General features: G+C 34.5%; 1 protein-coding gene across 1 annotated transcript; it reads right to left on the minus strand.

Moving 5' to 3' along the window:
• Positions 1-15,237: 15,237 nt before the first annotated feature.
• Positions 15,238-43,710, minus strand: LOC145674606 (uncharacterized). The gene is made up of 6 exons (XM_081744824.1): positions 43,677-43,710; positions 38,427-38,653; positions 36,850-37,027; positions 35,538-35,634; positions 16,168-16,239; positions 15,238-15,295 (listed from the first exon to the last, which is right to left on the minus strand). Exons 2-6 carry the CDS (start codon positions 38,643-38,645, stop codon positions 15,238-15,240), a joined length of 624 nt encoding a protein of 207 aa, XP_081600950.1. The 5' UTR covers positions 38,646-38,653; positions 43,677-43,710.
• Between the last annotated feature and the right edge of the window lie 28,379 nt (positions 43,711-72,089).

Here is a 72,089-nt window from a genome sequence, read left to right on the forward strand (position 1 = left end):
GCAACAAACTTTCATATTGCATAATTTATTTTAGTAGGTTTGTTAACCGTTTGTTTTGTAACGACTGTGTTTTCCTACTGACTATCCTAAGAATTATGCAATAATATGCAGAACGCTCGGTTCTAAAACTAACGTTTATACTACCTAAAAATATTTATCGATCTTCTTTTCTTAGCAATAATGCATCTTTTTTTTTTAGCGTATGTAAACTCACATTTGTTTCTTGGATCCGGACTAATACCAATATTCTTAGCATTTTTAAAATTATATTAGCATATTTTTTGTTATTGGTATTGCTAATTTATTTTGTTTTCCTGGTGTAGATTTCGTATTTGCGTTTCGATTTAAACTTTTTCTCATATTAGTTTTAATTCTAGTTTCTTTATGCTTATTAATTCGTACTAAGTATATTAACTACCAATTTTAGAAGTTTTGTTTTGAGTTTTATGTACAACATCTGCAGTTCTAGTATATAGAGCATATATAGGACAGATCGTTATCATTATTGAGACTTGAAACTCTTAAACAAGTGGCAGAACATACAGAATTTTGGTACTATGCATACAACGCCAGGAGGGCATTTACATAATTCATTACATCATCCCGTTAATATTGTACGGGAATATGCATATCTATAGTTTCTTAATCGTACTTTTTAGACGACTGCATATTATATATATCCTGTTAAAATCGTTTTCGTAATATGAAATATCCAAAACTTATTTATAAGAGGGTAGAAAGTATACTTTCTTTTGAACATGGTACATTTCGTCCTGATATATGTATCACAGATGGTACTCAGTGGAAGTAAAATTTATAAGATTTTGTTTTGTTAATTTGATACCTCATAACGTTATGGATATATAAAGATACAGTTGTAATTGAGTTGAACAGTGCTCAAAATTATACATTTCGAAGTACTTAGTATAATTCCAAGTATTATTATATTCTATACAAGATAAGAATAGAAGCAATTGCCATAATAAGTTATTATATTTACTCCATTTTTAATACTATGGTAAACTTTGACAACTTGTTTCATATTTTAATAACAGCAACAGACCTCCAGTAAACGGTATTATGATCACTTTTTTTCTTTTAAGAGCCTTCAACATAACTCAATTTACATATTTACAGACTTTAAGATAAAGTTATTTGAAAAAAATCTAATTTCTACTATGTTTCTGTTATTTCAAACTATGTCAAATAATAGCCAAAGGTTTCATTAACAAGTAGATTAGATATACATACCTCCCTTTGTCTCACTCGCATTATTGCCGATGTACATGCCTCTAAGTTTTGGATCTTTTCTTCAATACTTCTGATTATGGAGCAAGTTTGTAAGTTTGTAATTTACAGCTAGTACGGAACTGGAAGTTTTGCTTAACATGTGATTAGACATACGTAATAACTGTCGCATGTAATGTAACATTATAATGAGTCACCAACATTCTGAACCTTAAACGGTCAATGCTATATTATCTATAGCAGAAGTGAACGAAGTTTAGAAGAATTTTTGTGTATTATAGTGAACGTTAGCAATGTATATCGCCATAAATCATCTCGCTTCTTATGTATATACAAGATAGACCACTTGAAATTACCTACTTGAAACTTTTAAACTATATAACTGAAAGGTTAAAATTAGTAGCAAGGAAGCAATATGAGGTGTCATTTTGACCCTCATAAGAAAAATGACGGATTTTCTGGTAAACGTCACTTTTTCCATTTCCTATGACTCATTGTTGTTTTCTCGACACGACGAAACACGCACCTATTATCGTGATTATAGCGAGAAGAAAGGAAAACGTCATGCGACCTTCTTTGATGACTCGTACCGCCAGCAATTTCCGAAGCAGTCTTTGTGCAGCTTTCGACACGTGTGCATCTTTAATACATACGAAGCAGAAAGGATTGAGTGTAGAGACGCCTTACCCTCTTTTAACAGTTAGATTTATGTGACAGTAGTGACGACAGCAGCGGTAAAGACTTTCGTGTTTCTGATGTGAATTTGCAGAATGTCATCCTCTGAAAGTAGTGACAGTGATAGAAAATATGGCAGTGCGACTTCGTTTGTTATGCGCACACAAGGACTTTTAAGCAAACAAGGTCGTTGGCAAGGACAAGGTAACAGTGCTCATTCTTAGTCTACAGGTAGCAGTGACAAGAAATACTGACCATCTAGCGGTAGTGTGTGGACGCCGATAAATCTAAGCAGCACCGCTTCCACTACAGATCACACGCCATCTTGCAATATTGTGACAATTGCAAGTGGACCAACACACTTCACTCGTAGTAACATTAGATGAAATCCTGCTTCAGCATGGCATTTGATTTTGAATACATAAATAGTGAAAAATGTTCAAACATATACTGTTGCCGAAGCACGGCATAATTTTGGAAATTACAGCAACTGGAAAATAACGCTAGAAGAACTCAATGTATTTTTCGCCCTGCTGTATGCCAGTGGTACACTAGGTCATTCAAAACTTTGTGCAGATGATTCATGGAACAACACTTGGGAACCACGCTTGTTGAAAGAAACAATATCACGCAATCATTTCCGTGAAATTATGCGGCTTCTCAGATTTCATCCGTGAAGTAGGAGAGCTGAGTACGTGGCAGCTAATGAATTCTGTCTCGCGTCTGAGACTTGGAACAAACTCATGGAAAATTGTTGTTTGTGTTACAATCCTGAACCAGAGATAACCGTCGTTGAGCAGTTGTTGTCATGCAAATCAAGGTGAAAATTTATCCAATACATGGCAATTAAGCCGGACAAGTTTGGCATGAAATTCTGTTTAGCAACTGATGCAGAACCGAAATATGTGTTAAGTGGCTATCCCTATTTGGGCCAAGTTGAAGACATAAATTATGTACAACTTGGGGAGAGTGTGAATGCAGCAATATCTAAATTCCGAACACAACGTCCCTACTGATAAGTTTTTTACTTCTGCTAAACTTGCAGGTGAACTTTCTACGAAGAAAACCACAATTGTTAGAACGATGCATTTGAACAAGGGAGAATTAGCTCCTATTGCACATGACACTTCAACACCAAGATAATCGACTCTTGCACTGAGAAATAGAGACAAATCACTAACAGTATATAGGTGCAAGAGCAAAAGGAATGTGGTGATTCTTAGCACTATGCATACTAATGTATCAACAGACGACAGCCCAAAGAAGAAAACGAACACTGTAACTACAATGGCACACAATGTGGGGCAGATATAGTGAACCAGATGCTGAGGAAATACGTTATAAGATGTGGAACTCGCAGGTGACCTGTTCAGATATTTTTACAACGTCCTTGACATTGTCACACTAAATGCTTGGATACTTTTCAATGAATCATCGGGCTCCAGAATTACACGCCGATAATTTATTCTTCCGCTGGTGGAAGATCTACGTGCTGATGCTTTGCGCACGAAATGCCCTTCGGTTGTTCCAATGCTAACCACAAAACGGAAAAAGTGTGTATCTCAACTATGCAAGAGACAGAATAAGACTTCTGCTCGCTGTGAGGGATGCTAGAAACCAATTTGTGGAAAATGCGTTGATGTGAATCTTAAGCGTGCATAATGTTCAACTTGTGCTGATGTCTACAGAACTTTATAACATGTTGTGTGTTCATTATTAGTTTATATTCGTGTGTATTTACTCATTTTGTAACATCTTGAGTTATAATTTGTAATGTGTTGAGTCATATAGCATTCTTTTTTATTGTACTTCTTTTTCTATTTTCTTTTTGCTTTGCTTTCCTTCTTATGCAAAAGGAGATTGTGAAGCAAATAAAATATTATGTATTGTCATTTCTACACCATTTATAAATAAAGAAAATCTATAATTTGCGCTTAATAAAGTGTGGATTTATTATGAGGCTCAAATTGACCCCAGTGGCGGTTTTAGGTAAATACAAAAAATACAAAATCCGGCTGTTCTAATATTAAAAAAAAATGACTGTTGCCAACACTGCTAATTTCCCGTTATTACAGAGAATACCACACCTACCTCTCTTGATATTTCACTGTTGCTAAATTTCTTACTTTTTGTGGATTAGTTCAGAAGTTACAATGACGGACTACAGTAGTAGTCTACGACACACACACACACACACACACACACATATATATATATATATATATATATATATATATATATATATATAAGGTCCGTCGACCTTACTGTTCCTTCCCTCTTTTAAGGTCGCGTCATAACTACCCCTCTTTGAAAACCGAAGATGTAGTAAAATCGTGACGTCACCGCAGGAGCAGAAACAACTTTCGCTCAAGGTCCTTCTCATTCACCAATGCTTGTTAGTTTGATTTTTGCATTAAAGCGAATGATTCTTGTTTTCTTGTATTGAGAAAAAATAATTACTGTAGTGTTCGTGTTAGCTTATAAGCATGTCGAATTGTACGATAAGTACTTGTTACAATCATAGGGTTCCGAAGTTATTTATCAGGTATTTCCCTCGGATCCTCTGTGAAAAGTTTGGCAAGAGAAATGTTGTCGGAAAGACACCTACGCCAGCTTCTATTCCGATCATTTTCATTCCCGAAGCCTATAAACGTGATTTAAAACGTGAGTTTCTAAATATTCCACTCAAGAATAGGTTTAAACCGATGTTGTGCCTTCACTGAACTTATCAGTGTCATACGGAAAAGTGTTCCTGTAAATAATGAAAGAAATAAGTGTACGAAAGCTAGGTGTTTAGAGTAAAAACGAATCAGGCTTTTGGGTACAGTCAGATGAAATAACTATTATGACTGGAACAAAAAATAACTCTTTATGTACCGTTTGTTCTGTGGAGAGTGAGGGGCATGAACTAAAGGAATAGCTTTACTTTTTGCGTGAAGAGAACGAGAAACTAAAATTAAATCTTTAAGTTTTACGTCCCATGGTTATACTGGCTGGTCTAAAGGATACGATGATGATGAGAAATGAATGAAATAGTGGAATAAATAAAGTGGGAGGAAACAGGAGAACCCCGAGAAAACCCACGCACACAGTGTTTGTACACCATAAAGTTCACTTGGCGCGCAAAGATCGAACCAAGGACGCATGCACCAGAGGTGAACGCTCTACCATTGAGCTACCGCGGAACAACGAAAAACTAAACTCTGTCAGTATGTACAAATCCAAAATAATAGTGTATATTTACAAACGAAGTTAAAAGAATTGGAAAGCAAATATAATAAAGAATTAATTTCAAAGACCGGTTCTAAAATATAATATTGTGATCGTTTCAATAGAGTAGTTAATAACCAGTGGTGGATATATTACGAAAAAGTTTTATACAGGGCCAAGTAAATATACTAATAATGGCAAGAAAAAACTAAGATGGACTGATTAAGATATTATCCGGGCAACAACATACGCGCCACACTGATAAATTATACAATCATCTTTGGTTACATGTTCTAATCCGCGTACCCAATGTGTCAACACTTCGACATTGCATGCAAAAATAACAATTTTATCGTGGTATTCTTACACCAGTTTTGAAAATTTTGACGGAGCAAGGCCGCTGCTTAAAGAGTGTGAAGAAATTTTCAGTGCTTATATTTGATGAAATGAATGTTAATAGGCGCGTGTCCTATGACAAACAGGTTTACTTAGTTTTCGAATGACACAGAAATGTCCAGGTAGCAATGATTCGAGGCTTGATAGATGTGTGGAAAAAGTCAATGTATGAAGATTCCGATAAGACTATGAGTAAAAAAATAACTTTCGATCGAAAGTTGAAGTCTTAGGATTAAACATAGTTGCAAGTAGTAATGGCATAACCTGAGGACACTTATTGGCCCCTGGGTCCCTGCCTCAGGACCCATGGTCACTGGCCGGGGTCAATGACCTAGGGGTACTTAAGACCACCCCCTCTAAATTTTGGCAGGGGCACCATGGTCCACACCCTAAATTTTGGCTGGGGTACATAGGTCAACCCCCCTTAAATTTTGGAAATTGCCAAATCTAAAAATTTGGTATGGTAGCCTAGAACCATAGTATGTATCTCTATCAGTATTGGGGGTTTATGTCGTTCCCTTTTATGGGTAAAAAATTGCCAAAATTGAAATTTCGAGGTTTTTGACCTAATATATCCCCTTTGATGAGGTGTTACTATCCTATATGGTTATATGGGAGTTTACAGGGGTCTATTAGCTTTCATAACATATGGGTATATTAATGCACCCCTTGAAAAATTTGGGAGGGGTACCTTGGCCTACCACCTAAATTTCGGAAATTGACCAATTTTAAATTGAGTATTATAGTACAGGACCCTAACATGTATTATGATAAATTTGGGTGGTCCACCTCGTTTCCTTCTAGGGGTACACAATTGCCAAAATATAAACGTAAGCAATACGTTGTACCACGTGTTTGGTCTTTTGGCCCAATTTATCCTCTTGGATGAGGTTCTATTACCGTATATGGTTATATGGTCATGTATATAGGTTTATTTCCTATCATAAGACATGGTACATTGATGCACCCTTTAAAATTTGGGAGGGGTATCTTGGCTCATCCACTCAGTTTTAGAAATTGTTTAATATAAGCATTTGGTATCTTCGTACAGGTCTTCAATATGTACCACTATAAATTTGGATGGTCCACATCGTTCCCTTTCATGGGTAAAGAACTACCAAAATCAAATTTCGGAGGTTATTGACCCTTTGATAAGTATTTAGCACGTTATATGGTTTATTACCTTTATATGTTTATGTTCCCTTTTAAATTTGGGAATTATCAGATAACATAATTCGGTAAACGTTTTCTAGGACCCATTGTAGATGTTGGTGTTCCTCTTATGGCCAAACACTCAAAATTTAAAGGTTATTGACCGGCTTTATTATTGAATAACTAGAGGATTTATTACTTTTTTTCATAACACACAGGTGTATTTGTGTACCAATCTTAAATTTTGGGATGGGGGGCGCGGTGGCTCAGTGGTAGAGCGTTCACCTCTGGTGCTTGGGGTCCCGGGTTCGATCCCAGCTCCCGCCAAGTGAACTTTGTGGTGGACAAACACCGTACTCGTGGGTTTTCTCGGGCTTCTCCCGTTTCCTCCCACTTTTTTCATTCCACCATTTCACTCATCTCTCATTATCACCGTCTCCTTTAGCCTAACCGGCATAACCGTGGGACGTAAAACTTAAAGATTTCATTTCATTTTTTAAATTTTGGGAGGGTACATTTCTTATTGTCATAGCAATAATTGGTAATTGTTCTTAAAATTGGATAGTATCTCATTCATTGGGTAAATCATTGTCAAATATGAGTATGATCACGTGATCAGTTATTGACCTATGATGGATTAGGAGTCCAGGACATTGGTACATTGAAACTTTGTAGGATAATTTGAGAATTGTCAAATGAAATTGCTTCATTGGTTTTGATTATTCCAGCCTATGGACCAAATATAAACGTAAGCAATACGATGTTCCACGTGATTGACCTTGATGAGGTAGTGTACAGAGATTCATTTCCTTTGTTGTGGTACTTCTTAAGTTTGAGTACACACTTAAACAGTTGGTTCTACTCAGGTAAACAAATGACGGACATTATTAACGTTATTGAAAATATAATGATATGATTAATTCTAAGACTTAGGTATATCGAGAGAAGTATTCTTTAAATTTGAGAATTGTGATAAACAGAACTTTAACATAAGGCGCGAAATTTGAAACAATACTTTGAACTTTAGTCACAGCTCATAGTCTAATAAGATCATTTGTGATGATTGATCTGATCTTGAGCTTTAGAAATCTGATAGCTAACCTTATTGAATCTTATGACTCATAGTCTTAAGAGAATACATGCTACAACACTGGCAAAGTTAGTGTTGATGCAATTTGATTGGTTCATTACTATCTTTCGTGCAATCTGATTGACTGATCACTATTTTTCGTGTAACCACATTGGTTGATGAGTTTCAAATCTTTGATGCATTCAGTTTTGTTTTTAACATTTAAAAAGTTTTTGAAACTTTTGTTTGGAAATTTTTTTGTTTGAAACTTTGGTTTCAATTTTTTCGTTTGAAATTTTTGTTTGAATATTTTGTTTGAAAATTTTTTGTTAGAAACTTTTTTGTTTGTAAGTTTTTTGTTTGAATTTTTTTTTCGTTTGAAATATTTAGTTTAAAAAATTTGTTTCGAAAGTTTTATTTGAATTTTTTGTTTCATAATTTTTTGTTTGAAACTTTGGTTTGAAATTTTTTGTTTGAAATTTTTAGTTTGAAAAAAATTGTTTCGAAAGTTTTGTTTAAAAAAATGTTTCAAATTTTTTTGAAGATTTTTTGTTTGAAATTATTTGTTTTGAAATTTTTGTTTCAAAATTTTGAATTTTTTTCGTTTGAAATTTTTGTTTCAAAATTTTTTGTTTCAAAGTTTTGTTTTAAAATTTTGTTCGAAATTTTTTCGTTTGAAATTTTGTGTTTTAAAGTTTTGGTTTCAAAATTTTGGTTTGATATTTTTTTTAAGTTTGTGCACTCATTAGTTAAGAACCGGAACTGTTTAGAACAAAAACCTCTGGCATCATTGTTTATCATGGTGCAATAGTACACGTTAGAACATGGGGTTGTACTTGAAATGAAAAAAAAAACAATTCATTGAAATGGATCATTTTATTATACTCCACATACATCCATACCAGATATAGGATCTGGATATTGTCGATACAATGTATTTTGAACTTCTTGCACTAGTTTGTCTTTAGCATATAGTCTTTTAGCATATAGTCTTTTAAGGTATACTGCAATATCAATAGGTGGAAACTCAATGTCCATTAATCACATATAAACTGTTTATTAACACAGGTATGCACCCACGAACGATGTTGACAACCATCACAACATCTAGATACATGTTGTACAATATGCATGACACATTTTTCAAAATAGTACTTTTTCAGGAATATACTTGTTTTGTTGCACACTTCCACTGCATGTTTTACACACTGGAATACGTTGATGAATTTGTTCCATTCCGTTTGCGTAAGATACACCATGTTGCAAGGGACATGAAATGTACTCTTTTTACGTAACAGCACCATATTCTCTTTAAGGACTGTACGTAGCACCACTTCATGATTTGAGCCTAATGATTTGACTATGGTCACATTTAGCTCATCATGAAAATAATCATTCATTTGGTCGATTCGTGAACATAATATTTGCCATTCTTCAAAGTTCAGTTGTACACCAAATTGTTCTGCTTTGCCCAATCGAATCACAGATTCAAATGTTCTAGCACCGATACCAATCATTACATGTTTTGTTTGAAATATATTTATTGGATAATAGCTTGCGAAAAGGAATTCTTTATCGTTAGAAGTACACATTTTTCTTTCTGAAACGCACTTGCTCAAATGATTTTATGGGCTGACAGTGTATTTGCTGATTTCATAAAGTTATTGCTGGCGTCATTGGAAAGGAATGTGCTGACATTTGAATTCATTATTTCATCATAGTTGCTGACGTCATGCTGACCATTCAAATTCATACAGCTGTGTCTGTCGTCAAAAGAATGAGCTGACGTTAGAATTCATGATTTCATCACAATTGCTGAGGAAACCGGCTGTGTACTAAATTCAAATTGATGACTTCGACCCAAGAATCCTTTGTAACATAAAGATACAGATCCAGTATTTAAGAAACGCAGCCGTTCTTCTTGTTTTGATGCTTCCATGGGTAAATATCTTGATAGTAAAATTATATTCTTATCATTTTCAAGCTTCACTACAATTCTTAATCCAAACTTTGTAGGGATATTTTGGCTAGCTAAGAGTCTATAAGGTACATTCTGTTGTGAAACATTAATCTTGGTAAATGATTTCATCACACCACGTGTGTTTAGAAACTGCAGACAAGTAGCCATGATGATGTTATCATGAATACTAACTCGAACGATACTTATATATGATGCAAAACTGATGACGTTGCATTATCATGTTCTCACGAGTACTATTGCACCATGATAAACAATGTTGCCAGAGGTTTTAGCTCTAAACAGTTCCGGTTCTTTACTAATGAGTGCACAAACTTCTAAAAATGTCAAACCAAACTTTGAAACAAAAATTTCAAACAAAAAATTTTCAAACAAATAATTTAAAACAAAAATTTCAAAAAATTTCGAAACAAAATTTTCAAACTAAAAATTTCAAACGAAAAAATTCAAACAAAAGTTCCAAACAAAAAATTTTGAAACAAAAATTTCAAACAAAAATTTTCAAACTAAAAATATCAAATAAAAAATATCAAACCAAAGTTTCAAACAAAAAATTTTCAAACAAAAGTTTTGAAACAAATATTTCAAATAAAACTTTCGAAACAAAAATTTTCAAACTAAAAATATCAAACGAAAAAATGTCAAACCGAAGTTTTAAACAAAAATTTCAAATACTTTTTAAATGTTAAACAAAACAAAACTGAATGCAGCAAAGATTTGAAAATCACATACCAATCAGATTGCGCGAAAGATAGTGATCAGCCAATCAGATTGCACGAAAGATAGTGATAAACCAATCAAATTGCATCAACAATAACTTTCCCAGTGTCAGATTACATCACCTTTTGACTAAATTTCAGTGTTGTAGCATATATTCCCTTAAGACTATGAGTCATAAGATTCAATAAGGTTAGCTATCAGATTTCTAAAGCTCAAATAAATCACCACAAATGATCTTAGACTATGAGCTGTGACTAAAGTTCAAAGTATTGTTTCAAATTTCGCGCCTTATGTTAAAGTTCTGTTTATCACAAATCCCAAATTTAAAGAATACTTCTCTCGATATACCTAAGTCTTAGAATTAATCATATCATTATATGTTCAATAACGTTAATAATGTCCGTCATTTGTTTACCTGAGTAGAACCAACTGTTTAAGTGTGTACTCAAACTTAAGAAGTACCACAACAAAGGAAATGAATCTCTGTACACTACCTCATCAAGGTCAATCACGTGGAACATCGTGTTGCTTACGTTTATATTTGGTCCATAGGCTGGAATAATAAAACCAATGACGCAATTTCATTTGACAATTCTCAAATTATCCTACAAAGTTTCAATGTACCAATGTCCTGGACTCCTAATCCATCATAGGTCAATAACTGATCACGTGATCATACTCATATTTGACAATGATTTACCCAATGAATGAGATACTATCCAATTTTAAGAACAATTACCAATTATTGATATGACAATAAGAAATGTACCCCTCCCAAAATTTAAGATTGGTACACAAATACACCTGTGTGTTATGAAAAAAGTAATAAATCCTGTAGTTATTCAATAATAAAGCCGGTCAATAACCTTTAAATTTTGAGTGTTTGGCCATAAGATGATCACCAACATCTACAATGGGTCCTAGAAAACGTTTACCGAATTATGTTATCTGATAATTCCCAAATTTAAAAGGGAACATACACATATAAAGGTAATAAACCATATAACGTGCTAAATACTTATCAAAGGGTCAATAACCTCCGAAATTTGATTTTGGTAGTTCTTTACCCATGAAAGGGAACGATGTGGACCATCCAAATTTATAGTGGTACATATTGAAGACCTGTACGAAGATACCAAATGCTTATATTAAACAATTTCTAAAACTGAGTGGATGAACCAAGATACCCCTCCCAAATTTTAAAGGGTGCATCAATGTACCATGTCTTATGATAGGAAATAAACCTATATACATGACCATATAACCATATACGGTAATAATACCACATCAAACGGGATAAATTGGGCCAAAAACCAAACACGTGCTACAACATATTGATTATGTTTATATTTTGGCAATTTTTACCCATGAAAGGGAACAAGGTGGACCACCCAAATTTATCATGATACATATTGAGGTCATGTACTATGATAGCAATTGCTTAAATTGGAAAATTTCCAAAATTTAAGGGATTGGCCTCCCAAAAATTTAAAGGGGTGCATCAATGTACCTAAGTCTTATGATAGGAAATGGACCAGCATACATGACCATATAACCATATAAGGTAATATGACCTCATCCAAGGGAATAAATTAGGTCAAAAACGAAACACGTGGATGTACTAAAATTTGGCAATTTCGTACCCATGAAAGGGAACAAGATGAACCACCCAAATTAATATTAATACATGTTAGGGTTCAGTACTATAATACCAAATATATAAAATGAGCAATTTCTAAAATTTAAGAGGTGGGGCAAGGTACCCCTCTAAAATTTTTAAAGGTTACACCGATATACTTATATCTTATGAAAGGAAATATACCACTATACATAACCATATAACCATATAAGGTAATAGGACCTCATCCAAGGGGATAACTTAGGTCGAAACCAAACACGTGGTACAACGTATTGCTTACGTTTATATTTTTTGGCAATTTTGTACCCCTAAAAGAGAATGAGGTGGACCACCCAAATTTATCATAATACATATTATGGTCCAGTACTATAATACCAAACGTTGAAATTGGGCAATTTTCAAAATTTAAGGGGTGGGCCAAGATACACCTCCCAAATTTTAAAGGTGTGCACCAATATACCTATGTCTTATGAAAGGAAATAAACCCCTATACATAATCATATAACCATATAAGGTAATAGGTCCTCATCCAAGTGGATAACTTAGGTCGAAACCAAACATGTGGTACAACGTATTGCTTACGTTGATACTTTGGCAATTGTGTACCCCTAGAAGGGAACGAGGTGGATTACCCAAATTTATCATAATATATGTTATGGTCCTGTACTATAACACCCAATGTTTAAATTGGTCAATTTCCGAAATTTAGGTGGTGGGCCAAGGAACCCCTCTCAAATTTTTCAAGGGGTGCATCAATATACCCTTATGTTATGAAAGCTAATGGACCCCTGTAAACGCCCATATAACCATATAGGGTAGTAACACCTCATCAAAGGGGATATATTAGGTGAAAAACCTCGAAATTTCAATTTTTTCAATTTTTTACCCATGAAAGGGAACGACATAGACCCCCAATACTGATAGAGGTACATACTATCCCAGATAGCAGAAACAGCTTGCCACAATCATGATATAAGCTTGTCGTGACAAGGATATAAGCTTGTCCCAAGCTTGTTACGACAAGTCTGTAAGCGTATATCAAGGCTGATTCAAGCGACGAAGTTGACAGGCGACAAGCATATTGTAGGCTTATACTGTAAGATTGTTTCAAGCTTGTCAGCTCAAGCTTATTGCAAACTTGTTACATAAAGCATGCTACAGGCTTGTTACCTCAAGTTTATTTCAAACTTTGTACGTAATGCTTGCTCCAGGCTTGTTACCTCAAGTCTATTTCAAACTTGGTACATAATGCTTGCTACAGGCTTGTTACCTCAAGTTTATTTCAAACTTGGTACATAATGCTTGCTACAGGCTTGTCACCTCAAGCTAATTTCAAGCTGTCCACTTCAAGTTTAGCACATGCTTAATATGTCTCGTTTATTGCAAGCTTCTCAGTAAAGCTTGATACAAATTTATTTCTGCACGTGAGAAAATGATTCATCTGCTTGGCGACATGTATAATGTTTGATGTGAAGGTTAGTACAGTGAAACCTCTTCTAACGGACACCTCTATAAAGCGGACACCTCTCATAACGGACATATTTTGTAATCCCCAAACACTGTAATAGGAAAAACCATGTTGACAAACCTCTCTAAAGCGGACACTCTCTAGTACGGACACGGACAGTCTTTTCTGTCTCTTATAGGTATTATTTACCTCTATATTACGGACACTTTCTCTAGAAACAAGTTGAAAAATACAGAAAAAATACATTTTCAGAAATGCATACATATATCACCAAGGAAACATTGTAATAACATTTTCCCTTGTCAACTGGCTGTTCAGAAACTCAGATGAAGCGTCTTTGTTTAACAACACCTTCATATCCTTTGCTTGCATTCCACTCCCACCAAACCTGTTTTAGAATCAAGTGATTGACAGTTGCCTGCCATTTGGGATGACCCGTCATTTTACTGTTTTGCTGGAATCAAGCAGAAGACATGTTTGGTAACTTTTGTTCACGTATTCGCATATTGTCTTAGTGCCTCTATTTGTAGACGGAAGCAATAAGGTGTAAGTTGTTGTGAGCTTTCGAAATGCCACGAGAAGCGCTAATGTTAAAATCGAATTGATTGAATTTTCGAAGAATACTGAGGTGTGCGAAGGATAGCTGAAAATTTTTGTATCGGTAAAACTCAAGCACCTGAGATCATTTAAAACCTAGACAAGTTAATAAAGTTGTGGTGTGAAAATGACAATGAAAATTGTGTCTCATTGCTTTGAACAAAGTTGGTGTGCAAGTGAATGTTTTTATAGAGTGCGGAATGAAAAAAAAATCCTGTGTTAGAGTCGATGCTAAAAGCTAAGAATTTAGAGGTAGCAACAGAAATGAATGTTTCAGATTTCAAGGTCTCGAACGAGTGGCTAGAGAAGTTTCGGATTAGACAAAATTTCTTTCAAAGCGATTTGTGGAGAATCCGCAGATATCGACATGCCCACAGTCATAGAACGGTTTGATAAATTACCTTCAATAGTTTGTAATTACATATCACCTTATTTACTAATTTACGTAAGAAAATATCGAAACCTCTCTAAGACGAACACCTCTCTATAGCGGACAATTTTAGATTCCCCACGGCTGTCCGCTTTAGAGAGGTTTCACTGTATAATGTTCAATGTGTAAGTTACATAAATGATGGTGTGTATTCTTTTGCCATCTGAAGTGTTTAGATATTGCCATCACTTTATTGGCATTATTTTAAATATATATAGGGGAAACCATACCATACTTACTATTAATAGTAAACACAGTAGTAAGCTATGGTTTCTGCAACATTTTTAAAAGAATGCCAATAAAGTGGTGGCAATATCCAAACACCCTCAGATGGCAAAAGAACACACACCATCATTTATGTAACTTACACACTGAACATTATACTAACCTTCACATCAAACATTATACATGACGCCAACCAGATGAATCATTTTCTCACGTGCAGAAACAAATCTGTATCAAGGTTGACACTACTGGGCCTCACATCAAACCTTATACAAAATGAAATCAACCTCATATAGACAATAATCCTGCAAAAATAAACGTAAAAGTGACGACGAAAGAACTGTTAAACCTACATAAGCAATGTTCTGAAAAAGAATAGTTGTGTTCGGTCAAAATGAAAGCAAAATAATGTATACTTTCACAATCTGTATTACGCTTCTTTCCTTCGTCCATTATGCGTCTTTGCAGCACGAGGTTCAGGTTTATTTCTGTTGAGTAACATTATTGAAATATCATGTTAAATTATAAATCCATGTCTCACACAACATTGGTGTTGAATATATACCCCATACTCCAGTCTATTGAGATTAGTATCTTATCTCAACATAGAAAGCAACACTTTTCCTGAGTTCCTTGGTGAATATACTATGCGACCAGGCAGATCAGCATCCAATTAGTTTACCATTAACCACAGTTTGATGTTGAAGCTGAGCGTCCCGTTTCAGCACGAAGTTTTACATGAGACACTGACCTGTAGAATCCGAACAGTAATGCGTTCAGTGTTTGTAAGATCTTCCACTGGGAATCGACCACGACCCTAGGCGCACCAAAGACGTACACCACTAGACAAACGTCAAGGGCTAAGCAAACTTTTAAATTATCAGATTTCAGGAAAGAAAGAAATATAAATTAAATCCTAGAACCACTGCTACACAGGGTGCGAAATACTGAGGATGGCCATTCCCATACTTCAAAATTTTGGAAGAAAATTCATCCTCAATAATTTACTGGAGAGATAAGGTGACATCGACACTGTCAGAAGTATACAAACTATTTACAGTAAATCTGTGCAGTTAGTGGATAAGCATTATCCCTAACCTTACATATATCAATAATTTTGGATGTTCAATATATGAAATCTTCATTTCAAAACTTTCCAGTGCATTTTTTTTTACTTATTTATTTACTCCTATCTCTCCCTGATCATAACTGTTATGATTTCGCATCCTGCTGCTACATAATTGAAATAAATTATCTATACATTCTACGCAATAACTGATATAAGGTTCCATGAAAACAATCAGCTTGTATTACAATGTTATTTATTGAACTTATTTACATATTTTGTATTATTTCTAACTTATTTCCTTCATTGGGTTCCTCAACTTCAACGGTGTGACCTTCCACTACAGGTTTTGAATTTCTTCGTTCTCTGCAAAATAACGATCATAAATACGTACTGAAAAACATGTAATCGATTGCACAGTTAAAAGAAAACATTCATATTGTTTACCTTATAAATACGCTCTCATTAAAATACATTATTATTCTTTGAAGTAAGTGCCACACAAGGCAACAGAGTCTGGCACTCGTTTCTCAGATCTGGTGATCCATGGCTTGGAAGCACTCCAAATATGATCTCTATAGCATTACGGTAGAATTTTTTATAGTGAATTAATATTCCCTAATCGAGCTCACCTATTCAGATGTTAGATTTGTAGTGTGACACTTCTTTTCAAAGTGTCTTGACTATGTCAAATACAATATAATTCATCTTCCCATACTGAAAATTAATAAAGTAATTTTAAACACTACTATACACAAACATTACCCAAACACTCTTTCGGTTTAGCGGCATCCCTTATTTTCTACATTTTACGTTTTACAGCCTTATTTAATTAAATTTTGACGATCACTCATAAGAAACACTTGAAAGGAAAGAATCGCGATTGTTACAATTACAACATACTCTCCCACAGTCGGATATTAAGTCGTCTCGGGATCGCACGAATCTGTCTGGGTCATACAGGGTCAGGGATCTGACTACTTCGGGATCACGAGTCACGAAGTATGTTACTTGTTTCATCACTGGTACCACTGCATGGTATTTATTCACTTTACCTATTTCAATGTTCTAGTGCCAGTAAATTTTCAGTAAAGTTTTTTTTTAATTTCCTAGCTGAAAATGTGCATTGTTCTGTGAGAGCATCAATTGAGATAAATCCAGAAAATGTCATATTGACTCACTCGGTACTGTTGTATAAGCACGGCGTTACGAAAAACAAACGAAGTAATCACTGATATAAGAAATCACTGAGAGATGGAAGAACAAATATTTACTTATTTCTGTAATTTTCTCTCCATGCCTTGTATGAAATGCAATCTGATCTCACGATTCACAGGAAAGATAGGTCATAAGTGTGTGAACCTATATACCTTGTATTCTTCACGGAGCAACATAAATGGCAGATGACCTACAAGGCGTTATCCTGCGTCACGTACAACAGAACGTATGGGAAAGTGTAGTTCGCAATTCACAGGAAAAGTGTAGAATTTACTAAAGTAGGCACCGTGTACACAGACAACTTCGTACCATTTTGCAACGAGTTTGGAACATACCTTAGAGGTTCAATGAAATATTTCTCTTTAAAAATAAAAAAATAAAAAAAGTTACTGGTGACTAACACGTAAAGAGGTGTTAAACAACAATTCACTGGAATTATTTGTGACAGTAAAACAAACGGATTTTAATCCTGAGCCTTACAGCGGAGGAATACATCTTTGCAACGTTTCATTCTTTCAAAACACAAGAATCACTGATAGGAAGACATGCATATTGCCTTCATCATACATATCAAATGAAGGAGGGATGACTCATTACCGTAAATGTAACACTAAGTTTATTTGACCCATATTCATGGAACGTCGTGTCGGAGTCATTAGCGTCGTTTCACAATTCATTATAGAGAAGTAATAAATACTCCTGCGACCTATCGACCTAGTTCTTTATATCCCATCTTTGAAAGCAGAAACATTTCTCAGTGTACATGGCACAAGGCAGGAAAATCACTTCATTTACTTCAATCCAGTCAAATTCTGAATGCATTTTAAGACCTATGTCTCCCTATTTATTTTCCTGTTAATTTGTTGTTGAGTGTTTACGCATACGCATACTTTGGCGTGCTCCATCCTATTGAAATCTTTTTGTCTTTGTGGGAAAAAAACTACTCTTACTTTTTTAATTTTTTTATTACTGCCACCGCTGAATGAAGTCTTTATCTTGTGGATAAAACATTAACCTTTATTTCTTGTTCAATTTTAGTGTTGATTACTTCTTTTTCACACTGAATGAAGTCTTATCTTCCGGGAAACTCGGGAATGTCTTTGTAAGAGAGAAATGTACATTTACTATTATTTTGTCGTTTAAGAAAATTTTCTAACTGCTGAAGTCTTTATCTTCTAGGAAAAAAAATCTGTTTCTTGATTAGTTTTAATGTTATTTTACTTCTTTTCTATCTCCTGAATGAAACCGTATCTTCTGAGAAGGAAAAAAAAAACTACAATACCATCTGTATCTTAATTAATTATAGTACTTTATTGCTTGTTTCTATACTAAACGAAATAATCTTATCGTCTGGAAGATACTGCAATTGCATATTTCTCTATTACAATGGCATTGCAGAATTTTCCAGAATGTAAGATGGTTTCATTTAGTATAGAAAAGAAGTAATTAACTCTAATCAATCAAGAAAGACGGTGGTATTGTAGTTTTTCTCTCATGAGATGAGTTCGTTCAGTAGATAGAAAAGATGTAAAATAACACTAAAATTAGTCAAGAAAAAAATAGGTTAGTTGCTTTCTGTTTTTCATGCAGCAGGTAGGAAAGGTTTTTAGAAGGCACATATAACAGTAAGTGCCTATCTCTCTATTACTCTGACATCGCAGTTTTCAAAAAATGAAATTTCCTGCAGTATAGAAAACAAGTAATCAACACCAAAATTAATCAAGGAATAAAAGTTATTCTTTAAAAAAAATCATTCAGCAGATAGGAGTAATCAAAAAATAAAATTAACAGAGGTACTTTCTTCCAGAAGACAAGAAAATAAAAATGTAAACAGTAATGAATCTCGATTTTAGTTAAAATTTCCATCCTCCGAGGAAAGTAACAGGCAAGTTGCTAAATTATAAAGGATAATAAAATAATAAATACATACAAGGTAAACATTTCATCTCATTTCACTGTGTACTAATACATGACTGCGTTGAAAGAAAACATAAACAAAACGAAGAAAATAAGCGCTAATGTAGAGGAGAGGAGGAGTCGCTACAATTAATTCTCTTTGAACGAGGGCGATTACTAAACATCACCTACTAATTGAAATCCAGATTATTCTCCAATAAAGTAAATTCCAATAAACTTTCTTGTTATTGTTCGTCCCTCAATGCATACTCATCTCATTGTTAATTATATCATATCGAACTCCCGAAGAAAACTCATCGAAACAACTTATTGACCGTGCCAATAGCGACTACTCTGTCATGACTCCGTTTTCTTTCATTCAGAAATAGAAAAGAAAGAGAAGAAAGTAGAAGGGTAAAAGAAGGAGGTAGAAAAAGAAGAAAGAAAAGAAATAGGGTATTTTAATAAGAAACAGATTACTGGATAATTCCAGAAATATAGTAAGAAGTCGAGAAAGTCCTTGAAAGATGAATCATTCTAAATGTTATTAACGACTAATCAATTTTGGAATGCTTCGGAATAGACACATGTTCCCTCATACCACCCAGACCTAGCTCCAGGAACCGCGATCGTGGGGTTGCCCAGACCTAGACCTGGAAATGAGAAAAGTGAAATCATTCTTTGTACTGTTATTCTAACCGGTGATTGATAACCATCCAGCATCTGAACTTTGTTCTCTAGGATCGACCACTCTTATGAATTAGCCAAGAAAGAAAAAAAATCAAACTTATAAACTCAATATAAATTTATGTATCGTATCAATAAATGTTTCAACTTCCTGGAAGAAAGATGTCGTATTTAGGCTCATCCTGCTATTTTTGTTTCACTCCTAGAGCCGATTTAAACCATTAGTAGCGGTCCTTCATGACCTAGGTTATTTACCTTAACACATATATTAAAACATGACACATATATTACATATGTTAATATGACAAATGATATCACTAAAATTACTTAAATTAAATCTATCATGCATTCACACGCTCACTCACTCAGGACAGTGTATATATGTTTAAAGGAAAATCAACTAGCTACAAGGGTACAAATAGTTTATTACATTCATAGTGAAAAGAAAAGACAAAACAAATAATTATGAAGAAAATATTAAAAGCACAAGTTCTTGGTTATATATTAATAGAGTACATGGTGTTATATTTTAGTAAATTTTTATATATTCAATCATATTAACATATGGAAAGAAAAAGAAAAAAATAATTAGATGTATCATATCTTAGGCATGCTAAAGCAAAATTATGATTTCCGACATACGCAAAGAAGACACTTATTTCACTTTTAAAAAAAATTGGACAAAGAGGAAAGAAAAGAGAAAAAACTTTTAGATGTATCAGAACTTATATGAGTCTCTACCTCACATTGAGAAATAAAATATTAATAATTCTGAGCGTTCAAATTACCAATCACGCACTACTCGCAGTGTCCAAAACATTTCGCTCCATTTAACTTAGTTTGTGTTTATATATATATATATATATATATATATATATAACTATTGGTTTACAAAAACCATTCATCGACTATATTTAGTTTGTAACTCATAGCAGTTTATATCTGCACTCGCACACTGCGATGTTTATACCCATCTAGGGATTTCGAAAAGATCACTTTCGCCAGAGGATGTTTCTCCTCTTAGACAGTTCATTCACAAATTTATTAATTGGATAATTTCAAGTTATTTGTTCAACACTGGGACACGTCATGAGACCTTTCCTTAGGATCACTTTTGTATATATGTATACATGTTTCGGATTTGAAACGATCTTCCACAGGTGTACGGAGTGTGATGGTTTAAATTGAGGATAGAAAAAAAAAAACTGGTCAAGTCACAGGATACATATGCAGGTGAGATGGATTCAAGGTGCACTTTCCACAATGGTTTTAGGTTGGTTTTTCAGGGATAATATTCGTTATGATGTGGGTTACGTTTAGACCTGCCGTTACTTTTTAATACATGCCATTACATAATTACAGAGGTTATCATTTACATCGAATCAGAAGAAAAGGAAAATTACCTGAGTGCACGGCGGTATTCTTGACAAAATCTACATTCTTATATTTGTCGGAAAACTTACTGGTAAACTATAGCAACCAATACACGTTTGGGGGGGGGACAGACACGAGCGCTCTTACATATATTCATATAATACATTTAATATCATACTTTTACTTTAAAATCATATTCACATACTAAATACATATACATTTCGACGTATTCATTTCTCTCTATATATATATCTTTATAATAAATGCGCACACATTTAAATTAATCACAACAACAATAATTTTTGAAAAGGTTGCAAGTACAAGAAAACAAATGACTTCCGACATTACATATGAAAAAGAAAATTGATTTTTTACCTGATACCGCGCGTCTATAAATTTTAACTTTTATATAATCAATTCGTGCTTAAATAATAAAAAAAAAACTTTGTGAGGCAGGCACGTAACACAGAGCATTCCTAAAGATATAACTAGATAACCTAAAATTCAATTTCTGGGCCCAGACCAACTACAAGGTAAACGAAAACCAAAACAGAAAGGAAAGTGACCAACGGATTAAAAAAACTTAAAGGGACGACGGTGAAAGAACGTAATTGAAGTGTCGTCAAATACGAAGTCTTTGTTCATTTCGGCGATAGGTCAAAATGTGATGGAGGACCCAATCATTATCTACTCTATTCACGAATTGTGTATTTCAACAACTCAGCCGGTAATTTCAGATCAGAGTTGTACGTTAAATAAATCGTAAGCGACAAGTTCAAAATCGGGGGGGGGAGGTTGAAAAATTAAAAAAAATCTCGAAGTAAGAAGGAAGAAAGAGACAAGAGAGAGAAAGCGGCGCCAACGGAAGGAGAAAGATTAAAGTACTACTCACTACACAGAAGAGTGATCGAATTTAAATATATAACAACTCATGGCCAAAAATATTCACATATGCCGAAAGAGGGTGGTTTACTTAGATACGTAAACTACGAGGGAGTCCCTGCTGCCAAGGATGCAAGTTCTGTGTCCATCAGATCCCAATCCCACAAGAATTTGCTTGTAAGATTGAAATCCGATCCCCGTATCCGGCCCAGACCAGCAGGATAAAAGGGAGAGGGGGAAGGAACCAGGTAACTGCGTCCCCAATTTTGAAATCTCTAAGAAAGAAAAAAAAAACATTCGACCCCTCAGAAGAACTAAGAAAGTTCAAGGACAGTAATGAAACTAGAGTAATAGCTAAGATATCCCTAATTAGTGATTTGCCAAAATAAAAAAAATTAAATAAACTGAATTTTGGATCGGTGATTTCTATTGCCAAACTTCACCGATAGCTCCCCTTCGCAGAATGCGCTAAATTCTGAGGCATCGATTAATTTCCATCACTATCTAGTTTGGAAACTAAGAAAAGAAAACGAAAGTACTCAAGGGGGGAGAGGTCGATGCCCGGGTACGGTATAATAAATTTCAATAATTAATTGTTTTGATTCTGTAACCCTGTCAGAGCTGTCGCCTCCATGAACATTGTAAGCTAGCCCGAGTAGGTGACGTGAAAAAAAACTCTCACGGAGCAGGATATTCTATTTTAAAACCGACCAGAAAATATAATTCACTACAGCCCCGTTCTATAGCTACTATTGTCTTTTCATAATTTATTATTCAATATGTCTAGTCAGCGATTATATGATGCTACCTATTCTATCAGATGGTATTACTATGGTTGATTATTATTATAACACATTAAACTACAAAGCATTACCATAGTCCGACTATATATCGCCCTCCTGTCCGCGTGATATTATGGTGCAGGGGTCAGAACCCGAGATGTTTGTAGCTACACGTATCTATTCAATATCTATATATATCCACACGTGGCGAAGTATTCACTGGGCTACTATATATTTAACTATATGGGTGTCCTATCTTCTATATTCATATACTTTATATTCATATTCGTATTAATATTCATACAATATTCATATAATCATCTTTTTCATTTACTACGTCGCTATATTTTACAAACACCCTGTCTCCTCTATCTATGCCCAGCCTATATACACATTTCATCATAACACTTTAAAATCTATAGTCACTACAAACAATTCCCATTCCGATCACCGCACGACAACCTCACTCGAACTCAAGACTCTTTCACCACACACACAATACTATGTAATACCTGGTAGCTTTATTAAGAACGAAAAAAATCCTACGTATGTTCACTGAAAATAGAATTATCTGCGATAATATTTAATGTTTATGAAATTCTGCAGCAACAATGAAATTATTCTGCAGCCACAAAAAAAATGAACATTTAATATAATTTCAAAGCGAAGAACTAGCATCATATCGCCCGACTTCTGTTAAAAAATTACGTATTGTTTATTTACTTAAATATTTCAATTTCTAGACTAAGCAGAATGTTGAAATTTTCAGGATATATTAACTTTGGGTCCTTTAACCTAACTGTACATCTATATGGGCTGTGAATTATACCTTCTAGGTTTTATTTCGAAAAGAAAGGTCAATTTCATGGAAACTAAATCACTAAGAACATCGACATGAGAATGACGGTTAGTACTGACTTTCGACACTAGAGGCTAGCGACGATATGTTCAACCCTTGAACAACTGAATGTGACCTTGTACACGGAATTATTGTACTATATTACGTTCACTTTTAAATATTGTGTATGAGTTCACTTAATGACGGAATAATAAAGAAATTATCGCATAGCGAATACTACACTGTCCATATTTAATTATTTCACACACTCTTTCATCACTTAACTACCACAATTACTACTACTAGAAAATGTTTACTACATTACAAATATACACATACATGCCACATCCATACTACACACTACATTAATACATGTTATACTAATAAATATGCACAGAAAACATTCAGATTTTACCATTTTAAATCGGCTCGAAAGGAAAGGGAAAGAAAGGAACAGGGCCAACTGGCCCTTGTATTTACTAAATCACATTCCTAACTCAACCTGTTTAATCAATGCCCCGAGGGGACATATCAAAGTGTTGACTAACAATAGGACCCCTGCCCTGAAGGGGCAGGAACCCGGAACAAACTACATGTTCAACTCATCCCGCTGGAAGCCGTACTCCCAATTTGGGAGTCAGGTAGGAGCCCTTACTGTAAATTTACACGTGCATTATTCTACCTATCTTAACTACAACAAAATTAAATACCGCCATATATGTTAAAAAAAAGAATCACTCGCTACCTACATAAACAAATCTATATATGGACAGGTCTTATAACCCTCAATTAGCAGGAAAATTGGAAGGTGAAAATATTAGGGGAAACACTGATCTTCAGAACCGGTTTTAGGAAAGAAAAACGGAAATCACACTACTTCTGAATCCTGTCCATAGCGATCGGAAGATGAAATCATGGCGTCACTATATTGCACTTACTATTTCAGCTTTTTAGTCCAGTTTTTTACTATGGAATTTAATAGTTTCTGGCTCCTTGAGACCTCCAGCTATTTTACACGTTAATAAAATCCCAAATGTTACCTTTATTTGCAGCTTTTCTAGCTCATTTTCGACTTTCTGAGCTAGAAGATCCGAATCCGGCGTCTTCAGTGAAATTCTTGCAGGGAATGGGAATAATTGCGCCCTAATATCATAGCGTGGGTTTATCCTCCAATCAAAACAAAGCATTTTGGCGGTGGGGCTTTGAAACGAATAAAATTTGGTAAAATCTGGATTAAACTAGATTTTAGAAGGACCTAGGTATCTAAAAGAGAGGTGAAGGGTGGTCCTGAAAATTCTGTCGAATTTTAGATTGGTTATTTAATCTGAAAGTTCCGTCCAATAGTGGACCTATGTTTTCAGATAGCACTGACACCGTAATAATTGTAATAATCCATTTACGCATCCATATACAAGACTTATAACTAATTAAAAATATAAATAAAGGTATTGACTCCCAAAACTATAATTCCTAATAAATTTTTTACAGTTTTCCATGTTAATTTGAAATAGAATAACAAACAATATTACGAATTCTATGAACAGCCAGAATTTTTTTTGTTAAACGTCAAGTACAGTCGGTGCAAAAATTTCGGGCACCCTCCTATTAAAAACATAATCTCATTAGACTGTAATGGCATATTACAGTTCCCCGGCGTCGTTAAAAAAAAATTGTTTGAGTAACAAAATTTTGTTGAATAGAATTAACATGTATTAATACTAATAAACTAACTACTCACTCATACACTCATACACTCAAATGAGACAGTGTAACATTCACTTTGGGTATTGAGATAGAAGTTCCCGTTTTTTGTCCTCGGTACAGTTAAAAAGCTTAAGATTCTGGAAATTGTGAGTTCCGATACTTTCACCTTTTAGATTGTGTAATACAGCGCAATTTTTCAATAATTTAACTGCTAAAAACATTCACAAAGGAACAGAACGGGCAGGAGTTCCAGCTGAGATATTGAAAGAAACAACTCATACGGTTTCACTCGCCGACTGGCATATCCAATGACATTAGGATCTAGTTTCTCGACTATCAGTCCCTCCAATTGTTAGAATTCTATTTCCGCCATTAGTTTGTATTGGCGAAGGGGCAGAATTCTGAGATCTATTTGCACTGTTATTAGTAACATTACCGCTTTGACCATTACCGTTTTCTCTTCTCCGGTACGCCCCGTTAAAGTTCCTCCTATTATCGTCCCTATTCGGGTTCGATTCCCCTATTGTGCGGTCATAGGGGCGATAACCCCGGCGATTGTTATACATCGGTCGGTTACGGTACAGACGTCGACCATTATATTGATTGCTTTCCGAGCCACACCCACTCGGATAACGAGATCCAGCTTGGGTGTAACTCAGAAAGTCCGTTTGGCAACTAGCCGTTGCCTTGCTTTTCACGGGTTTCACAACTTTTGCTTGTCGGGCGAAATACCTCTTTGGTGGGCCTCCAGTTTCTTTCCCACACAGGGCAGCTAGGCGTGACGTAACTTCTCGCACCGTTTGGCACAAGTGGGAAGCAATAGCCCGCGACTCATCTGGTGGAAGAGCGTTCACTATGATGTCTACTAGTTCAGCTTGCGATGGATTTTCTGCGATCTGGTAGTACAATTCTATGATCTTCCAATCATAGTCCAAAAGGGACCCATACTTGGCTCGATCATATCTTAAAGATTGGAGGTTGCGTTTCTGAAGCCTCTCTATATGTTCATTGCAGTATTCTTCCTTAAAAAGGATCAGGAAATCGTCAAACGTATGGATTCTATATTTAATAGAAGCAAACCACGCGCCTGATGCTGCAATTAAAAGTTTCTCAACTATTTGCAAACGTTCTCTATCGGTCAGCCGATACATTTCTAAGCACTGCTGCAATCTACGCAGGAAAACACGAGGCTGTCCATTGGTAATATTCCCGTCAAAAGTGGGAAAACGTTCGATGTCCCTTAGTGAAACCTTGGAACTCATGCTAACATAAGCAGGGGAATAGTTACTGGGAATTAACATATTATCCTGCACAATTGTAGTAGTCACCGGATTTACCACCGACGACGTCGTAGCGGTGTTATAATTACCCATATAATTAAAAGGGATTCTGTTGGTCGTATTGAATATGTTGGGCTCCATCCCCGGACCAATCGCACCCGTGAACAATGACTCAGAATGGTACCCATCTCCTCTTCCCGGCAACACGCTATGTGATTGTATACCTCCATGTAAGGAGGGAGCACTCACGCTAGTGACCGTGGTCGTCACAACACTCGACTGATTCGGCACACTATTGGAATTAAACCATGACTTTGGTTCTGACCGATGCATGGGGTAGTGCGTCGCAATATCCCGTGCATCAACTGACATTAAATTTTCCTTTCCTGCGCTACAGGTAGTTGTTATATCAGGTAATATTTCTGAGGAATCGCTACCGGGGAAAGGATAGGTTACCTCTGATTTTTCGCGACTAGGTTTCGTTATTTCTTTTTGAATATTTACTATTTCGTTCTGAATTTTCGAAATTTTTTGGTCAGTTACTTCCAGTTTGGTTTCCAGTGATAAATCTGACAAGGTTGACTTTAAACTATCAATTTCGGCCTGCTGTGTTTCTAGTTTATTGTTGATTTTATGCAATTTGGTATCTATTTGCTCAAATTCTGAATTTGCATGATTGAATTTACCCTCAGTCTCCTGCTGAAGTTGCTTTAGGGATTGCTGAGCCTCGCATCTGACCAAATCAACTTCATTAGACATTTGCTCTCTCAATGTAGTTATTGAGGAAGCAAAGTCCGAACATATGTTGTCGATTTTCTGGGTTAGTACATCAAATCGAGATTCGGTTTCTCGGTTCGAGGTGTCAAATTTTTCATTTATTTCGCGTCTCATTTCCCGGCTATTTTCATTCATTTCATACCTCATCTGTTGATTATCCCGATCTATTTTCTGTAACATCTGTTGTAATGAAAGGAAGAGAGCGTCATTATTAGATGACACAGTCTTCCTTTGCTCTTCTTTGGTTTTATCACCAATTTAATCCCCATTTCTTTCATCATCATCGAGGTCAGATATCTCCACTGGAGATATTTGGCCTCGGTTCTTCGGGGTAGTATACCCTCGCTAACCGTCTGAATCGGGATGTTCATTTTCTTTCTCAGAGGATAAACTCATGGGTTCACACGACTGGTGGAGCTTCCCCTCACATTCTTTACAGTATTTAACTATCTCACCAGCCCGGGCTTTTTCTGCATTTTCAGCAGTATCCTCCAAATTGATACAACTGAAATGAATCCATTTCATCCCACACTCGTGACACCTCACTAGCCTACGGGAGACGCGAGCTCTTTTCTCATTACTTTCTAATGTACATTGTGTACATGAGACTTCCGCGTTCTCGTGTGATACAACTTCTCTATTGGTTGCCATAGCTTCCATACAAAAAGACACAATATAATCACATGCAATTATATACTTATAGATTAACAATAATTATTATTCAGGTACTGTTCATAAATTAAGGACTCCTATCTACTTCCCTCCTTGGGTCAACTTCCAGCATTTACAAATTTTAAAATTCACTTTGACAAATTCCTTCATTTCCCCCTTTCTACAGAGAGAGACAAAGATAGCAGAACAGCCAATGACTATAATTATTTAATCTCACTGTGACCTTTTTTAATTGTTCACCTTTTGTGGCCAAGTCAATATGTGCTCGATCCTAAACAGTGTTTAATAAATAATTTCAGATCCGTTACCAGGGAAAACAATTGTTTCCATGGTAACTGTCCGATGTCAACGGTCGCCAATTTGAAAGAAAAAAAAGTAGTAAACAAAGAAAAGAGCAATGTAGAGGAGTCGCTACAATTAATTCTCTTTGAACGAGGGCGATTACTAAACATCACCTACTAATTGAAATCCAGATTATTCTCCAATAAAGTAAATTCCAATAAACTTTCTTGTTATTGTTCGTCCCTCAATGCATACTCATCTCATTGTTAATTATTCCATATGGGACTCCCGAAGAAAACTCATCGAAACAACTTATTGACCGTGCCAATAGCGACTACTCTGTCATGACTCCGTTTTCTTTCATTCAGAAATAGAAAAGAAATAGGGTATTTTAATAAGAAACAGATTACTGGATAATTCCAGAAATATAGTAAGAAGTCGAGAAAGTCCTTGAAAGATGAATCATTTTAAATGTTATTAACGACTAATCAATTTTGGAATGCTTCGGAATAGACACATGTTCCCTCATACCACCCAGACCTAGCTCCAGGAACCGCGATCGTGGGGTTGCCCAGACCTAGACCTGGAAATGAGAAAAGTGAAAACATTCTTTGTACTGTTATTCTAACCGGTGATTGATAACCATCCAGCATCTGAACTTTGTTCTCTAGGATCGACCACACATATGAATTAGCCAAGTAAGAAAAAAAATCAAACTTATAAACTCAATATAAATTTATGTATCGTATCAATAAATGTTTCAACTTCCTGGAAGAAAGATGTCGTATTTAGGCTCATCCTGCTATTTTTGTTTCACTCCTAGAGCCGATTTAAACCATTAGTAGCGGTCCTTCATGACCTAGGTTATTTACCTTAACACATATATTAAAACATGACACATATATTACAGATGTTAATATGACAAATGATATCACTAAAATTACTTAAATTAAATCTATCATGCATTCACACGCTCACTCACTCAGGACAGTGTATATATGTTTAAAGGAAAATCAACTAGCTACAAGGGTACAAATAGTTTATTACATTCATAGTGAAAAGAAAAGACAAAACAAATAATTATGAAGAAAATATTAAAAGCACAAGTTCTTGGTTATATATTAATAGAGTACATAGTGTTATATTTTAGTAAATTTTTATATATTCAATCATATTGACATATGGAAAGAAAGAAAAAATAATTAGATGTATCATATCTTAGGCATGCTAAAGCAAAATTATGATTTGCGACATACGCAAAGAAGACACTTATTTCACTTTAAAAAAAATTGGACAAAGAGGAAAGAAAAGAGAAAAATACTTTTAGATGTATCAGAACTTATATGAGTCTCTACCTCACATTGAGAAATAAAATATTAATAATTCTGAGCGTTCAAATTACCAATCACGCACTACTCGTAGTGTCCAGAACATTTCGCTCCATTTAACTTAGTTTGTGTTTATATATATATATATATATATATATATATATATATATATATATATAACTATTGGTTTACAAAAACCATTCATCGACTATATTTAGTTTGTAACTCATAGCAGTTTATATCTGCACTCGCACATTGCGATGTTTATACCCATCTAGGGATTTCGAAAAAATCACTTTCGCCAGAGGATGTTTCTCCTCTTAGACAGTTCATTCACAAATTTATTAATTGGATAATTTCAAGTTATTTGTTCAACACTGGGACACGTCATGAGACCTTTCCTTAGGATCACTTTTGTATATATGTATACATGTTTCGGATTTGAAACGATCTTCCAAAGGTGTACGGAGTGTGATGGTTTAAATTGAGGATAGAAAAAAAAAACTGGTCAAGTCACAGGATACATATGCAGGTGAGAAGGATTCAAGGTGCACTTTCCACAATGGTTTTAGGTTGGTAGTTCAGGGATAATATTCGTTATGATGTGGGTTACGTTTAGACCTGCCGTTACTTTTTAATACATGCCATTACATAATTACAGAGGTTATCATTTACATCGAATCTGAAGAAAAGGAAAATTACCTGAGTGCACGGCGGTATTCTTGACAAAATCTACATTCTTATATTTGTCGGAAAACTTACTGGTAAACTATAGCAACCAATACACGTTTGGGGGGGGGGACAGACACGAGCGCTCTTACATATATTCATATAATACATTTAATATCATACTTTTACTTTAAAATCATATTCACATACTAAATACATATACATTTCGACGTATTCATTTCTCTCTATATATATATCTTTATAATAAATGCGCACACATTTAAATTAATCACAACAACAATAATTTTTGAAAAGGTTGCAAGTACAAGAAAACAAATGACTTCCGACATTACATATGAAAAAGAAAATTGATTTTTTACCTGATACCGCGCGTCTATAAATTTTAACTTTTATATAATCAATTCGTGCTTAAATAATAAAAAAAAACTTTGTGAGGCAGGCACGTAACACAGAGCATTCCTAAAGATATAACTAGGTAACCTAAAATACAATTTCTGGGCCCAGACCAACTACAAGGTAAACGAAAACCAAAACAGAAAGGAAAGTGACCAACGGATTAAAAAAACTTAAAGGGACGACGGTGAAAGAACGTAATTGAAGTGTCGTCAAATACGAAGTCTTTGTTCATTTCGGCGATAGGTCAAAATGTGATGGAGGATCCAATCATTATCTACTCTATTCACGAATTGTGTATTTCAACAACTCAGCCGGTAATTTCAGATCAGAGTTGTACGTTAAATAAATCGTAAGCGACAAGTTCAAAATCGGGGGGGGGAGGTTGAAAAATTAAAAAAAAATCTCGAAGTAAGAAGGAAGAAAGAGACAAGAGAGAGAAAGCGGCGCCAACGGAAGGAGAAAGATTAAAGTACTACTCACTACACAGAAGAGTGATCGAATTTAAATATATAACAACTCATGGCCAAAAATATTCACATATGCCGAAAGAGGGTGGTTTACTTAGATACGTAAACTACGAGGGAGTCCCTGCTGCCAAGGATGCAAGTTCTGTGTCCATCAGATCCCAATCCCACAAGAATTTGCTTGTAAGATTGAAATCCGATCCCCGTATCCGGCCCAGACCAGCAGGATAAAAGGGAGAGGGGGAAGGAACCAGGTAACTGCGTCCCCAATTTTGAAATCTCTAAGAAAGAAAAAAACATTCGACCCCTCAGAAGAACTAAGAAAGTTCAAGGACAGTAATGAAACTACAGTAATAGCTAAGATATCCCTAATTAGTGATTTGCCAAAATAAAAAAAAATAAATAAACTGAATTTTGGATCGGTGATTTCTATTGCCAAACTTCACCGATAGCTCCCCTTCGCAGAATGCGCTAAATTCTGAGGCATCGATTAATTTCCATCACTATCTAGTTTGGAAACTAAGAAAAGAAAACGAAAGTACTCAAGGGGGGAGAGGTCGATGCCCGGGTACGGTATAATAAATTTCAATAATTAGTTGTTTTGATTCTGTAACCCTGTCAGAGCTGTCGCCTCCATGAACATTGTAAGCTAGCCCGAGTAGGTGACGTGAAAAAAAAAACTCTCACGGAGCAGGATATTCTATTTTAAAACCGACCAGAAAATATAATTCACTACAGCCCCGTTCTATAGCTACTATTGTCTTTTCATAATTTATTATTCAATATGTCTAGTCAGTGATTATATGATGCTACCTATTCTATCAGATGGTATTACTATGGTTGATTATTATTATAACACATTAAACTACAAAGTATTACCATAGTCCGACTATATATCGCCCTCATGTCCGCGTGATATTATGGTGCAGGGGTCAGAACCCGAGATGTTTGTAGCTACACGTATCTATTCAATATCTATATATATCCACACGTGGCGAAGTATTCACTGGGCTACTATATATTTAACTATATGGGTGTCCTATCTTCTATATTCATTTACTACAATATTCATATACTTTATATTCATATTCGTATTAATATTCATATAATATTCATATAATCATCTTTTTCATTTACTACGTCGCTATATTTTACAAACACCCTGTCTCCTCTATCTACGCCCAGCCTATATACACATTTCATCATAACACTTTAAAATCTATAGTCACTACAAACAATTCCCATTCCGATCACCGCACGACAACCTCACTCGAACTCAAGACTCTTTCACCACACACACAATACTATGTAATACCTGGTAGCTTTATTAAGAACGAAAAAAAATCCTACGTATGTTCACTGAAAATAGAATTATCTGCGATAATATTTAATGTTTATGAAATTCTGCAGCAACAATGAAATTATTCTGCAGCCACAAAAAAATGAACATTTAATATAATTTCAAAGCGAAGAACTAGCATCATATCGCCCGACTTCTGTTAAAAAATTACGTATTGTTTATTTACTTAAATATTTCAATTTCTAGACTAAGCAGAATGTTGAAATTTTCAGGATATATTAACTTTGGGTCCTTTAACCTAACTGTACATCTATATGGGCTGTGAATTATACCTTCTAGGTTTTATTTCGAAAAGAAAGGTCAATTTCATGGAAACTAAATCACTAAGAATATCGACATGAGAATGACGGTTAGTACTGACTTTCGACACTAGAGGCTAGCGACGATATGATCAACCCTTAAACAACTGAATGTGACCTTGTACACGGAATTATTGTAATATATTACGTTCACTTTTAAATATTGTGTATGAGTTCACTTAATGACGGAATAATAAAGAAATTATCGCATAGCGAATACTACACTGTCCATATTTAATTATCTCACACACTCTTTCATCACTTAACTACCACAATTACTACTACTAGAAAATGTTTACTACATTACAAATATACACATACATGCCACATCCATACTACACACTACATTAATACATGTTATACTAATAAATATGCACAGAAAACATTCAGATTTTACCATTTTAAATCGGCTGGAAAGGAAAGGGAAAGAAAGGAACAGGGCCAACTGGCCCTTGTATTTACTAAATCACATTCCTAACTCAACCTGTTTAATCAATGCCCCGAGGGGACATATCAAAGTGTTGACTAACAATAGGACCCCTGCCCTGAAGGGGCAGGAACCCGGAACAAACTACATGTTCAACTCATCCCGCTGGAAGCCGTACTTCCAATTTGGGAGTCAGGTAGGAGCCCTTACTGTAAATTTACACGTGCATTATTCTACCTATCTTAACTACAACAAAATTAAATACCGCCATATATGTTAAAAAAAAGAATCACTCGCTACCTACATAAACAAATCTATATATGGACAGGTCTTATAACCCTCAATTAGCAGGAAAATTGGAAGGTGAAAATATTAGGGGAAACACTGATCTTCAGAACCGGTTTTAGGAAAGAAAAACGGAAATCACACTACTTCTGAATCGTGTCCATAGCGATCGGAGGATGAAATCATGGCGTCACTATATTGCACTTACTATTTCAGCTTTTTAGTCCAGTTTTTTACTATGGAATTTAATAGTTTCTGGCTCCTTGAGACCTCCAGCTATTTTACACGTTAATAAAATCCCAAATGTTACCTTTATTTGCAGCTTTTCTAGCTCATTTTCGACTTTCTGAGCTAGAAGATCCGAATCCGGCGTCTTCAGTGAAATTCTTGCAGGGAATGGGAATAATTGCGCCCTAATATCATAGCGTGGGTTTATCCTCCAATCAAAACAAAACATTTTGGCGGTGGGGCTTTGAAACGAATAAAATTTGGTAAAATCTGGATTAAACTAGATTTTAGAAGGACCTAGGTATCTAAAAGAGAGGTGAAGGGTGGTCCTGAAAATTCTGTCGAATTTTAGATTGGTTATTTAATCTGAAAGTTCCGTCCAATAGTGGACCTATGTTTTCAGATAGCACTGACACCGTAAGAATTGCAATAATCCATTTACGCATCCATATACAAGACTTATAACTAATTTAAAATATAAATAAAGGTATTGACTCCCAAAACTATAATTCCTAATAAATTGTTTACAGTTTTCCATGTTAATTTGAAATAGAATAACAAGCAATATTACGAATTCTATGAACAGCCAGAAATTTTTTTGTTAAACGTCAAGTACAGTCGGTGCAAAAATTTCGGGCACCCTCCTATTAAAAACATAATCTCATTAGACTGTAATGGCATATTACAGCGTAAAAATGAACTCATCTCGCTATATAAAATACAAAGACCTAAGTGATTGAGTGACCGACAGATCTTTGCACAGGCCAAATCGCTTAAGATAGACAAGTTAAATATGGACAGTACATGGGATTTGTTACGTAGGATACCACTAAGGAAGGATTTTTGCAAACTCGACAGGAAGGGGAGGAAAATAGGTGTGGGACGTATTTTTAAAATATGACCATATCTCCGAATTCCTTAAGGTTACAGACTTGAAATTTGATATTCGGATGTCTCATTTCAAATAATTTGACATATTTAAGCGGTTTTTGATATTTTAGTACAAAGGAAAAAAGAAAAAAAGGTGAGAAAGAAAAGAAAAGGAGTGAGGATTACAATTATTATAAGATGTCGAAATCTCTGAATTTATGAAGGTTTGAAACATGAAATTTGGTATTTTCGTATTATTTAAAATAAGTAGATAAGAATTTAAGCGCTTTTGAAATATGCCTCGGAGGTAAGAAACGGGGGTGGAAAGAAAAATGGATGGGGATTATAATTATTATAGTAAAGTATTTAATCCCTTAAGGTGAGAGATTTGAAGTTCAGTATTTCCATTTCTCATTTAAAATACTTTGCCACGTGTTTCGGCCCTTTTTTTCTTTTTTGACATGCTAGTAAAAAGGGAAAGAGACGATGTGGAGAGGAGAAAAAAAGGGTGGGGATTACAATTATTCTAATAAAATGTCGATATCTCTAAATCTTTTAAGATTTGAAATATGGAAGTAACTTCTCATTTAAAATTATTACAAAAGCGTTTTATGATACATATCCTAAAAGGAAGAAAAAGGGAAGGATTACAATTATTATAATAAGATGTTCATATCTTGGGGTCCGGGAAAGTAAGAGGCATTGAAACGCTGTAAATCTCTTTTTCCTCCAAATCCACAGAATTCTATGCATATGATATTGATCTAGTGACCTATAGATGTGAGAAATGTAGTGAATACAAAACGTATATGTAGAGAAGAACGCGTCCGTGGACTAAGTTGCAGATCCCTAGCTTATTTAGTGATGGTAAGAACTTTCCGATCTCTCTCGTGATTGTAAGGAAAATAGGTAAAACTATACTTACCTATGCAGTAGTCTAGGCTCCGCCTGCTGCAGCCAATCACCCAATACTTCCTTCACCGTTTCTTCTGTTGCGACGGTGTACATCTTACGAACAGCAGCTGAAAAGAAAGATAGAATTTCAAGCAAATACTAGCGATTTTTATTCTTTAAAAAAAACTGTCATTTGAAATAAATTTCCCTCTTAAATAGCTTTACGGAATTATGGTATGGTTTCTAAACATGGATACCTAGAGCTGAAACTAATTCCTATATTATTTTTCAAGTCACCTAAGCTAGGCCCCTATTTTGTGATTTTTATGTAAGGGTACTATAGAAAGTTATCTTCCACCACACTTTTGGTATATTATATAATGGAAAAGTTACATTTTTCGATACAAATGTAACAAGACTTTCTTCCGGTGCCCTTAGTGGTGATATGGTTTTGAGTCAACGTTTAAAGTCACCTTAAATAACACTACAAAGAACACATTAGGTTTTGGCTAACTTCGTTGTCACGAAAAATTGAAAGATGAAGACGACAGAAAGACGAAAGTTTGACTATTCGCCGTCTTGAAAGCCTGCAACTTTTCTCTTTTTATACTGGAATTATGGTAACTTCGAAAGCTATGTTCTTCTAGTGTTTTATCTGCGTTCCAGTGTTAGACAAAGAGCTCTGAAATTTTGCACCTTTAAAATATCGGCAGGAGAGACAGTTTGGCATACTATGTAATATTACCAGACTAACAGTGTTGCCAACCCAACAAAGTTATATTCGTGTGGTAGACAGTATCAAATTTACAGGTATACACGAAAAGTCTGGTGCAAAATTATACTTCACAGTAGTGATTCCTACACTGTACTTCAATTTAAATTCGTTGACACTATTGACTTTATTTAGCCCTGGAATCATTCCTACCTTGGAATTTTATTTGGTTTTAGATTTTCCGTACACCTTACAAATTCTTTTGAATGCTTTTTCAAGCAAAGATTTGTTTAAATATGTACTTTGCCAGTAAAGCTTTGTTTACAACATAGAGTGTTGGATCAGTTATTGAATTTCCTATATATTCTACACAGATGCTATATTCACCCAGTAAGGGTGAACACCTTTACATATTTTACTACTTGACAGTAAAAGAATCCTAAAGTACTCAAAGCATACTTTATTCATGAGGAATTACTTCTGATTGCTTGGGACATACTAATATGAGAACACACGTCCAGTACGAGAGAAGTAAGACTTAATAATTAGCAAACTGGAATTTTGTATGGTTACTAGCATAAATAAATAAATGAAGTTAAATATTTCAGTACAACTTTTCAAATCAACTTACTGTTGATCTTATTGTACATTTGGTTGGACCCAAAGGTGTGCTTTTTTGCTTCATGATCCTTGGTTTCCTGCCAGAGTAGGAGAATTCCATTGCGAGTTTGTCGCACAAAGTTCTTCTTATTGCATTGTGAGCGAAACCTTTTAAAATCCTTACCACCAATTGACAGTAATACTTTTACCTGAAAGAAAGGAAAGTATTTAGATCTAATGCATGCTGAAATCAAAAAGAAAAACAATATATATAAGGGTCCGTATTGTTATGTTTTTCTACCAGTGGAAAAAAAAACAAAGCATGAATGAAACTAGATTAATTTTTAGATACCGTAATGTGAAGTGTGAAAAAAAAGGCGTGGGGTTCTGAGTTTCACGGAAGGCCGTATCAAATGGGCTACGTGACTAACAAAAACTGTTTGCCTGGGATTTATTTGGTAACTTTCAGCTTTATATCGGAATAGCGGTTATTTAAAAGGACCATTGTCCGTTTGAATTAGAAAAGAATACTATATATATATATATATATATATATATATATATATATATATATATATACAGGGGCGGATCCAGGATATGATCAAGGGAGGGGCTAAACCATATTTTTCCGTTTTATCCAGTGTAAAGCAGGATTGAAGTCCATTTTATCCTGTGTATACCCGAGCGTCAAGGGGGGGCTATAGCCCCTATAGCCCCCCTTAGATCCGCCACTGTATATATATATATGTGTGTGTGTGTGTGTATGTATATGGAAATTACATACACTTCCAAAAGTAACAAGTAACAGTGGGTTAATCAGTGCTGCCAACAAGTAGTGTCAGAAAATAGCTAAATGACGCACAAAAACTAGCTAAAAATGGCTCAACTTACCTTAACTTATAGGTAACAGAATTTAGGAATAAAGAAACTAAATATTTGGTACTTTAAGTCTACTAGTTTACAAAGATGTTCTAATATTATTTATCTTTTGATATCCTCAAATCAAACAGTTTCACAATACAATTTGTTCCTTCATTGACTAGAAGTAATAAAATCTCTTGAATTATTTTCAACTTCTAATGCTGGGTATGGCTTGATAACACTATTGATCTATCACAAAAATATATACATGCACATGCACGCATCTCAACAAGAAAAACTCCACCCAAACTAAAAATACACTAGAAACTAATCAAACAAATTGACTATGGAGAAACCAGATCCAGGAATCCCAATTTACCGTGACGGATAGGTGAGACATAAAAGATATCTAATTTACTGTGACAATGTAAGTGCTGTTGTAAACAAAAGAATTAGAAAAATACCAAGATAAACTACCTTTTTTTTAGGTTTTTCATATTTTCTAAAAAAAAATGACTGCAAAAGATTTAATTGCCGCCTAATTGACTATATTAGCAAGTATGAATGGCAAGTTGACCAAAATTATAGTCCATAGCTAATGCACATGATAATGGCTAAATTGGCAAAAATGGAGTTGATGCTAACATTTAGTCAAAAGAGAGATATTCCAAAAAGACGTAAATTAAAAGATATAACAAAGATTTGAAACCTGCTTCATAACTTGTACAGGTTTGATAGGATACTTACATATTTCTTTCCGAAGTTAGGTTCTTCAAGCTTTCTCTCAAATGTTTGAAAATCATTCAACGTTCGCAGAGGCAGAAGGCCAAGAAGTTCAGATTCTTCGTTTATGGACTCTGCTTTCACACTCACACCATTACTTAGAAGTGTGTCGACCTTCTTCTCGACGGAAGATACTCTTTCACTAAGGTCAGCTAAAGTAGATTGCATTTGGCCAAATACCATTCTGATATCTGCAATAAATTTTAGGAAATATTGTTTTGAAGGTGTTAATATAACTAGAAAATATATTATTTCACAAACCATTGAAACAATTAAATGTACATTCATGTTCAAAATGATTGTCGCATATCTATAACTGTCTTCTTGTGGAAAATTTTATAGGGAAAGAATTATAAGCACGTAAATTAGAATGAGTAAAACAAATGGACAAGAAAGTTTTATTTTCGTTTTATTGTTCTTATTTACTGCTCTTTTGACATGAAATTTGACACATACATGTCTTTGCCGATTATGCACATACCAACATTATAAGAAATACAGGGCGAATTCGTTATCAAATTTTATTCCTACAACAACATATTTATAGACATGCGACAATAATTTTGGACATGGGTGTACGTTTGTGGTGGACAAACACCGTGTGCGTAGATTTTCTCAGGGTTCTACCGTTCCCCTCCACTTTCTTCAATCCATTATTTAATTCATTCTCATCATCACTGTCTCCTTTAGGCTGTCCCGCATAACAGTGGGACAAAACTCAAAGATTTTATTTAAATATGAGTTCGCTGTCCATTTAATCAGAAATCTTGGGGGGAAAAGTGGGGAACAATTAGGAAGACATGTGTAGAAGACCACTACGTTGCAGAATTATGACCAGGTCATTAGAGTATGACATCATTCATCAGCACTGCGGAAGGAAAGGCTTGATTGCTCAGAGGTAGAACGTTGCCTTTTGGTGCGACGGATCTTTGGTTCAATCTCCGGCCTTATGAGTTTATGATGGACAATATCATATTCGTGAGGGTTTTCCCGTTCTCATGCCACTAATTCCTTCATAATCATTCACTATCATTAGTCAACCGTGTATCTTAACATTAACCCTAGGAAGACTAAACTATAATTGGTCACGTGAAAGACTAAGGGGGGTCAATTTTGCTCGTGGTTGTAAATTCCAATTTTAACCCTACTAAGGTATTTTAAAGTTATTTAATGACTGCTACTAATAAATGTGAGTTGTAAAATTATTTTAAGACTTGTGAAATTTTATTTTAATAGGAAATATTACAAGTCCCAGTACAGACTACTACCGCATTTGGTTAGCAGACATGAAGTAGCTTGAAATACATTAGAATGTGTAGACAAGTTACTATACTAAACCTGAGAGTATTACGTTTGCTCAATGTATAAAAGTAGATTATGTTAATTTAGTCATCCATTCAAAGAATAGATAAGTTTACATGATCCTTTCAAAGTAAAACTGTACTCCTCTTAACATTTCTAAGTTGCTAAAAAAAATGTACTTAGTCTCCTGCGCTAAAAAAAAAACTACCACAATAATGTGCTTTCTAATAAAACTAAATTTAAGTTTAGATTACAGAAGAAAATACACAAAAATTCAAACGTTGTAAAATTCATTTTTTCGGGCAAAGAGAAAAAGAAAGTGCGGGCAAATTTGACCCACCTTCGTCTTTCTATGGTTAAGGACATAACAGCGGGGTTATGAAGAACGGGACCTACAGCTTAAAGTGAGATCCGAACCACTACTCAGTTTGCACTCGAGAGATATTGTTCTTCATTTGAACTCGAAACCAGAATCCCTTGATAACAAAAGCGATAAATCCACAGACCCATCATCCACGGAGGTCAACTGATAGAAATACGTTGCAGTGATCTTGCATACTTGTGAATATTTTAGGAGCCACTTAAGAACCAAAAGGGAAAGAACTGCAAAATGGAATCACTCTATAGTTATACACATTAAATCAATGGACAATTTTAAAAGACTATATAGTACAGAAGATCTAATTTAGTCAGTCAGAAATATAGGCTTAATTTAATTTGCTAATCAATACAGGAAGTGACTAATAGTTCTGGACCATTCATACTATCTTTCTAAATAAAACTTTTTATTATTATTATTATTAACAACAGTCAAACCTAATGGAAATCTCTGTTTCGTCGATCTACTTTCCAATGTTATAAATTTAGACACTTAATCAGCTTCTGTGGAAAAGTTTTGTTGACCGTCCGCTAGTGTGGCAGCGCACTACAGGCAGTTCGGCGAGAACTCCAAACTTGATAAAATAAAATCACAATTAAAGAGACAAGTTAAAAAAGTATTTTTCACGAATCCAACCCCCACTCAACTTGTGGACTATCATGCCTCTGACAAGGAAAATTCAAGCTTAACCAATGCTGAAGGAGTAGACTGCTGAATAATTTATGATGTAATGGCAAATCGTTTGCAGAACTAGTTGACCTATGACCTCTAGTTTGAGCGAGTTGCGTTCATTTCTCGAGGTTGCGACCCTGTTCAATCGAATCATCAGCCTCAAATTATCTTTACTCTTTAAAAAAAGGGGGCAACGGTTACTCCACTTTAATCTAAGGTAAACGTATTTAAACAGAAAAAAAAACTGGTGTAAAGCAAACATTCCGGTTTAAGTGAAAAAAAGTTAAAAAAAAAACACGGTTTTGGCCAATCCTGAAAAATAGCGTTATTTCTTTATACATCCGTTCAGATTGCAAATATTTTTCTGAGATTTTAGATCCAGACTTCATTCACCTGGTAGAAAAAAAAAGTAAACAAAAGCACTAAAATCAATTAAGAGACAGAAGTTACTGTTTTTAGAGGATAAAAAGATAAAAATGTAAGCAACGAAAAACCTAGTTTTCTTCAAACTTACACCCTCGACTTCTTACCTAACAAACTTCAAACTAATATGCCAACTTATTTTCGCGTAATAATCCATTTTGAATTATTATTAATATCTAATAAGTAATTTTTCGAAATTCATCGTTCTTTTACCGTAAACCCAAAAGTCCATACCCGATCGAACCTTTTCTTGCTCTTATTGTAAAGCGATGAAATGAATAATGATATCACTTAATCTAAGATTGATGAAGTATACCTTAGAATAAGTAATTGTTACTAAATAAAGTCGGACATAAGTATTTATATTCTTCAATTTTGCCCCCAACCTCCGAATAAATATGGAAGAACATAAGGAACGAAAGATAAGCATGATGCATTCTAAAATGAGTGAAATGTCCAGGCTTGCTTGCTGCATTTAAATATCATCCGTACCGATTCTTGGGGAAGCCACATCAGTTAAAATTTTTAGTGTATCGGTGAAAGCTAAAACAAGAAAGCTTAGGCAATGTATTAATTCAAAGCAGTTTTCTCCTCGATTGTAGAGATAAAACGTAATTTTCATTACTTTAGCGGACGGCTCTCCAAATTTAAATCGATTTTGTTGATTTTTTCACTAGATTTGGGGCACTACTTTACAAACACTTCACGAACCACAGCTGAGCGAGCGGAGGGGATTAGAAGCCCCGTAGTACTCGTTTTTCCCCCTTATCTTTTAAGTTACACACGATTGGCATTGCAGCCATTGTAGACTGTCATTTTCCAAAACTTAACATACAAATACTGTCATTTCGTTCCTTGCTTGTATTCAACCGCCTTCCGCCCTGGCAAATAGCTCCACCATAACATACTTACTTTCCCATGTATACTCATTTGCACATACAATTTATTGAGTTTAAAACACTTACATTATCATTTAACTACCTTCATTATTAATACGGGATTAACTTTAGCAGATGGCTCTACCTAATTAAATACATTATTTTAATGTGTTTAGACTTCATAAATCGTATCTGTTATATAGTATCCTACGAAATGGAAAATTAAGTATGTTATGGTGGATCTAATTGACAAGGCGGTAGGCAGACGAATACAAGCAAGGAATGAGATGGCAGTAAGTACATATGAAGCTTTGGAAAATGACCGTCTGCAATGCCAAACGCGTGTAACTTAAAAAGTAGAGGAAAAAAAAAACGAGCCCTGCGGGGCATCTATTCCCCTTCGTTCGCTCAGCTATGCTACGTAAAGTGTTATGTAACGGCATATTTTTTGAACTGGGGGTGGCAATATTTTGCTTAAATTTTGTACTTTCTTGGTATATATTTTGTACTTTTTTTATGGTTTAGGTAGGTTAAGTTAGTTTGGGTTAGTTTAGGTTAGGCTGGGTTAAGATACTTGGGCATTACTCGAGCAGATGGTTCTACCAAATGTTCACACATTGCATTTCCCGGTTCCTTTTTGTAGAATATCCACTAAATGAGAAGCTAGTGCATAAACCACGAACCAACTTGTGCTAGGTGGCCACAAAAAAGCAGGAATGCCATCTAACCGAGTCAGGGCAGGAGTGTAGCTGGGAGTCCCGAGCGGAGCGAGGGGATGCGTCCGTAGAGAGCAGGCGCGTCAGCGACGGAGGACATGCACATAAACGAGGAAAGTGGAAAAATACATAAAATATCCGCAATAATTTTTACATGGTGATTTTACCTGAATTCGTACTTTCTTCCTATATTTTCTGTTTTTGATGATTTAGGTTAGATTGGGTTAGTTATGTTAGTAATTACGGTTACGTAACACCAACTCATTTCTCCTGTAAACACGGTGGTTTTACCTGATTTTGGCCCCCAAGTTCCAAAATTCTCTATATGTAACAGTATTATCTCAAATCTAGTGAAAAATGACCATAAAATTGATATAAATATGGTACAGCCGTCTGCTAAAGCAATGCCTTAACAGTTATCAAGTATTCCACCTATAAATTTTTAATATGATAAAGCCGTCTGCTGAAGTTAACGCTCTAATTTTTGTACTGATATTCAGGGGTGCCCAAGGAAAATTTTCTAGGGAGGGGCCCATCTCCATTTTTTCCTATATTACGTATACATTTTCGTAAGCCTTCGGGCGCCTATCCTGATGCTAATTGTCAAGAGCCATCACTGACTTTAAAGAATCCAATGGCTAAATATGGTATACATTATACGGATGAACACACTTTAAAAAAAGAAAACAACATAAAAGGTATAAACATAAAATTCCATCCATATTTGAAAAGTAATACTATCCTAAAAGCGCTCAGCGCACTAGTCTAAAATAAAAATCACCTTTTTATTTTGTAACTAAAACTAAAGTAGGGCTTACTATTACATTTCATACACATAGCTTACCTTTGTTTACCTTTTGGAAGAAATCAAGCGCCAAATCTCAGACTACTCAAAAATCCTACAGATGGCTCCATTTGCTAAACAATCGACAAACGTCAAGCGTTTTGAATCAAGCTTGAAATAGGCTTAGTAGAAAGTTGATAAATTCAAGCTTCTTTTCAAGTTAAAAACAAGCTAAAATAAACGTTGATTGTCGCTTGTCGCATCAACTGTACAATACTAAGCCAAAATCAATGGAAAGCGACCCTTGATTTAAGCTTACATGCTATGTATCCCTTGACCTATGTACCCCTGCCAAAATTTAGGGGTTGGCCATGGAACCCCTGCCAAAATTTAGAGGGGGTGGTCCTAAGTACCCCTAGGTCATTGACCCCGGCCAGTGACCATGGGTCCTGAGGCAGGGACCCAGGGGCCAAAAAGTGTCCTCAGGTCAGGCCATTACTACTTTGCATTTCTTTCCAAGTTGAATGGTGGCCATGTGAGGCTATGTTGTGGTCTCATTTTATCTTCTTCCCGGTGGATGGAAGCAACAAAAAATAAGATGTATTTTCAAAATTTTACAAAAAAAAATCGAAAACAAAAGAATGTGATTGGCCGACCATTTGATGTCCTAAGAAAGACACTTCTATGTTGAAACTATTCGACAAGGCTAGGACATTCTTCAGAATTCGGTTTTTGAATAGAAAAACACTCGAACATCGGAAGATGGATGCTTTTAAGATAGTGGATGCAAAGCTGTTCTTCAAGTGCTGCACAATCCTAAAGTATGTACGTATTGTATCTGTATGTAATCTACTTTTATCGCATTTTAAAATTTGTTTTCCTTTGCAAATCGCTATGGTGGAACATTGGTTTAGCTTATGATATTTGTCCCGGCTTCACTGCGGTGACGCCACACTACGGTTGGAGAAAGTGGTTACGCAGAAACAGCGAGTTATGAAGGGACCTGTAAAAGTGCGGAACAGTAGGGTCGACGATATATATACAAAGGTAATTTCATTTTACGATAAGCGCACCCGCGGAATTTATTCGATATGACCGTAAACACGCATTAGTGAAATAGCAGCACCCTACGAGAACGTTAGCAAATGCCGACTTGACAACAAATTCATGAAATACGGTTTCACATTATAACATAATTTAGAATGGCCAACCGTGCTTTGTGTAAAATTTCGTTTCTCTCTCTCTTTTGGTTTCTCTGTTATCACGAATGGACATTGTAAATTATATTTAATGTGAAAACATCATTTCATGACTTTGTCGTGAAGTCGGTACGGGTTAACGTTGTCGTAGGGAGCTGATATTTCACTAATGTGAGTTTATTATCATACAGAACACATTTCGAGGAGTCTGTTTATCGAATATATATATATATATATATATATATATATATATATATATATATATATATATATATATATATATATATATATATGTGTGTGTGTGTGTGTGTCTGTTTCCATGTGCATGTGTGTGTGTTTGTGTTGTTGTGAGTGTTTATTTATTTTTGAAGAGTTTATCTACAAAACTTTACTTAACGCCGAGGAAATGTGTTGTGCCAACCATACGAACATTTAGATGATCACATGTAAACAAACGTTTTAGCGATATGTCGTTGTTCCGTTTTTTCATACACATAATATCGTTATTTTATGTTTCTTCTTTCCTTTTGTTACAGTATAATGTCCCTTGTATAACATAGTACTGAGATAAAAAAAGAAAATAAATAATGGTAATATGAGAGATTATAATGATGGAATGACAAGAGTTAGGACGAAACCGGAGAACCCTTAGGAAACCCCATATATGGGTCTGTTTTCCACCACAAGTTCACGTGGTTGGAGCAGATATTTTGGCAGACCTCCGTGCATCAGTGTTGAACCGCTGCGACCCTCAACGTATTGTTCGTGGTGTTTTTCTTGTTTTCTGTAGAAAGGAAAATGTCCTTCCTGTGGCACATCGTATTAAACAATTTCTTCTTAATAAATCAATGTAGTCACGCCCACAACAGATAGTTACATAATTTAGGTCTTCATACAGGTCTTTAGGATAGTTACATAATCTAAGTTAAGAATTTCAGACATATTAATATGCACCTCAAACAGTCATATAGAGATTATATTGCATCTACATATTTTTTAATAGTATTTTTTAGTTTAAGACGTTTGAATGACGTTTGCCTTTATATAGTGCGCTCAGTAATGTTTTCTCTTTTACATTTTACAGATTTGTATATTTTCATCTGAATATGAAGTTGTACCGACGTCCTTTACGTCACTTAGTGTAGGACAAGTGTTTGCAATTGACTTTGGAAAATCGAATGACCTTCAAGTAAGCTTACTTTTACTTAATGAATACGCAAACAGTGATGTAAACAAAATAGCTGACAAATCAAGACAGTGCAGATTTCACTACGAAACACAAGATAACAAACAATTAAAATGCTACAGCAAAAGTATATGCACGGAACAATGCAAAAGTGCGGAGAAAATGAGGATTTGTAACTGCACAGATATAGTTCTTCAACATGAAACAGGTATCTTTAGTTACATAATGCTCATTTTTGTCTTTTGTTATCAATATAATTTTCAACACTATTGTTATACTAGTATATTTATAACCATTAAATATTAGAAACAATTGACACAGAAAAATCAATTTTAAATTGAGTGAGGAACATAATATCTAGGAGAAAATAACAAACTAAATATTAGTATATTAGTTTTAAATTCTTATGTATCTCTAAATCGCATATCATTGTCTTATAACCGTTAATAAACACATACACTCTAATATATAATGTAACAGTGCGCTTTGTCAATTAATAATACATAGGCATAATTTAAAACCTCTGAATAATTATACCTTTCAATACAGGCAAATGTGATATAGCATACTATTAAATGAAGTTTGATATATACCCTAGTTTCATTCTAAATGTTCCAACTTCTTAATTGTAAACCGCATAACTTTAAAATGAGTACTCTTGTCTAGAAGTATTAATTACTCCAAGCTGAAAATGACTCTCAGTATGTTTCTAAAATATGTTATGAATAATTTTGCGTTAGTGTCATACTGTTCCCATGACTGTAATAGTGCGTATATTAGTTAAATCATCATACATATTCTGTGTTTCTAGAGTTACATAGGACGAAGTGCGGGTTCTTTTTTTCTTTTCTTGCTACTCTTTTACTATAAAGCTAAATTGTAATTATTTTCCTATTTATTTATGACGTGTAAAATGTAATATACTAAAGAATACGTCCTTGAGATACTGACTTTTATTCGAGTCTTAGTGAATAACCTACAGACAAATGAAACATATTTAAAAAATCTGAAAAATGAGCCCGAAAGTATTTACACAATTATCTTAAAGTGAACTAATATTTAACAATTCCAAGAACCACTTGATAGTGTACAAATTTTGTTACCTAGAAATTTTGACGTTTTAAGCTGTACATCCATATACGTCCTATTAAATAAGGTTTGTATGCACTTATTAGCTACTTAACCCTGCATTACCCGCGCTAGAAAAATTACAATATGGCTCCCGCACGAACTGAGAGACCGTGTTTCCTTTTTATTGCTAAAATTGGATTATAATGGAACGGAAACGTTGAAATTTACGGAAAGCTTTAATATTGCAAACAATAGCAAGTATGCTAGTGGTAATTACATGTTTTACATAATTACATGACTACAATAATAGCTGCACTTAAAAATTTCTACTAAAAACTTGTAACTAAATATCTAACTAAAAAAAGTACTGGAAATGACTTATCAAAAAACATTGCTTTTGGGCCTGTATGCTTTCCACAGATGTATATATTGTATCTGGCACTTGTAAATCTGGTTTTTGTGTTCTGATTCCACTACAAAAACGAGTATCTTCCAGTATTACCTTCGACTGTTGCAGGTTACTGATGATCTGGAACTCCATTGCTCTTCGAATTCTCATTTGCAGTTCACCAGGAAGGTTTATCTTCGCTGCCCTGGACTTGAAGAGGTAGAAACGGAAGCCATACGGACTGTCCGCACGTGTTACCAAATTATAACGATGAATTAACTTATAAAACCTACGCCCGGAACGTGAGACCGTGCGCGAGTAACGCAGGGTTAATAAACATGTTTTATATACTATCTTGGTTACTCTGTACATTTTTTAAAAAATTAACCTTACCTTTAATTTATGTACTAAGAAAAGAATAATAGTGAAGTTGACAAAGAACATTAAATATTATACTTCTTACTACAAAGGGCTTTGACCTGTTTACTAGAGGGGTGTCTATGCCACAATGGCTAAACAAGGAAAACCAAACACCATAAAATCCTATAATAGGGTCAGTATAATAAAACTTGAATACATGGAAACCGTTTCTTATTAGGTGAATCCGAAGCCGCTCTCTTCATGCTAGTATTGCATCCTATTACATAAGACAACACGAAATTGCAAGAACTTCAGCTTCGTTCCCTATGATTGGTACAATGTCGTGACAGTTATAGTTATGACTATTACACAATGAATGCCATATGGAGTTTAACGAATGTACTTTTATATTACGTTCAGTAAGGCAATAAATATAGCAATATTAATCACCAAATAATTTTAACGTCGAAGGGATAAAAGAGCGATGTAGCTATTGCAGGAATTTTGTATTATATAGCAAATAGTGACTAATAATTTTGAAAGCAATCTTGATTTAAACAAAAATAAAAACTTTCCTAGTGTCGTTAAGAGCTACCATCTTTGAGTTGTAGCTTCTGAAGAATGCTTGCATGAATATCAAGATATTTTCAAGTAGCATATACCACCAGAATAATATTAAGAACGATTTGCAATATTTTTAGGACAGGTAAGATTATCACAATAAAGGATGTAAAATAGAGAATTTAAATGTCGCAACACGTGTGGCCCAAGCAAGGTATTCATCTTAATGTTAATGTGATCTCCGCATGCGTTAAACATTAGTTTAATGACAGTAATGTCTGCACCGAAGGTAACCTTAGTACACACTAAAAAGTTGGCAGTGATACACAGAAAGAAAGTAGCATTACGTGGATGCACTATGAAAGACTTTTCTCAGTATTGTTCCGAAAACAAAACTTGCATAAAAATTACAAGAGCCTGAAGAAGGTCTTGTGTAGCACTGGTAGGAGGAATGTTGTCTCAATACACTATGAAATTGAAAGCAATATGTGGACTGTGAAATCATTGTCAGTGTGGTGGTATATATATATATATATATATATATATATATATATATATATATATATATGGTCCAGGACTTGTAAAAGTATTTAATATTCCATGATAATCATTTAAAAAGACATATTTCGTTCTATTTATGGGTATTATGAATAAGTTCGACGAAAGCTACTCCATTCGTTTCTTATATTATTACTACAAATATAATCCCCTCAACCATTCATTTTTTAAAACTGTATAATTAAGAACTGCAATGGTATTGTTCAGCGAAAAACTGTGGTATAATAATTTTATTGCTCTTATTAGCAGTAGTAGCTGTAGTAATGGTAGTAGTAGTACAAGTATTCGTATTTGTTTCTTTACTTCCCCACCGTCTTTAAGATCATTAAAGAAAATCATCCATGTTCTTCAAAATGATAGTTGTAAAGAAGTATATTTACCTAATAGAAAGCTAAGTGTAGATTAGCGCAGTGTTCTCATAATATTTGTGTGAATTAGATTAACATGGTTAAATATATGAATTGAATACCAAAGAAGTCTGATGTACTTTAGCTGTATTTAGCATATTTAAAAACATATTAGTTTTGCCCCAGACGTTTTTTAAGCGAAACGTGTGTATCTCCTTATTTTATTTAGAAATGATGGTGCAAAAGAAAGTCAACATATTAAATGTTAGCATTTAGTTATGTATTTTGTATTAATTATGTATGAAATTTATGTATTTTCACTTGTATATGAATAACTCCATAATAGTTCGGTCAATTAGGGTTAACTATTTTACGTATACATAAAGTCATTAAGTAAATGTTTTGCAATATGCAGGTTTGCGCGACCAAGTAGAGAAATCGAAACTATACATACATAATTAGCTTTAACAGTTTGATTGCGTTTCCACTGTTTCTGTGTCCAAGTATCTTAAGATCGGCTAACACACCATAATGAGATTTTAAATGGTGCCAAGCTACATGAGTAGATAGTTAAAATCAATATGAAAGCATCAATTTAGGTTAAGTGACGGAAAGAAGTATGTATGCATTAAATTATTTATTTTTTATCTATTTTTTTGGAAAAGGTGTTTATAACATAAACAAAATGTTGTAATCGATTTAAGCTGCAATGGGGTTACTTCGAAACAACTTGTTTTGTGGATTTTCGGGAAAAGGAAATTGCTGTAAATTGCATTGAGTATGATTAAAATATTACACAGAAAAAATGTAGGTAGCGTACTTAGAAAGGTAATTCATGTAGCTTTTCGGACTTAATGTACATCAAACGTACAACTAAAAAGAATAATTTGGGGGGCGCGGTGGTTCAGTGGTAGAGCGTTCACCTCCGGTGCTTGGGGTCCCTGGTTCGATCCCAGCTCGCGCCGTGCGGAATTTGTGGTGAACAAACACCATGCTCGTGAGCTTTCTTGGGGTTCTCCCGTTTCCTACCACTTTCTTCATTCCACCATTTCCCTCATCTCTCATCATCACCGTTTCCTCTAGCCTAACCGGCCTAACCATGGGACGTAAAACTTTCATTTCATTTTTAAAAAGAATAATTTGTACGTACTTTCTGTATAAGTGTTCAAAACAAGCGTATTTTTTGTACGAACAAATACAACTATATATAGGCGGTCTGGATTTCACATACAGATAAAACTATGCAATATAAAGCTAACGTATGTAACATATGAACTGTATATGTGTGTAATATGTGGAAGACTGTTAGATGTCAGAATCTTGCAATGGCGTGATGTAACATCTAAGGGCAGTAAATATGTAGGATATGGATAAGGTATGCTTCGTACTTTTTTCAGTAGTAATCATAAGGATATCGTATATTTGTACATTATACCGCTGTTCGGAGATCGGATTTTTCTCAGTGAAGGTATAAAACTCCATATATCCTAGAAATAGGAGATTCAACTAATTATGATCTAAGTATTTAAGTAACTGATTCTGTTAAATTATACAACTAGGACAATGTTGTAATAGGGAGCAAAATTTAAATAACACTTATGTTGGTTATGTATGATTTGTTATATACGTACTTCGAACTATATTAACATCAAAGTGTAGATATTTTTCTGAAAGTATTATAGTCTGTACTACAAACATAATGATGGGCAAGTTGGTCTGAAATCCTCGAGCTAGCATATTGAAAAACTTTCCGTCCTTTCATACCGAAATTTCTACTACTAGCGTTTGCAGTGCAAATAGGCTTGTAATTAGATTATTATGATTGATTACGCTCGTGCTAAACTTTAGCATTTATCTATCAATAAATGTGAATTAACATTGGTGATACGTATATTTTAGACAAATTTAAACCACTTTCCTAAAGTTTTATATGTACCGCTATGACTTACCACTACTATTAAATAATTAACGTTTAAGTGTTATTATATGCATAACTGTGTAATATACTTGAGACTAAATATTGTTATTATGTAAATACTACTAACATCACAGCATAGTTATGTTATTAATTTTAAATATAATTACTGTATTGTGTATAAGGTTTGTAGATAGCCTCAAATACTTGATATTTGAAATATGAAATGTTATCGTTGAGTTTATCGTAGCACGATTATGTCCGTTAGGCTAATGGAGTCGATAATTAAAGCAAGTGAATGACTACGGAAAAATGATTGGAATGAAAAGTGGGAGGAAACGGGAGTACCCCGAGAAAACTCACATATCGATGTTGTTAATCACAAACTTAGTTGTTTTGTGATGGAACAATGAACTTAACGCACCAGAGGTATGCGGTCTGAGATCCCGCCGCTACTTGATACTAATATTTATAATATTGACCAACAAACACAAAATATTAAGAGTACTTTATTAACGAGTTGCCTTCTCAGTTTCTATTTGTATTGTGCTAAACAGAGTAATTTCATTTTATAGTAATATTATTAGTAGATAACTTAGCATGTAAAGTTTCTTATAGAAAACAGCATGTGTAATTCATTCTGTAATAATAGACTTAACAGCTTTCAAAATATTTTGCAGAAAATAAGGAGCAGAATTTTATAAACAATATAATTTATATATATATATATATATATATATATATATATATATTATAATTTTTGCAGTTTTCCTCGTTCGTATTATTTTCGTTTTACACATTATGTAGTTAAACTGTGCGAGAACTGTGAAAGTAATACATACAAATAAATCAAATGATAAATCAAATGATCCAAACTCGCGTGAGGGAAATTGAGTTAAACACAAATAAGTATAAGGAGGATATCATATGAAAATATTTAAAACTCGAATATGATGCTACTATTGGGACTCTAAAATGAGAAAAAAAAAATTAAAACAATAACGAAAAACTATTTGAAAAGGAAAAATATATTACCTTTATCAAAAGAATGCATAAAAGTGCTTCTTTACTGTATTTTTAGAAATGGTAATATGAACCTGTGATAGCAGAGCAAGGCATAAAAATTAAAACAACTGCAAGAAGTGCTAATAAATTTGAAAATTACTATAAATCAAATAAAAGTGAATCATTTAGTACAAGCGTTATGTAAACTATTTAATGTTATAACGGTCACCAGGTTATATACAGTGGCTCAATAAGGAAGTTGAACATATACCTACTGACACATTCTAAGAGAGAATAAACATTCAAGAGTATGCTTCAGAGAAAAAAAAAATATGTATTTTAATTACCCTATATTAATTACTTATGGAAAATAGAAACAGCAATAACAGAACTCAATTTCATGACTATAAAAATACAAAATAGTGGAAATACAGCCAAACCCCACGCCAAAAAAGAACTCGGACAGGTGGCAACACTCTCTTTCTTTTTGAGATTAATAGGGTAATTTCTAAGATTATGTCTACTTGACAGTTGTAGGTGTGAGGGTGAAACGAGTTGAAGCCTTGCTGTTTTTTAGGTGGTGAAAGTGTGTGTTTAAAAATTAAAATGGGAAGTCAACATGGGTAAACTTCTTTAGCAGGTAGAGAAGTTATTTTAAAATATTATAAAATAGGAAAATCACTTCGTGATATTTTGGAAATAGTAAATAGGTCACAGTCCACAGTTCATGGCATTATTAGACGTTTTAAATCAACAAAATCAGTGGAAAATAAACCAAAAAGTGGTAGACCTAGAGTGGTTTCAAAGTGAGACTAGCGATGGATTGTATTACAGGTTAATAAAACCCCAAAATAAGTATCATAAACTGACCGAAGAAATATCAGGACATGTTAACGGAAGTGCGTATCCCGAAACGACAAGACTGGTTTTAAGAAGAAGCAATTTACATAGAAGAGTAGCCCTTAAAACCCCGTTTATGAGCAAGTGCAATAGAAAAGAGACCCAGCTTAGCAAAAACTTGTAAAAATAAAGATTTTTCATTTTGGAGCACTGTGTTATTCGCTGTCGAAAGCAAATTTAATTTGTTCCTCTCAGAGAGTCAATGCTATGTCTGGCAAAAACCTAAGGAAAAACTCCGAGAGCGTAATCTACGATCCACTGTAAAACATAGAGATGGCTCGGTAATGGTTTGGAGCTGTATGTCTGGCGCTGGTCCAGATAAACTGTGCGTAATCGATGGAATTATGGACCAAACAAAGTATTTAAACATTCTAAACTAAAAAAAATGGTACAAAGTGCTGAAACATTTTGCATAACAGAGAACTTCCAGTACTACTAGGATAACGATCTCAAGCACAAAACACTCAATGTGTTAATCCAATGTTCTCGGGATTGCTGCCAGAGTGAGTGTTGCTGTATGGTAACGAAAGCTCAGCACAGCAACACTCACTTTGGCAACAATCCCGAGAACATTGGATTAATAGTAGACGCCATCAAAACTTCAAGATCATATTCACTCAATGTGTGTTTGTGGCTCCTGTATATTTGTCCCATGTGCTTCAAACACCTCCGCAATCTCCTGATATCAACGTTATTGAGCATTTATGGGCACATTTGGAAAAAAGTTCAAAAAACGTACTATTAAGACAAAGAAAGACTTGGAATCAGCACTTCAGACTGAATGGGCAAAAATTGATCCTTTCTTCTGCAAGAAGCTTGTAAAATCCATGCCCGAAAGATTGAAAGCCGTCGTGATAAAGGATTGCCAACAAAACATTAAAAATGTTTAAAACATTCTAAAATTTAGCTACAAATTTAAGTGTTCGAGTTCTTTTTTGTCATGGATTTACGCTATGTTTTTACTTTTTGTATTTTTTATTGTCATCAAACTGAGTTTTGACATTGATGTTTCTATTTTTCGTAAGTAAATAATATTTGTTGTTCTCTGAAGCATACTCTTGGAATCTTTATTCTCCCTTGGAATGTGTAAGTATATATATATGTCCGACTTCTTTATTGAGCCACTGCAAATAATTTTTGTGGACGCTCTATATATCTGGGAAAGACAGAAGTCATTGTTCAATTTGTACTTAAATTTTGCGACGCAAATAATTTCTTTCCTTCGGTGGGAACTGCTGTAATTCAATTTATTTTCCACGAACCAAGAACTGAAAATGTATTTCATAGTTCACTCATACATATATCTGAAACGCATTTTCACCGTGAGAGAATTTTAGTGAGTAACAAATGCCACATTCATTATCTGAACCGCATATAAGATAAATGTATTTCTATTACTTGGGTCTTCAGTGTTTCCGCCTTACTCATTAATATGCAAAGACTGTGTTCTATAGTTATTTGGAACCGTATTAGGTGCTTTCTTCTTTTTTTATGAAAACACGGCGGCAGGCTAGAGCAAACCAGGTGCAACTTATTGTTAGTCAGATCGTCGATAAGAATTGTCGTTCACCTTGTTTCATCTAGAAGTTGTCATGTTCGAACGACTCACCAGCGCCAAACATATCGCTCAAGAACTTTTTATCTCCACGTTCCCACGACTAGTTATCGTTTTCTTCTGCATCGTGGCCAGTGAACAGTGAATTAACGCAAAATATTTTACCATTTAATTTACCATACAGGACGCTTGATTTAATTACATTTTAAAATGAACTGCCAACATTGACCAGTTGGTCAACCCATCTCAAACCAGAACATCTGAACTCTAGGAGTATTTCTCTGTGTATCAAGATAGCGAACACATTCGTTTAAGACGCTAGGGTATTAAGTAAAGGGTCGCACGTCTAATGACTGCTCAAGGACCGGTATAGCGGCCAGTCCTATTTAGTGAAGTCTCGTGTCCCAAGACCCAGTGCGTATAAGTAGTAAAAGGGTCCTGCAATGTCCTTATTCTACATTGTGACTACCTGTTTCCATTTTGCAGAAAATTACTATCAACTATTAGGGATTTTCGCAGCAGCTAGGAACTTGCGTCGTGGGACGGCAGGGGGCAGATCCCGAAAGCGGTTACAATGTTTCACACCAAAAGAAATCGCATTTATTTGTAGGCAATTTAAAAGCGTTGTAATATTAAAAGAACATGTTTCATTTGATAAGCAATATTTCATAAATGAAAACACATAAAATCAATATTTATAGGGAATTCTATCTTTGGACGAGAAAATGTTTCGGGAACATTATGGTTTAAGATATGCTGTTTCTCATTACAAATATATGTTTCATATGTTTTAAAACTTCACTCACTACGAGATCTTGTTGTTCGATATGTCGTCTACATAATTAAAAAAAAACGTATTACTGTATCTGCTTAAATTCAAGAAATTCATCCACTTATAACGAACATATAATACTATATAGTTTGTGAGAATACTCTCGTTACATGTGTTATATTTACCTTCTAATCCTTGAATCAGCTTCTGATTCATGCTACACTGTTCATATTTATTTCATATTTCCATGTGTTAGTACATATTTTATGCTTCTCTAATTTTTGGTTCAAAAAAATAGAAAACGTATGACGTTAGTATTCGTGTTACACAACAATGGAAATTGCTATATCTTCACATATACACATAAATATAAAAATATGGGTTAATTTATATGTGAATTTGCTATTTTTTTATATTACGCACCTATACATGTAATCATGTTTCAATAACACTCTGAGTGCATTGTTTCAAAGAGCATTTCGTGTAAGTATCAACACCTGGAACCACGTAATAAAAACTTTAAAAAGTTAATACACAATTTATTATCGGGATTTTCTTGAATGTTTTCCGGAAATAACATAATTATGTCATGTTTGTGTTGCGAATTGAAATCTTGATTCTATCGGAAGACAATGTCGCACTAGTCATGAAAGGGAAGTAATTAGAGTACGAACAAATTTGCCTAAGCTTGCCTGTAATTATTTTTTCTGGCTATTTCAAGTATCTCAAGTTAGCTTAAGATATTTTTATACATTCCTTTATTCTATCGAATTTTACATTATTAACTGATGGTTAAGAACATGTGTAAGACTTGGTTAAGTGTAAGTTGTACGTAAGCACGATCTACCAATAGAAGTGCACCTTTCATCTTCATATCTACAATGAGTCAAGTCCTAAGTTTAGAAGGACTGCCTGTTCCTAACTCATCCACAGAAAATGACTTCTCTTGATTATTATAAAGAAGTTGATTCTCTTCAACGAAGAACTTTAAATATTCCTATTCTTTTATAATCATAATTCCAAGTGAACACATGGACTAACTCAAGAAATGAAAAGTAATCTCATTTGGGATTTGCACCCCACAAGAAGTACGGCACAAATGTTAAGGTCAGTGTTAGATCAATTTGGTTTACTGCAATAACAAATAACTAATTCATTGTATGTCAATCAGGAAAATAATTGGTCTTTATTTTCTACTATCCAATATATTCTTGCGTCATGTGTAGACAAAAATAGCCTTGTGAAGACTCTCAAAGTGAATGGCGATCTCATAGGGTGGAGTCTCTTCACGTATATTTAACAGAATGTTAAAAAGTGATGATTTTATATGCCCAAAATGATCAATTTCAGTTTCCTGGACTTCAGTTGAAAACATAGTATGAAAAAATTGAAACGCTCAGTATTACCAATTACATATTAAATTTTTAAGAGACTCATTTTTCACTAGAATGATTTCTTTCAGCATACATAAAAGATGTTGCTTTACTAACGAAAAGGGTAGTAGAAACCGCGACTCTCACCATTGCAAATGCGACTGATTTACTAGAGTAACTATTCAACTAAAAATGAAAATCACACAACATGATATAATTCATCATAAACGAATGATGATTCCTCATGTACGTATTAAATTAGGTATTAATTAAAGTGTTGTTAGTGGTATGTGCCACGAGGAGATGTCCTTAAGAACTAAGATGAAAACGTTCTACATTAAATGATACCAATTTTAAGTAAAGAAACTAAACCAGATGATACAGATTTAGGGGAAATATGTATGAAAGCATTTTACAGTTCTTGGCAAGATGCTGAGCAACCATTTTAGTCAAACTTTCTGACGAAGTTATTGTCATTTTGCAAGTAAAGAATTCCTTTCCATGTATATTTATTTTATGAGATTTGGGAAACAGTAAATTGTTAACATAGTGAAAATTTTCATAACGATATTTGAACTATGCAAAACTAATAAAAGAAAAACACGAATGAAGGTGAAGTTATACCGTGATGGCAACGTTTGGGCTATTGCTAGGGATACAGCAAATGTAACTTGTAAAATGCAAATTAGGTGATAAGGCTTAAAATAGGGCAAATAAGAATCCATCATGTACAAGGAATATAATATTTTGACTACATTCAAAACTTTGCAGATATGAACGTTTAATTTTAAATGCACATATCTTCCTGTCAAACCTTCCGGTTTCATCTATATATATATCGGTGTTATCGTATTGGGTCACTGTATTTCTATGTAGCAAAATTCGGTAAATATATATTTTATATATGTTAAGATAAATACTAATTACCTTGTTATTGCATTCTTATGTTTATCTAGTATATTATAGTTTAATTTTCTGTATTAAAAATATCACAAATTTGATGAAATAAACAATACACCAAATCGATTTACTCATCAAATATGAATGCATAAGACAAAATAAATCTAAGCTTTATTATATCTTAATTATAAATAAACATATCACATAGAGATTAAATAAATGTTAAGTTTTCGCACACTCAGTGCAAGAGTCTTACAGATCAAAAATTGTATTTTTTGATTAACCATCGCCCTTGGACAGAGATAACCGAGCTCTACATTGTGGTATTTTTTCATAAACCTAACTCAAAAGTTAACCCCTAGATGAGAGAAACTCCAGTACGACAAGTAGCGATTTTGATAATATAGGAAAATAGAATACAGTTGTAACTCAGTCAAGAGCTAGCATTCGGCAAGGGTGTGTGTTCAAGTGTTATATTTTTAATTATACCACTATTCTTCTCCACCCAAAACACTCAAAGCTTTTCTAGAACCGGCAAGTATTTCTGAATAATAATAATAATAATAATAATAATAATAATAATAATAATCTGATGCTGCTGGTCAAGAGTAACCACACTGCCAAAATTCATCATGCATTTCACGAAAACCTTAAGGTAAGGACAGTCAGAGAGAAATTACTGAAAGACATGGAAATACTTGAAAGTGGTGGCATAAGAAGCAGTAAATTAGATAATACGTCAGTAAGTAAACAGCGATAAGTTAACAACAATATTAAATTTTCTTCTCATGTTACTGCAATCCAATTTTACCTTAGTTTTCTTTAACGTATGGCAAGATAATCCCCCACTTTAGAAAATTGAAACAATTACTAGTTCATTAGTTTTTACTACGTTTGTATCGTTTGTATCGAAAATATTTTCGTTTGCACCATTTTCTTTACATGGTTACTTGAACGGTCAACCGGGGGGCTATCTTGGCGCCAAGATAGCTCCCCCCCGTATCACAGCACAAAAAAATGAAATACATCATTCGAAAGCAAATCGTTTGTACCGTTTATACCGAAGTTTTGTTTGTACCCTGATAGTTCTCGAGAAACATGGGATGATATTTGGAACGGGGGGATATCTTGAAGCCAAGATAGTCCCCCCGTATCACAGCACAAAAAATTGAACTGTATCATTCGAAAGCAAATCGTTTGTAACGTTTGTACCGAAAAAAGTTTTGCTTATACCCTGATAGTTTTCGACAAACAGGGGATGGCATTCGGGGCGAAGGGCTATCTTGGCGCCAAGATAGCCCCCCGTATCACAGCACAAAAAATTGAAACGCATCATTTAAAACCAAATCGTTTTTACCGTTTGTACCGAAAAAAGTTTTGTTTTTAGCCTGATAGTTCTCGAGAAACACGGGATGACATTTGGGGCGGGGGCTAACTTGGCGCGAAGATAGCACCCCGTATCACAGCACAAAAAAAAAATGAAATATACCATTTGAAAGCAAACGTTTGTACCGATAAGTTTTGTTTGTACCGCGATAGTTTTCGAGAAACAGGGGATGACATTTGGGGCGGGGGGCAACTTTGGCGCCAAGATGTAACGCCTTCATCCGCTGCATATTGGAGTAATAAAAAATATTATTTCAAAAAACTCAAAAAAATGCAGAAGGAGCTTACACCAGACACACCAATTATGCGCTGCTGAATTCAGTCTTTCGAAAATCCAGAGAGAAATTTAAACATAAATTCAGTTCAATATTTTCAATTAAATAACACACAACACTCTCAATTCAAAACTTTATTACAATAGTATTACAAATAATGAAGGTCTCAGCTTCACAAAAATTCACGATTAGATCCCATCAGTCTATCCTAACAATTCCCAGAATGAAGCTAGTCAAAGGTTTTGTCAATCATCAGGCGAACATCAAGAAAATAGTTCAAAACTTGTTCCTAATAGGCAATTGTAGTTCAAATTTCAATGGCCAATCAAGGACCTTACCACTACACCACTAACATTATATCTGTATGAAAAAATTTCGAATATTTTAATCAAGCATTAACCCATTTGGGACTAGTGTCCTATTTTTAGGACACTTGATATTTTATTTTTTATAACAAAGAAGAATAAGGTTTTCTTGTTCTGCTAATTACAGGAAGCAATTGGAGACCTGTCATAATGCACTGTAATTTTTTGATACATGTTTTCCTTTTTCTCGGTAAAAGACGGACGCTTAAATTTATCTGTGTAACTTATTTTATTTGGGTATGTTTCGGGCAACGTTATTTTTGTTTTTAATACAAACAATGCATTTAATTTATAGGTATTAGGCAGCAATAGGTACGCGGCAATCAGACTATATATAAGTTATTTTAGTTTTATTATTACTTACGGTACCATAGATGTTGAAACATTAGTGTCATATAAATAGGACGCTGGTCCAAAGCAATATACTACTAAGTAATAAAAGCGAATGTATAGATAGACTGACGCCCTTGATTGTTCGCGTTCTTACGCTTATCATTCATTGTTCAATACTTAAAAACTAAAATTTTTTTACTTTTCTCAATTGAATGCAATTTGCATCTAAGCTTTAGTGTGACTACAGTAGAGAAATAAGTAGTAGAAAAAGAAAAGTGCTCAATAATAATGTTCAAATTTGAAAAAAAAATACGCATCATACACACGGCTTCCCCAAGTTGGTGTACAAACTGACAGAAACTTCAGCGAACTGAAAGAGAAATGTTGTAAACAAATCACCTACAGAGTTATTCTTTTGTATTTTCAACAGTGACTCAGTGCAATATAGCTATAGTGAAGGAAACAGTACGTTATGATGTACATATAAAGAGCAATCATCATTTTCTGTTGTACGATAATAAAATTTGTTATAAGAATTTGATCTGCTATGGAAAGGATATGAAAATAAAGGAGAGTGCTAGCGACAATATATATCATGATAGAGAAGACTATTTTTCTTAAGATTCCAGAGTGGCTTTCATTATGCTAGATATTGTAAATGGTCCGAATAGTCATCTGCTATACCGGTGTTATGAGAAATTTTTCGCAAGTAGAGATCTGCTAATACATCTTCGTGAATTAGGATTCAGAGCAACCGGTACTCTCCAAAGCAATCGTGTCTCAATTCCATTGACTGATTCAACAGTTGAGTAAATACATATACAGGGAGTTCATATGAATACAGAACCGACTGGGATGGTAAGTTCTTATTGCCAAATGGAATGACAATTGACGTGTTGTAATTGGCACAAATTCTGACAATATACATCCTGTTTCGTGAACGATGAGGTGGAGCCGACTCCATCATGAACATATTAGAATTGAGCAGCCTCATGTTATCCTACAATAACCATATGGGAGGTGTCGACTGCTTCAAAAACTTAGAATTGATATAAGGTGCAAGAAGTGGTATTGGGTGATATTTTCACGAATTAACACGATGATCGTAAACTCATAATTATGTTTACGAAACCAACTCAGTTCAATATGGATCTTCTGACATTTACACGCAACTTATCTGCATATCTATCATATATATAAAACGTGGTGGTAACCTTTTCAAATGTATGCAATGATGTACGCCTCGCTGGAAGTGGTTACTTCATTATGGAAAGGAAGACGTAAAGATGCCAATAGATGCACTTGAATACCATTATCGTACTTTGAAAAATGTAATGTCACATTGTGTTTCAAAGCGTTTCGTGAAATATCAAGAAGGCAAAGAAAAATAAACTTTGAATCAAAGCCAAACACATGTAACAAACTAGCACAGGTAGATCTAAATTACAAAATAGCAATTATCTGAACTTCAAACGTAACTGCTTAGTGTTCTAAATACTGGTATTTGTACTTTATGTTTAGTTATGTGTCACATATCTTATTTTTTATAATTTTCGTAAATAAACATCAATACAAACACACAACGCATATATATATATATATATATATATATATATATATATATATATATATATATATATATAATATGTAAGTATGTATGTATGTATGTATATATAGATATAAATCAGGAAGACTTCGTGCTTCGATAGACCGGCCGTGATCACTCAATGCCTTGAGGCACTTAGCGGTAAAAATTTGAATTGCTTCACTCAAGCAATAGAATGCAATTAGTTAGGAATATGGCCCTTCTAGTATATCAGAAAGGACCAGCGTCCTATTTATAGAACAGGGCGTAAGTCACATCCGACGCGCAGGAAAAATCAAAATGTTATATTTTCTTGATACTTAGGCAATAATAAACTAAATTGAATTCTTAAAGTGAAAGAAATCAAAAAAATAATAATTTGGTCCCAAATGGGTTAAGCATCAAAGTCTAGCATGAATTCTTATAGCAGAATTTGAAAAATTACTTTGCTTTCCTACACATAAGAGGTCTTACCTCTCAAAAATATTTTTGGATAAATTAGCCAATAAGGAAAGGCCAAATTAATTTGATGACAAATATTTAGATCCGTTAATTATTATTTTATGTAGAAAAATAATCAATATTTAAAAAAAAATAATAAAAAAACTAATTTTAAATAAGGCCAAACAGTTCAAACGACTCAAAAAAGTAATCTTATTAAACATAAACATCGTAAACAGGGCCAAACAGTTCAAACGATTCAAACAAACAAAGTTATTAAACATAAACAGTGTAAACAATGCCAAACAGTTCAAACGACTCAAACTTTTTTACTTTTTAGAAAAGATTAATTTCCTCACACGCCCGAAAATTTTATCTCAGAATTAACCTTATACAGAAATAAGAAAAATAAACCGGAAAGTTTCAGGAACATTAAACCTGTAAGGAAACAATTTACCAATTATATTGTTAAGGTTTTGAATACAATCCCGCTGCCTTTTTCTCTCCACTGGATTTTCAAATATCAATCGCGTCAATTCTTGCCATTTAATTCTAATCGATTGTGGAAACAAAATCACCTCGAGTTCCTCAACATTCTTGGCCGTTATTTGATCCAGACTCAATCAGAAAAAAATGAGAAAACAAGGTCTAGTGAGCTTGTTTCTTCCAAATTAACTCAGCCCAATTCTCTTTCTAACACAAAGTAAAAATTTTAGGACGTGAATCCACAATTTGCAACATGCAAAAATTTTGAAGATCTTTTATTACTGCCATTTTATACTTATGAGTTAGCCCAAACAACAGACTTTCTTTTATTCTCTTGAAAAGTTTTATAATCAAAAGGAAGGAATGAATCAAAACTCCCCTTCCGTCTTTTAACAAGACTTTAGTTAACTCTGAATTCACACAAACTTGAACAATCACGTATGCGGAATAAAGCATTAAACTTATTTTCAAAAGCAACATAATTCTCACTACTGTTGATTATTCTCATTTCACTTTCTTGAGACACTAATCCTGCCACCCAAATGAAACCAACTCAAAACTTATAGCCATCAAAGACACAAATCCAAACGGCCTCCATTCAAGCGCTGCCCATTCAAATCCAGCTACACAATTTCAATGTATCCAGTACCAAGATTCAACCACAAGTCAGATTGCCGAAGCAAGCTGCTTGCAGTGGTCGAACACCGAACATGCGCAACGGCTTACCAGCGCGGACGCAAGTGACCTTGAATGAACTTGACAGAAAGAAAAGGAATTCTTCTGACAATCGATATCGCTATTTTAATCTTTCTTTCTCTCGCTCCATTTTTTGCCTTTTAAAATTGTATTACAAGTTTTCATCTTTCCTTTTTAATGACAAATAAATACATAATTGAAGAGATAATATATCTAAATACATAATACTTATTATATTTTTTTTTCTTTCTTTAACGGGTCCGTTGCAAAGATAGGCCCCACGTATCACAGCACAAAAAATTGAAATACACCATTCGAAAGCAAATCGTTTGTACCGTTTGTACTGAAAAAAGTTTTGTTTGTACCCTGATAGTTTTCGAAAAACAGGGGATGGCATTTGCGGACTATCTTGTACGCAAGATAAGCCCCCAAATGTGTACATTTTCCATGGCCATTAATAAGTATTACGTGTTTATTCATGTGAAGTGATGTGTATTTATAATTCTGGTTGTGCATACCAAAATAAAAAAAAACGGAAATAACTCAACGTTAGAATTGGATCGGTGAATGGGAAAACAGTGTGAGTCGAAAATAAGCTATTTTGAAGCAAATGCAAAAATAACACCAAAGATGTAGAACTACAAGTTGTGTTGAAGAGCACTGCAATTTGCAAAACCTCGCACGTTATAACAGAATTCTATAACGGCGACTGTACATTTGTGGCAGTAACAAACGAAAGTTCTTTTTTCAAATATCTCAAAATGCGTTTTCCGGACTAGTAGTGTATTTCCACTCACCGATTCAAATAAATTTTCTCTATTTCAGCCCTTTTCCGTAAGCAAATACATGTTATTCAGCAATGACCTACTCCCTTTCGTCTATTGTCTATGAAAGCGGCGATTTTCTCGAGCCGTTAATGTGACAAATATAAACAGTTAATTTCTTCAGTTGGTGTAAAGCTGAAACGTGGAAGGACACAGTTTCGGTGAGCAAACATTTCATATTTAATTTTTCTTTGTTTAAGATTATTTCTGTAAATCCAGTTTCTTTCTGAATTTGTGCAGTTTTTGTTATTCTTTTTACGGTATTTATTTACCAAAAAGGGCACAAATAAAGAAAATTTAAATCAATCGTTGAGTGGAAAAACACTACTAGTCCACAAAACGCATTTGAAGATAGAACTTGATTTGAAAAATGAACTTTCATGTGTTAATGCCACAAATGTACAGTCGACATTACAGCATTCTGCTATAACATGCGAGGTCTTGAAAATTGTACTGCTCTTCATTACAGCTTGTAGTTCTACATCTTTAGTGTTAATTAAGTCAAAATGGCTTATTTTGAACTCACAATGTTTTCCTACTCGCCGAATAAATTTAACGTTGAGTTATTAACGACAAGTTATTTTTTTTATTTGGATATGTACAACCAGAGTTCTAAATACACATACATTCGCATAAATAAACACATAATACTTATTAATGGGCATGAAAAAATACACATTAGAGAGCCTATCTTGCGTACAAGATAGCCCCTTAAATGTCATCCACTCTTTCTCGAAAATTTTCAGAGTACAAACAAAACTTTTTTTTGGTAAAAACGGTACAAACGATTTGCTTTCGAATGGTGCATTTCAATCTTTTGCGCTGTGATAGGGAGGGCTATCTTGTCGCCAAGATAGCCCCCCCCCAGTTGACCTCTCAAGTTACCCTATAAGGAAAATGGTACAAACGAAAATGTTTTCGGTACAAACGGTACACACGTAGTACAAACGAATGACCTGGTCATTGTTTCAATTTTCTGAAGTGGGGGGCTATCTTGCCATACGTTTTTCTTTATTCCAAAAGTTTTAGTTCTCACAACTTCATTTTACGTAGTTGACAGGAGAATTGAATAAAAGTGGACAGGTTACATATATCCATCTGACGTTGTTTGTGGGAATTTGGAAAGAATACTGTTTTAAGATTTATGCTAATTCTCACTGTTTTATAATAATTTCCCTGTTTTGAAGCAATTATTGATTCTCAAACAGTAAAATCATTGTGAAGCATTGTAATTTAGCTACAAAATCTTTCTCTGTTTAGCTAAAAAAAAAAAAAACTATGTAATATTGCCTTCCTCAACTCACTCATTCTATTATGATATATTCTGTTGTGATAGGTTTGATGGTTCTTTGTCATAAATCTTGTAATCCTGAAAATTAAATGAGTTCTGAGAGAATGTACCTAACATTTATAAGCTATAAAGGGATTAGTTGGTATTTTATAGTAAAACATTTAAAGTACTAAACATTTAAAATAAATGTAACTTGCCTTGCAATTAAGACACTGGTCACACGTCCGGTAACCGGACATCGATTGAACGTCCAACAGTGACGTCACTTCCTCACACGCAATGTTAATTTGGCGTTCTTGACACTGACGTAACTGAACACAGTATTTTCGTGTTGCCCAGTTGATGATAAAAACACTGTGATTATAATCGAAATGAGGTTTTTTTATTCGTAAAGTACACATTTCAATATAAAGCATTTGAGAATGCTCCATGAGCATTGTCAGAACGAACTTAAAAAGAATGGAGAGATGGAGGGGGAAGGAAAACTGTCATTGTTTCTAGATGTAAACCTTTTATCCGCACCTTCTACTCTCTCTCGCAAAAATTAGTAAAATATTATCTCTGTATGACTTACAGTTCTCGAGATATGGCTGCTTAAATATCTAGAAATTTGAACTTTTTGGCCAATATCAGGGGAACGGTGGCCATTTGGCCAGTAGACAGTTAATGAGTGGGCACTGGTTACTATTTGGTATTAAAATGTTCATCATCCTCTTAGGTATTGATCAACACCAATATGATTTCTCTACAACTTATGGTTCCCAAGCTATGGCTCATTAAATATCTAGAAATTGGACACTTTTTGACCAATATCACGAGAACTGTAAGTCATAGAGAGATGAAATTGGTGTTAATCAATGCCTAAGGGGATTGTAAAAATTTTGGTACCGATATTAGTTGGTGGCCATTGGCAAACTGGCAATTGGATAAACCAATGGCCTGTTGGACAGTGTCCGTCAGTTACTATTTGATACCAAATAATTTTTCATCCTCTTAGGTATTTATCAACATCAACACCATATCTCTACAACTTATGGTTTGCGAACTATGGTTCATTAAATATCTAGATATTGGCAATTTTTGGCCAATATCACGAGAACTGTAAGTCATAGAGAGATGACATTGGTGTTAATCAATACCTAAGGGGATGATAAAAAATGGTATATATATTAGTTGGTAGCCACTGGCCAACTGGCCATTGGCCAAACATGTGGTTCAGTTGGACAGTCGCCACCGATTACTATTTAGTACCATTTTTTCCATTCTCTTAGGTATTGATCAACACCAATATTATCTCTCAAAAGCTTACGGTTCCCGAGATATGGCTCCTTAAATATGTAGAAATTAGCCATTTTAGGCCAATATCACGGGAACGGTAAGTCATAGAGAGACGATATTGGTGTTAGTCAATCCCTGATAGAACATTACACATTTTCGTATCAATATTAATTGATGGAGATTATACAACTGGCCACTGGCCAAACCAGTGGTCAGTTGGACAGAGACTACCGGTTACTATTTGGTACCAAAAAGTTCACCATCCTCTTAGGTATTGATCAACATCAATATCATATATCTACAACTTATGGTTCCTTAAATAGCTAGAAATTGGTCAGTTTTTGGCCAATATCACATGAACGGTAAGTCATAGGGAGATGATATTGGTGCTAGTCAATACTTAAGAGGAAGGTAAACATTTTGGTACTGATAATAATTGGTTGCCACTGGGCAACTGGCCATTGGCCAAACCAGTGGTCAGTTGGACAGTGGCCATCGGTTACTATTTGGTACCAAAATGTTCAACATTTTCTTAGGTATTAATCGATATCTATTTCATCTCTCTACACAGGGGTGTAGCCAGCAGGTTTGTGTAGGGGGGCCGTCGTTTTTGAGGGGGGGGCAGCTACAATGTGTTGCTGCTAGTGTTTTTGAGGCCTGAAAGAAAGGAAAATTTCCTAGTTAGTTTCCTTCTGGAAGACTAACAACACTATTTTAGCTTATTATTATTATTATTATTATTATTATTATTATTATTATTATTATTATTATTATTATTATTATTATTATTATTATTATTATTATTATCCATAAATTATATTCAAGATAGTTTTTATTATGCTTAATCAAAAAATACTGCCCGGGACCAAACGCTATACTTTTGTGCATAACTATAAAGGTAACCAAGAAAGTTCTGTATCTTTTCGTGGAGGTCTGTGTTCAATTGGACCTCACACTGTGAGTTGAATGCGAGTGGAGATAAGGCGAACGTCAGTTGTTGGTGTGGGTATATCCAACATACTACCTGGTTGTGGCAATTCAGACACACCGTGAACTTGCGTAAAGACAGAGGGAACATGGGACATCCATAGAGCGTCATAAGAGCATGTATGCTGAACGAGTTCAAATGGAGGTCAAACGCCGCTGTAGCGGTAAAGAAGATATGCCAGGCCTTTGGTGAGGGTGTCGTGAAGACGCGGACATTGCAGCGATGGTTTAACAAGTTTAAGAACGATGACGAAACACCCGAAAACACCACATGCCAGAAGACCAACACATGTACAAAGAGGAACTGGGACTACAATTCAGTATGTGGTGAAACCATTCGGCAGCACATCCATCAACTTGTGAAGCACTACAAGTTGGGTCGATGGGTCTCTCATATTTTGACTCCAGGCCAGAAGGCAACGCGGCAGTCGCATGTGTTTATTTACTGTTTCGGAGCCATTTTTGGACAGGGCGTTGAAATGTGATAAAAAGCGTGTCCTATACGAAGCTCCACGGCGCCGTCATCATTGGTTAACATCCCATGAACCGATTTCAAAACAGCATAAACCAGCACTGTACCAGAAGAAGGTCCTTCTGTGTGTTTGGTGCATCGTGCATCGCGAACTGCTACCAGCTGGTCAGAATATCAATGCAACTGTGTACTGTCAGCAGTTGAGCTGTGCTCAACAAAAACTCAAAACTCTGGAACCATCAGTTCTGAATTTCAAATGGGTCCTCGTTTACGGAACAACGGTAAGTCCCACGTGGCTAGGATTACTCAGAACACCATTTTCCGCCTTGGATGGGAAACCATATTGCAACCATTATATTCCCCGGGTATTGCACCGTCCGATTATCACCTGTTCCATTCTTTGGACAATCAATTTAGAGGACGCCAGTTCAAATCCCTAGTAAAAGTCCAAAATGCACCTGATACTTTCTTCGTTTCACGGCCCACCAAGTTCTACCGCGATGGATTTCATGGCCTTCCAGAAAGTTTTCAGGACGTCAATGCTGATGGGGACTATTTTTGACTATTTTCTTCCAGATTAGGTGACATATCAATGTTCGAAGGTGGTGGGTGAAAAAGCAACAAAACTTTTCTTGGTTACCTTTACATTTAAATGTAAGACCTTGTATACAGAACCTATCTACACAAGATTGATTTTCTTTGAAATTTCAGTTAATTTCTTTATGGTTTCCTGACAGAAATATTTATTTATTATTCGTGACTAAAAAAAAAAACAGTTATTTTATTACACTGAGTAGAAATAAAAGAGAGCAAATGAAATCCAAATTGAATAAAAGCATTGTTTCTCACCAAATTTTCCATCCTCTATGTCTTTTAAAACACTTGTTAAAGCATATAAAAATATACTGTACTTACAAATCAGTTTAGTGCCTTTGTTTTGTGGCTGTATTTGTAGTACCATGTTAAAACGTTTGTCTTCAAACTGTCAAATATAAATCGCAGTAAATTGTGTAATCTGCTGTCACAAAAAAGTATCCTCTTTTTCGATCGGTATAAGGAAGAGATACTATACTATTTTTCGATCGGTATGGAAAAAATATTTATCCGGTTATTTTACCATAAATTATTCATTGTCAATAAACTTTGTTATTTTTAAATGAATGAAGCGAGATAATTTTACTATGATGTTTTAAAAGCTGGTCATTTGGGGGGGCAGAAAACCATTTGGGGGGCCGGGCCCCGCTGGCCCCCCCTTGGCTACACCCCTGTCTCTACAGCTTATGGTTCCGGAGCTATGGCTTCTTAAATATCTAGAAATCGGCATTTTTTTTTCAATATCACATGAACGGTAAGTCATAGGGAGATGATATTGGTGTTAGTCTATACCTAAGAGATGGTACGCATTTTGGTACCGATACTCATTGGTGGCTACTACACAACTGGCCATTGGCCAATCCAGTGGCCAACTCTCCAGTGGTCATCGGTTAATATTTTGTTTACCAAAATGTTCACCGTTCCCTTAAGTAATTAACAACACCAATATGATCTCTCTATGTCTTACGGTTCCCGACATATGGCTCCTTAAATCTCTGGAAGTCAGCCATTTTTTGGCCAATGTCTCGGGAATGGTAGGAGTGACGCGAAAAATTTAATCACTTTCTCTAATAATTTTTGAAGCTCTATCAAATGCACGGTTCAAAATTGAAAAAAAAACATCGCAAATCTGAAAGAGACAGACAGACAAACAAACAAACGGACACACAGACATAGAGAATTCAGTAAGGAACTTTTTAAGTTCGTTGAAAAAAGATGCTGATGATAATGTGTATGAAGCATGTCCGCAAATGGGAGAAGCGAAGCGGAAAATCAAACCTGAGTTAAAGAATTGAAATAATTGTAAATGTACGCATAGCAAGAGAACAGATGATAAACGAGAATTGAAACTAAATCCAAAATTTTGATTAATTATATTGGAAGTTTTTGCTTCATTTTATTTCATTTGCACACTTTTTATTGTAGGTCTTTTCTCTTATGTTTGGCTAACAAGTTATTCCAAATTATATTACTTGTTTTACACTGTGATGACTAGACTATATTTTAGCCACTTACCTGACGCACCAGAGCCATCCGACAGTTCAAGCCCTCATATATGAAGGCTGTCAATGACGGGACAAACATCGGACCACTTTTCATACTGGTTTTATCTTTTCAATACCTAGGTATACCGATGTCTCAAATGAAACATTTGATACAGGGAAATGACGTCACTGCCGGATGCGTAACCGATACCCAGTTACTGGCACGTAGCCAGAGCTGTTTTCAAAACTGTAAAAGTTATAATAACGTTTGATTTCACTAAGAATATGATAAATAGTTTTACTTTAAGATAATACAGTGTAACTAAGATTTCATCCTTGCAGCAAATGACACATTTCTTTACCACTATGTTACTTTCTTTGTGTCCAATGACCTGTACCATGGGTTTATGAACACTACTAATTTCCAAGGCATGGAGAGCGTGTAAAATTAAAAAAAAAAACAATCGGAGAAAGTGTAACATATAAGTACTACTTAAATGTAGGATAACTTTTAAATTACTTTGATTATGAAGGAAGAATATGATTACAACTACAAATACTTTATCCATCCCACCCATTGTATACAAAAAATACAAAAATACTTATTTGCCCTAAACATCACTTACAACTAATATTAGAAGACGTGTTAATAGCTACAGTGCTTATTCAGACCCATGCATTACAGGGAGAGAATACCAAAGTTTAAAATTACTTTTGCCGAAAACGTGTATTTTTTACTTCTAACAGTCTTCCACCGGTTGTGCAATATATTGGATATAGAACTACATATCGGATACAATTGGTCATGTATATAAGGGCAGTTTATAAAAATGAAAAGAACTAAGTACATATTTTTATTAACATGCCGAATTGAATGTAAAAATACTGAAATCAAACTGTATTTATCTTTCATCATATTTTGTTGAACAGTAAGAATTTCATATTAAACATATACATTATATTAATTAATATGTCATGTAACTGAATGTGTGTTGCTTTTGAAGTGACTTCTATGAATGTATCTCTAAGCTCACCTTGGCTTATAGCATCAAAAACTATGGGAGAATGTACAAATTCCTTACGAATGTTCCTTTAGCAAAAAATGAACTGTTAGATAATAGCATTCCTCCATCCATGAAGGTAGAATAACCATAATAAGGATTCGTTAAGTAATTTAGTGAATAATTATAATTCCTACTAAAGAACATATGTTGATATTTTTCTGAATATTAACTTTACGTTTCATGGATTGTTATTTCAGGGCTAAATGAGTATTTAGAGAGCATTAACACTTTGTTGTATGTTTAATTTCAGAAGGTGAGAGGCTTTGCAAAACTCGGACTGATTTAAAGTGTGTGCAAAACTTGGATGGTAAATATTTGCGATTTATATAGTGCACAATATTTACAAAATTTAAACATACGTATAATTATAGATTCTCCTCGATTTTTATAATTATTTTATTTTGTAATTTGCACATTATGCATTAACTCTAAAGAATAAAACATATTAATAATAAAAAAAATAAAGTTATAAATACTAAATGTACGTAATATTATATATAATATCAATAAGAACACTTAAGATGACGTTGCTTGATTGTGGTTAAATGTTTATTTTGAACACTAACGCAAGATGAGAAGTTGTCATAATTTTAATGGAATCTGAATCTCGGTAATGTGTTAAACTTTGTTCAGAGTTCTCATGCTCTCAATTGAATTATTTATATCTTACATGAAATACATGTAGGTTGCTCATTATGATTTTCAACTTACCCATAAAAAAGTTGACAAAATATATTAATCATTATATGTGAATAAGCAAATAAATGGTAAGTGTACACGTCGATAAAGAGAATGATACAAACCACGTTTACAACTACAAGA

The sequence above is a fragment of the Thermobia domestica genome, chromosome 17 (genome assembly GCF_964235325.1).
Source record: "Thermobia domestica chromosome 17, izTheDome1.hap1.1, whole genome shotgun sequence".
Lineage (NCBI taxonomy): Eukaryota > Metazoa > Arthropoda > Insecta > Zygentoma > Lepismatidae > Thermobia > Thermobia domestica.

Bases quoted from the DNA above. Each gene is read 5' to 3' on its own strand.
- LOC145674606 (XM_081744824.1), bottom strand. From the start codon at position 38,645: ATGGTATTTGGCCAAATGCAATCTACTTTAGCTGACCTTAGTGAAAGA. The intron at 35,635-36,849 runs GTAAGTTGATTT...CTTTCTTTTCAG, and splicing joins AATGTACAATAAGATCAACA to CTGCTGTTCGTAAGATGTAC. The intron at 15,296-16,167 runs GTTAGAAATAAT...GTTACTCAACAG, and splicing joins GAACCCAATGAAGGAAATAA to AAATAAACCTGAACCTCGTG.